General features: G+C 37.7%; 9 protein-coding genes, 1 long non-coding RNA gene and 1 pseudogene across 10 annotated transcripts; 4 read left to right on the top strand and 7 right to left on the bottom strand.

Moving 5' to 3' along the window:
• Window positions 1–286: 286 nt before the first annotated feature.
• On the top strand, window positions 287–4730 carry LOC147289499 (uncharacterized; annotated as a pseudogene).
• Window positions 4731–4943: 213 nt separating this feature from the next.
• LOC147289498 (cucumisin-like) lies at window positions 4944–8426 on the bottom strand. The gene is made up of 10 exons (XM_086234830.1): window positions 8343–8426; window positions 7865–7968; window positions 7661–7758; window positions 7419–7580; window positions 7227–7329; window positions 6614–7136; window positions 6198–6526; window positions 5984–6095; window positions 5655–5868; window positions 4944–5533 (listed from the first exon to the last, which is right to left on the bottom strand). The coding sequence occupies exons 1-10, from the start codon at window positions 8424–8426 to the stop codon at window positions 4944–4946; spliced, it is 2319 nt and encodes a 772-aa protein (XP_086090956.1).
• A 7360-nt stretch (window positions 8427–15786) lies between these two features.
• LOC147289497 (subtilisin-like protease SBT4.3) lies at window positions 15787–23490 on the bottom strand. Its single transcript, XM_086234829.1, has 10 exons — window positions 23388–23490; window positions 18652–18742; window positions 18424–18521; window positions 18194–18337; window positions 17974–18076; window positions 17388–17895; window positions 16973–17307; window positions 16730–16841; window positions 16411–16621; window positions 15787–16328 (listed from the first exon to the last, which is right to left on the bottom strand). The coding sequence occupies exons 1-10, from the start codon at window positions 23488–23490 to the stop codon at window positions 15787–15789; spliced, it is 2247 nt and encodes a 748-aa protein (XP_086090955.1).
• A 5320-nt stretch (window positions 23491–28810) lies between these two features.
• Window positions 28811–32123, bottom strand: LOC147289496 (F-box/LRR-repeat protein 17-like). The gene is made up of 10 exons (XM_086234828.1): window positions 32001–32123; window positions 31597–31709; window positions 31175–31322; window positions 30866–31050; window positions 30682–30786; window positions 29747–29844; window positions 29515–29660; window positions 29331–29397; window positions 29141–29236; window positions 28811–28818 (listed from the first exon to the last, which is right to left on the bottom strand). The coding sequence occupies exons 1-10, from the start codon at window positions 32121–32123 to the stop codon at window positions 28811–28813; spliced, it is 1089 nt and encodes a 362-aa protein (XP_086090954.1).
• Window positions 32124–42484: 10361 nt separating this feature from the next.
• On the top strand, window positions 42485–44756 carry LOC147289495 (uncharacterized). The gene is made up of 3 exons (XR_015121448.1): window positions 42485–43056; window positions 43985–44095; window positions 44227–44756. It is a non-coding gene; the product is annotated as an uncharacterized LOC147289495 (long non-coding RNA).
• A 3199-nt stretch (window positions 44757–47955) lies between these two features.
• On the bottom strand, window positions 47956–51186 carry LOC147289494 (subtilisin-like protease SBT4.3). The gene is made up of 10 exons (XM_086237216.1): window positions 51097–51186; window positions 50916–51022; window positions 50693–50790; window positions 50430–50570; window positions 50208–50310; window positions 49609–50122; window positions 49175–49497; window positions 48983–49094; window positions 48682–48895; window positions 47956–48581 (listed from the first exon to the last, which is right to left on the bottom strand). The coding sequence occupies exons 1-10, from the start codon at window positions 51181–51183 to the stop codon at window positions 47956–47958; spliced, it is 2325 nt and encodes a 774-aa protein (XP_086093342.1). The 5' UTR covers window positions 51184–51186.
• Window positions 51187–52651: 1465 nt separating this feature from the next.
• Window positions 52652–54268, bottom strand: LOC147289493 (Peroxidase superfamily protein). Its single transcript, XM_086237217.1, has 3 exons — window positions 53993–54268; window positions 53633–53821; window positions 52652–53445 (listed from the first exon to the last, which is right to left on the bottom strand). The coding sequence occupies exons 1-3, from the start codon at window positions 54209–54211 to the stop codon at window positions 52882–52884; spliced, it is 972 nt and encodes a 323-aa protein (XP_086093343.1). The 5' UTR covers window positions 54212–54268; the 3' UTR covers window positions 52652–52881.
• A 1407-nt stretch (window positions 54269–55675) lies between these two features.
• Window positions 55676–57423, top strand: LOC147289492 (TCP family transcription factor). Its single transcript, XM_086237306.1, has 2 exons — window positions 55676–55732; window positions 56055–57423. The coding sequence occupies exon 2, from the start codon at window positions 56080–56082 to the stop codon at window positions 57262–57264; it is 1185 nt and encodes a 394-aa protein (XP_086093432.1). The 5' UTR covers window positions 55676–55732; window positions 56055–56079; the 3' UTR covers window positions 57265–57423.
• A 906-nt stretch (window positions 57424–58329) lies between these two features.
• Window positions 58330–62518, bottom strand: LOC147289491 (hydroxymethylglutaryl-CoA synthase-like). The gene is given in 13 exon segments (XM_086234825.1): window positions 58330–58557; window positions 58731–58880; window positions 58998–59138; window positions 59257–59344; window positions 59477–59532; window positions 59617–59692; window positions 59792–59865; window positions 60213–60371; window positions 60642–60680; window positions 60682–60786; window positions 61244–61376; window positions 61810–61916; window positions 62404–62518. Coding segments are annotated over 13 exon segments (1428 nt in total). The 5' UTR covers window positions 62476–62518.
• A 492-nt stretch (window positions 62519–63010) lies between these two features.
• LOC147289490 (Pentatricopeptide repeat (PPR-like) superfamily protein) lies at window positions 63011–64946 on the top strand. The gene has a single exon (XM_086238447.1). It carries the CDS (start codon window positions 63052–63054, stop codon window positions 64837–64839), a length of 1788 nt encoding a protein of 595 aa, XP_086094573.1. The 5' UTR covers window positions 63011–63051; the 3' UTR covers window positions 64840–64946.
• Window positions 64947–65119: 173 nt separating this feature from the next.
• Window positions 65120–67548, bottom strand: LOC147289489 (Pyridoxal phosphate (PLP)-dependent transferases superfamily protein). Its single transcript, XM_086238446.1, has one exon. It carries the CDS (start codon window positions 67270–67272, stop codon window positions 65308–65310), a length of 1965 nt encoding a protein of 654 aa, XP_086094572.1. The 5' UTR covers window positions 67273–67548; the 3' UTR covers window positions 65120–65307.
• Window positions 67549–69851: the final 2303 nt, after the last annotated feature.

Genomic DNA, 69851 nt, shown 5'->3' with positions numbered 1-69851 from the left:
AAATCTCCTAAAGGTTTGTATTAAGATATAGGCCCATATCAGAATACATTTACTTCCTTTCCTTACGTTATGCCCATTAAAGAATACATTTACTTCCTTACGTTATGGTTTTTTTCCTTTATTGTATATTCATGATTGTATAGCCTATTTATCTGTACAATGACAGATTGTAAATCAATGAAACATTATTCCTTTCTGAAAAGACTATCTCTCTGGCGTCGTTTTCACATGGTATCAGAGCATTTCCTCTGAATTTTCTATCCTAAGAAAACTTCCAGAATCTTCAATGGCCAGAGAAGATGGATCTTCACAAGACGATGGAAAGAAGATCAGTGACAACAAAAGTGTTGAAGGATTCAATGATCCTTCAAGCCCTTATTCCATTCATCATTCTGACCATCCTGGAATGGTTTTAGTATCGAAACCATTAGTTGGTGATAATTACGGTACCTGGAGCCGATCTATGAGTATTGCCCTGAGTGCCAAAAATAAGACAGGTTTCATCGATGGTTCGATCAGGAAGCCCTCATCGATATTCAAGCCTTCAGAATTTCATCGATGGAAACGGTGCAATGACATGATCCTCTCTTGGATTATCAACTCCCTCGACTCAGATCTTTCCAATAGCGTAATCTACGCTGAGACTGCACATGAGGTATGGTCAGATTTAAATGAACGTTTTTCTCAAAGTAATGCTCCTCGAATTTTTCAGATTCAACGAGATATTGCCTTGAATACCCAAGACCAGATGTCGCTTGCAACATATTATACAAAGTTGAAAAGTTATTGGGATGAATATCATCATATAATGATGTCGATCCTTGTACTTGTGGATCCATGAAGTCGGTGGCTGACCGAGAGGAGAGACAAAGGCTTATGCAATTTTTGATGGGACTTAACGATTCTTATGCAGCGGTCAGAGGCCAAATCCTTCTCATGCAACCTCTTCCCTCTGTAAAAAAAGCTTATTCGCTTTTGTCACAAGAAGAAAAGCAGAGAGAGCTTTCTATGACTCGAAATAATAATACAGAGAGTATGGCTATGTTAGCTATCAACAATCAAAAGACCTCATGGCAGAACTCCCGCAGTAATTCCAAAGGAAATAAGAGAGAACATCTTCATTGTAGCCATTGTGATAGGGATTACCACACTGTGGAAAGCTGCTATTACCTCATAGGCTTTCCACCAGGACATCGGTTGTACAAAGGAGATGCCAAGAATGGGACCGGAAATACCAAGTCATCTTCAGGTAATCGGCCACAACAAAAGAACAAATCCACACCACCAACTGCGCATCATATCCAAACTGATGAGGCATCTACTTTGCATCAACTTCAATCTATTGCGCCAGGCTTGACGGCAGAGCAATGCAGCCAAATTATGGGTGCAGTCGGCAATGGAGACGGTATTAATCCTTCTCAAGGTTTGTCTTTTCTTCTTGTCTATTGTCTCAACGTTCATCTAATAGGTCTGATGTCTGGATAATTGATAGTGGTGCCACAGATCATATAACAAATACTCCACATTTTTTTCAAGACTCATTAACCCCTTCAGCTGCACAAACTGTTCATTTACCCAATGGAAAAAAAGCAAATATTCATTCAAAAGGAACTATTTCCTTAAATTCAAAATTGCAACTTCAGAATGTTCTTTGTGTTCCTTCCTTTAATACAAACTTATTATCTGTTCCTAGACTAACCCAATCTCTCAATTGTTGTGCCATGTTTTTCCCAACCTTTTGCGTTTTGCAGGACTTGGAAACGAAGAAGATGATTGGTTGGGGTAGGCGACATGGCAACCTTTACTACATAGAGCCGGCAATCTCATCACCATCTCCTCCTCCAGTTTCATTTCATGTCACTTCTCTACAAGATCTATGGCATTTGCGGCTTGGACATCCATCATTTGGTCGTTTTAAATTTTTGGCTAAACATTTTCTGGATATTTCTTTTCATTCTAATAAGCAGTGTGATTTTTGTCCATTGGCTAGGCAAACAAGATTACCATTTCCATTAAGTTCTGTTTCAAGTACTCATCCTTTTGAATTGATTCACTGTGATATATGGGGTCCACACAAAGTGTCTACACATTCTGGAGCACATTATTTTTTGTCTATTGTTGATGATTTTACGCGCTGCACATGGATTTATTTGATGAGATTTAAATCTGAAACTGCTAGCTTGCTTAAATCTTTTTTTTCTTTTGTTGACAATCAATTCAGTCACAAAATAAAAAATATTCGAGTGGACAACGGTTTAGAATTTTCTTCTATGCGGGATTTCTTTGCTGAACAAGGAGTCGTTTTCCAACACACTTGTGTCTATACCCCCCAACAAAACGGTGTAGTTGAGCGGAAACACCGCCACATCCTGTAGGTGGCTCGTGCTCTACGATTCCATTCTCATCTACCTCTTGTTTTTTGGGGGGAGTGTGTTCTTACTGCTGTCTATCTTATCAACCGTTTGCCCACACCACTTTTAAATGGTAAATCTCCCTATGAGAAACTTGTTTGTCGTCCACCCACTTACACACATTTGCGTGCTTTTGGTTGCTTATGTTTTACCACCAATCTCACTCCTAAACACAAATTTGATAAGCGAGCACGTAGATGCATTTTTGTTGGTTATCCATTTGGGCAAAAAGCATACAAACTATATGATTTATCCAGTAACCAATTTTTTACAAGCCGGGATGTTGTCTTTCATGAAAATATTTTTCCTTTTAACACTAACGTGCCTGCACCTGACAAAAATAGTTCCATTTTTCCCTTGCCAACTGATGATGCTCCAGCCCATTTACCTACACCTTTACTTCCTATTGAACCACCAACATCCCCAGATACACCAACTAACCCTGAACCAACTACTCCTTTCTCCGACAGTCCTGGCCCCACTACTCCTCTTTCCGCCCGTCCTAGCCCAATCTTGGATTCCTCTTCGGGTAGCTCCGCCTCACCACCTTCTGCTCCTCCACCTCAACCAACTCGGCATTCTGATCGTGTTCGCCAACCTTCAGTCTTGCTACGCGATTTTCATGTGTACCAAGCCACATTGCCTACTTCCGCTACAACATCATCTTCGGTTCCATCTCCTCTACAACGCCAAGGTACTCGTTATCCTCTCCATAAATTCATTTCTTATCATAAGTTATCTCCTACTCATCATTCTTTTGTGGCCTCTATATCTAGTTGTGTGGAACCAACTTCTTTTGTCCAAGCAAACACAGATCAGAGATGGCGAGAGGCTATGGACAAGGGGCTTGAGGCTCTTGAGCAGACTAATACCTGGACACTAACCCCATTGCCTGCAGGAAAGCATCCCATAGGTTGCAAATGGGTTTATAAAATCAAATATAAACCTGACGGTTCCATTGAGCGTTACAAGGCTCGCCTTGTCGCTAAAGGCTACACTCAACAAGAAGGGTTGGATTACACTGAGACATTTTCTCCTACTGCCAAAATGGTCACCTTTCGTTGTTTGCTTGCTGTTGCTGCCGTCCGTAATTGGCCTCTTCATCAACTAGACGTTCAGAACGCCTTTCTCCATGGCGACCTTGATGAAGAGGTATACATGTCTCTTCCACCTGGTTTTAGTCGACAGGGGGAGAATCTTGTGTGTCGACTAAATAAGTCGTTATATGGCTTGAAACAAGCTTCACGCAATTGGTTTGCAAAGTTTACAAGTGCACTTGAAGATGCAGGTTTCAAGCAATCATTAGCAGATTATTCACTCTTTACCAGGTCACATGGTTCTTCCTTCACTGTCATATTAATTTATGTGGATGACGTTATTATTACGGGGAATGATCCGAAGGCCATACAGTCTATTAAGACATTTCTTCATGATCGCTTTCGAATAAAAGACCTTGGTCTCCTCAAATATTTTTTGGGCATAGAGGTGGCTGGCACGAAGCAAGGAATTTTCATCTCTCAACGCAAATATACTTTGGATATATTAGATGATGTGGGTCTTCTTGGTGGCCAACCCACTTCCTTTCCCATGGAACAACATTTGAAGCTCAATCCAACTGAAGGAGAAATCTTAAAAAATCCTTCACGTTATAGGAGATTAGTAGGAAAGCTCATTTATCTCACAGTCACTAGACCAGATATAATATTCTCGGTTCACATGCTTAGTCGTTTCATGCATCAACCACGAAAGCCACATTATGATGCAGCTTTGCGTGTGGTACGTTACCTTAAGAGTTCACCAGGTCAAGGTCTCATCTTTCCTGTGCAAAACTCACTAAGTCTGAAAGCCTACTGTGACTCAGATTGGGCCACTTGTCCAATCTCAAGACGATCTGTCACTGGTTATTGTACTTTCCTTGGTAGTTCCTTGATCTCTTGGAAGACAAAGAAACAAGACACAGTGGCACGCTCATCCGCAGAAGCGGAATATCGGGCTATGGCAGCAGTTAGCTGTGAGCTTGCTTGGTTGAAATTTGTTTTACAAGATCTTGGCGTGAAGCACTCACATCCTGCACGTTTACATTGTGACAATCAAGCTGCACTTCATATTGCAGCCAATCCGGTATTTCATGAGAGAACTAAACATATTGAATTAGATTGTCATGTGGTTCGGGATTACATTAAGTCTGGATTGATCACTACGGCTTACACTCCCACTTCTTTGCAGATAGCCGACATTTTCACAAAGCCTTTGGGAAAGGCTTCTTTTGGGTCTCTTTTAGGCAAGTTGGGAGTTTATGATATACACTCTCCAACTTGAGGGGGAGTATTAAGATATAGGCCCATATCAGAATACATTTACTTCCTTTCCTTACGTTAGTATTCCTTTCCTTACGTTATGCCCATTGAAGAATACATTTACTTCCTTACGTTATGGTTTTTTTCCTTTATTGTATATTCATGATTGTATAGCCTATTTATCTGTACAATGACAGATTGTAAATCAATGAAACATTATTCCTTTCTGAAAAGACTATCTCTCTGGCGTCGTTTTCACATAATTGGAGCTAGGATTATTCAGAAACACTGATGGAAGCACCGTGTAAATTACCAGGGGGCTTCGCACCACATGTACCCCATCTTTCCATGCAATAGACCCCGATATAATTGGCACTTGACTTATGTTTTGTCCCTTCACCACCACACTGAACGATTTTTTCTCTCCCACTCTAGTGAATGAAAGTGTTGATGGCAACACTTGAACCTCTACGAAATCGGGCACATCAATGGTGACATGGTAGGTTGATTTGGGTGCGCCTACATTTGTAGCAGTCCTATAGAAATTGCCCATGATCATGTTGCCGTCTTCTATAGCCAAAGAGAAGGATGGGTAGTTCAAGTCCCATCCCCTACCACGTTTGGTGCTTGTACAAATTCTTTTGTCCCCTGTAACCTTTCTTAGTGTGGTGGTGTTGTAGCCTTGCTTGCAAAGGAAGCTAACATATTCTCTCTCCGTTGTGTGGAAAACTAGCCCGGGATCAATTGCTTTTGCTGGGTTCAGGAGACCAGACCCGTAGGCGAATTCTCTTTCGTTTTCGTGCTTTGTTGGGTCCATCACAAATGCTGCATTAATGAAAATTACATTAGGGGATTTTAGACTGAAGGGTGTACAATTAAGGTTATGAAAAAAAATATAGAGGAAATTGTTTGACATGTATATATATATATATATATATATATATACCAGTGGTCATGAGTGCAGATTTAATTTCTGCAGGAGACCAATTTGGGTGAGCAACCTTCACAATAGCTGCTGCTCCAGCTACATGTGGGCAAGACATTGAGGTTCCAGAGCCTATGTTGTATTTGATACCCATCATAGTATTTGCGTTCTCTTGGGAAGTTGAAATGGGTGACCAAGCCCCAAGGATATTAAGGCCAGGTGCAATGAGATCGGGCTGATAATAATTTTATCATAGAGAGCTCAATTTGTGAGAAGATCAAAGAAATTTGATTCTATGATAACATTAAGCAATGATTTTGAGTCATATATAACAGAGTTAGCTAGTTTACCTTGAGAATATCAGGTGTAATTACATTGGGACCTCTGGATGAAAAGGGGGGGACATAAGGTGCCACTGCATCCTTACTTGTTTCACTAACTAGAATTGTTGCCACTGGATCCCTATCAGGTTAATTTCAGTGGCACAAAATTAATGAGAATGAATTAAGTTATCTCGAAGCTAAAAACTTTTAGAAAGATTGATTGATTTGTTGAATGTTTTACTTGGTTGATTTGATGTAGTCTAATACTTGAGCAATTTCAGCATGGCTGATGAGTGTTGTTGGAAAAGTAAAAGTATTTGGAGGATCGTCAGATGTTTGATAAGGCATTATGGCACCCATTGATCCACCTGCTATGAGATCCTCAGAAATAACTTGAGTTTCACAAAGAACAATTGTACCATTTATTTTGTATGAATCCAATTCTCCAGGGAAGCAGTGCCTTGATGTTTGAGGGATTGCATTGGCTGAAAAATTTGTAGCATCTCCTCCCCAAATCAAGGGAAAGGTTCGGCCGGTTTGATTGAGATTGAGGACATTGATGGCAATTCCCTTTGGATCATCAACAAATCAACACTTTGTTAACTTAAGAAGCAAGTAATTAATAATTTTAGTGCAAGTAACAAACTAGTTGCTCACCATGAAGGTCTTTCCATTTCCAAGAGCCAATTGAGACACAAACTTCCTGTCAATGGTGCTGGCAGCCACAGTGAGTACCCATGGCGCGACATTAGTGACAGTGCCACGAGCGTTGTTGTTTCCTGCAGTGGTTGTGGTCAATATCCCTTTTTTTAGTGCATGAAAGGATCCAATTGCAACAGGGTCGTCCATAAACATAAAGCCGGACACTCCAAAAGAAATTGATATGATGTCGACTCCATCTGCAATTGCATCATCGAAAGCTGCCAGGATATCTGCAGTGCCACATCCATAAGACCAGCAAACTTTGTACACTGCAATTCTTGCATTGGGGTCTCCACCCCTTGCAACTCCTTCACCCAACCCATAATAACTTGCTCCTGCCACTTCTCTGCCGGCTGCAATTGAGGCTACATGAGTCCCATGCCCATCTGAATCCCTCGGAGATACGATATCATTTTTTGTGTTTTCTGGGTTTGCATAGTATCTTGGGCTATAATAGTATCGAGCTCCAATGATCTTGCTGCAGAAAATTTTTAACAATTTCATGATAATTAGCTTCAAGCATAAAGAAAAGTTAAAATGGCAAACTGCAAAAGGGTTTATTTATTACTTGTTGCATGTGAAATTTTGATTGGTAATGCATTTTCCTTTCCATTTTCTTGGTGGAGGACCAAATCCTTTGTCACTGAAGCTTTCTGATTCTGGCCAAATTCCTGAAAATGAACTCCAGCTTTAGAAATTGTGCATGATTGAAGAACTCAAAGAGAAACAAGCTTTCTGATTCTTATACTAAGTTACTAACCTGAATCAAGTATTCCAATGATTGCATCTCCACCATTGACTTCGGTATTAGCAGTAATATTGGTGACATGGGACTGAGCTGCTAATCCAATGAAATCCCATGATCTTGTTGTATGAAGCTGTAGCATTGTGTTTGGTAGAATTGAAGCTACGCCTTCCATCTCTGTAAATGCAAGTCATTTTACATATAAGATCAAAACTAACATTTACGTAAAGTAATTGTTTTAATTTATTTCTGAACACCTCTTAGCCTTGCCACTTCTTCATCTGATAATTTAGCTGCAAATCCTTTAAAACTCCTTCCGTAACTGTATATCAGTGCCTCCTTTGCAGCTACAGCACTACATCAAAAGGAGTACATAAGGTATACAATATATGTACGTATGATATCATTGATATTCTTTAATTTCCATTATTTTCTAGGTAGCAAAATTTAATTTGAGTAACCTTTCAAGAGCAGTTTCTAGCATGGAACAATGTAGGGAGTATTGCATTGATTCCCCAGAAATGCCTGCAGTACTTTGTTTTTCTCCCATATATACAATATACACCTGCATTACAAATTCATCAGCTCATTTCAAGGTGCTCTGTAATGCTTCAGTAAGCAGTAATTGAATACTTCCATAAGATATCACATTCCTAAAATATCCAGCTAGCTAGAAGCCTAGAACCAAATATTATTAATCACACTAATTATAGGTAATTATAATCACAATTAAATTACCCTTGTCCTATTTTTCTTTATATATATATATATCCTTTTTTTTCATTTTAAAAAATAAATGTTATTTACAGAGTAAATGTGTATATTGTGACATAAGATGATCGAGACAAGTGGTCATAATCTTAGGGTTGCCGTGAGATTGTCTCCTGGACATGAGTTATAAGTAAAGCACTCACTTTGATCAGAATTTATTATCCATACCTTCTTTTCTTGGCAATAGCAATTCATTATGAGAGCTGCAAATAACAGGCAGAGAAAAGTGAATACAAGAGGGGGCTTGCCCATCTTTTTTGGGGTACAAGTATAAATGTCTATATGGTTCTCTTGGTTTCAAGTTCTTTTGGTGTCTGAATGAATAGATATCTGTCTTTCACAGTATTTATAGCTGGGGATTGTTTAGTGTAATTTTTTTAAACCCAATTTTAAATCCAATTTATCTTCAAAAGAAGCTTCCTTTCTTGAAAAATAAAAAATAAAACCAACCCTTCCCCTCTATACCATCCTTTTTGAGTACTAAAGGGTAAGAAAATGGTGGATGCTGAAACGATAATTTATGCCCAACAAGTACAAAAGATCAACCTTTTTAATTACTGTGTTTCAAAGGCACCAATTAAAGTCCTTTCACAAGAACTTTCATAAGTCCTTTCGGTCCGTTCAGATTTTGGAATCCTTGCAAACCACTCAAGAGGAAGAAAAAGACTCATCTCAATGAGAAATTAATGGACCATTGCAACATGCAAAGACACCCATCACCTTCACTCACAACCTGTACAAACTCAAAATTAATAATCAAGATTTTGGTGATAACCAAAGGATAATCCCCCCTAACTATTCTTGATTGAATAATACCAAAGGTCCTGTTACAAGTTACCAAGTTGAAGGGGTTGATGGTGACCTTTTCTTCTAAATTCTTGTTCCTTGATTAATATGGTATTGTCTATGGTGTCACATTCCCCAAATATACAAGTAATTATTGGCCTGCACTTGGACCAATAATGTAGGCACTCTGCTTATAGTGTTGTCAAGTGTCATATTTTGTTTCCCTTTCATTCTACTTTACAGTACTGTAGATATGAATTTAAATAAAATGTTGTACTTGGTATCGTCGTGGTGTCAATCAGATGTATTTTTCATTTCTTATTATTTGAAAGAGGTGTCATTAACCCCTTGAACAAAAATAGAGGTGTCTTGAACTTTACCTTTGCATTATGTTGTGTGTTTGCATTAATTAGTGGGATTATTCTTACACAAAGGGTGCCTACTACCCAGTGTTGGTTCTTAATTTGTAATTAATTAGGACTAACTTATCACAAAACAAAAAACCAAGAGTTGAAAAAAAATAAACAAATTTCAATTTTAATGGAGAAATATACTTGGTTATTAGTTTCTTGGTTGCATGTTTGTTTCTTAGTTGGTTATCAATTATATGTATGACATCTAATGAATTTTTTTTTTTTTTTTGCGAGAAGGGAGATCAAACTTGGGTGCAGAGTGGGCAATTTTACGGCCATTCCATCTGGGTTACCCAACAACTGTCATCTTACGAATAATTTTCTTTTGAAATTTGATTATTTTCAAGTTTGTTTTTGAATTAAATCAAGTGCGTGAACTCTTAGCATTTTGGTTTCAATTTTGTGATTTATATCTCTTTCAAACATTAATTAATTTATAATCCAATATATAGCAAAATGGCAAAGGAAGATACAAATCACCTGGGAATCATTTGGATTTTAAACTTATATGTTAATTAAGACTGTACCATATAGCAAAATGACCTATGTGACCCTACAAATTGGGTATGATTTTTTTCGTGATAATCGGGAGGCCCAAAAGGGACAACAGACAAACAAAACTATACTACATCACTACATGTCTAAACGTTCGCACACCAATCAAATACTCAAGCAACCAAGGCCCAGCACATGGGGGAGGAACATGAAACATAGATAGGCCCAACACCATCTAGAGGCCCAGCTAAATTGGGTACGATTGAGATAGGAAGAGTTGTCTGATTTACAGAATGTTTCTCTAACTACATAATGGAATGCAAGATTGGATTTTGTTGGCATCTGTGCGCCCGGAAAAATCAGTACTTTGGTTGCAAACTTGCAATGAATTAATTATTTTTCAGTCATGGTCTACGGTATCCAGAGTAACAAAACCGAGAACAACCAACCTCCAGAAAAACACTCACCCAGAACTTATGGAAACAATGTCGGGACCCAAAACTTCACGGAAACAACGTCTGACGGCGATAGTACTCCCCACCAACGCCGGATCAAGTATTAATTTGTTCCCGTGTAAAGTCCCATAAGAGATCGGGTTTGGGCGGTCTTCAACGGTTTCTCTGTTGAAATCAGATAGTGCTGCTTCAGAGTTGTTGCCACCGAAGCAACAACTCTGAAGCAGCACTGTCTGAGTTCACCGGAGAAACCGTGGAAGACCGCCCAAGTTTCTGGATGATTTGAGCATGCTTGTGTGCTGCCGATTTCGATTTATGTTTTGATTAAACCAGTAATAATTCCCAATATATACATATTACATACATACATACATTCATTTACTCGTGAACTAAATTACTTAACTCCAGATGAGGAGTTAGAAAATTGTTATAATATGGTGGTTACCAAGCTTTCTTTTACTGACAATTTGATTAGGATTTGACCAAGTTGGCTTGTATTTTTTTTATTTTTTTATTTTTGTGGTTGTGGCTTGCACAGAGCAAACTTTTAAACTTGTTATGATCGATAGCATGTTTAATATGATAACTCTTGTTGTGAATCTATAGTGTTCTTGGTTTAGTTTAAAATAGATTTAAAACAGGTTGGAAATCAGATTTAAAACTGGTTTAGAAACTTTGGGTGTGATTATTTTAAGCTGGATCCATTCTTTGGTTTTTTTGAATAATGCAAAAAGCAACTTGCAGATTTCCTAAAGGGAACAAAGCTGAAAACACTAAAGATGATTCGTTGTCAGAATATTGGTAGCTCAACCAACTTAGAAGCTCTAATAGGTAAGTATTGATGTTCCATTTCCTAGATATTGTTACATCTCGATCATTACTTGAAGATGAGGTAAATGAGATGCATCACTGAGGCAACCTGAAAATTATAGCCCACTGTAAGAAAATTTATGTCGGCATAATTCATACGTGAAAAAAAATAAATAAATGGATTAGAAATTACTTGCACTGATGTTCCTGCAATGAGAAACATGTAGTTTTGTATGCCATCTCATGAATAAAATTTTCTTTTATTTTGGGGAAGGGGATCGAACTTGAGTGCAGAATATGCAATTTTACGGTCATTCTAATTAGGTTACCCAACAACTGTCATCTCATGAATAATTTTCTTTTGAGATTGATCATTTTCAAGTTTGTTTTTGAATTAAATCAAGTGCGTGAACTTTTAGCATTTTGGTTTCAATTTTGTGATTTATAGCAAAATGGCAAAGGGAGATACAAATCACCATAGGAATCATTTGGATTTTAAACCTATATGTTAATGAGGACTGGACCATATATAGAAAAATGACTTATGTGACCCTACAAATTGGGTATGATTTTTTTGGTGATAATCGGGAGGCCCAAAAACGACAACAGACAAACAAAACTATACTACATCACTACATGTCTAAACGTTCTCACACCAATCAAATACTCAAGCAACCAAGGCCCAGCACATGGGGCAGGAACATGAAACATAGATAGGCCCAACACCATCTAGAGGCCCAGCTAGGTACGATTGAGTTAGGAAGAGTTGTCTGATTTACAGAATGTTTCTCTAACTACATAATGGAATGCAAGATTGGATTTTGTTGGCATGTGTGCGCTCGGAAAAATCAGTACTTTGGTTGCAAACTTGCAATGAATTAATTATTTTCCAGTCATGGTCTACGGTATCCAGAGTAACAAAATCGAGAACAACCAACCTCCAGAAAAACACTCACCCATAACTCATGGAATAATGTCGGGACCCAAAACTTCACGGAAACAACGTCCGGCGGCGATAGTACTCCCCACCAACGCCAGATCAGGTATTAATTTGTTCCTGTGTAAAGTCCCGTAAGAGATCGGGTTTGGGGCAGTCTTCCACGGTTTCTCTGTTGAAATCAGATAGTGCTGCTTCAGAGTTTTCCACGGTTTCTCTGTTGAAATCAGATAGTGCTGCTTCAGAGTTGTTGCCACCGCCGCAACAACTCTGAAGCAGCACTGTCTGAGTTCACCGGAGAAACCGTGGAGGACTGCCCAAGTTTCTGGATGATTCGAGCATGCTTGTGTGCTGCCGATTTCGATTTATGTTTTGATTAAACCAGTAATAATTCCCAATATATACATATTACAAATACATACATACATTCATTCATTCGTGAACTAAATTACTTAACTTCAGATGAGGAGTTGGAACATTGTTATAATATGGTGGTTATCAAGCTTTCTTTTACTGACAATTTGATTAGGATTTGACCAAGTTGGCTTGTTTTTTTTTTTTTTTTTTTTTTTGTGGTTGTGGCTTGTACAGAGCAAACTTTTAAACTTGTTATGATCGATAACATGTTTAATATGATAACTCTTGTTGTGAATCTATAGTATTTTTGGTTTAGTTTAAAACAAATTTAAAACTGGTTGGAAATCAGATTTAAAACTAGTTTAGAAACTTTGGGTGTGATTATTTTAAGCTGGATCCATTCTTTGGTTTTTTTGAATAATGCAAGAAGCAACTTGCAGATTTCCTAAAGGGAACAAAGCTGAAAACACTAAAGATGATTCGTTGTCAGAATATTGGTAACTCAACCAACTTAGAAGCTCTAATAGGTAAGTATTGATGTTCCATTTCCTAGGTATTGTTACATCTCGATCATTACTTGAAGATGAGGTAAATGAGATGCATCACTGAGGCAACTTGAAAATTATAGCCCACTGTAAGAAAATTTATGTCGGCATAATTCATACGTGAAAAAAAATAAATAAATGGATTAGAAATTACTTGCACTGATGTTCCTGCAATGAGAAACATGTAGTTTCGTATGCCATCTCATGAATAAAATTTCCTTTTATTTTGGGGAAGGGGATCGAACTTGAGTACAGAATATGAAATTTTACGGTCATTCGAATTGGGCTACCCAACAACTGTCATCTCATGAATAATTTTCTTTTGAGATTGATCATTTTCAAGTTTGTTTTTGAATTAAATCAAGTGCGTGAACTTTTAGCATTTTGGTTTCAATTTTGTGATTTATAGCAAAATGGCAAAGGGAGATACAAATCACCATAGGAATCATTTGGATTTTAAACCTATATGTTAATGAGGACTGGACCATATATAGCAAAATGACCTATGTGACCCTACAAATTGGGTATGATTTTTTTCGTGATAATCGGGAGGCCCAAAAGGGACAACAGACAAACAAAACTATACTACATCACTACATGTCTAAACCTTCTCACATCAATCAAATACTCAAGCAACTAATGCCCAGCACATGGGGGAGGTACATGAAACATAGATAGGTCATACACCATCTAGATGCCCAACTAAATTGGGTACGATTGAGTTAGGGAAGAGATGTCTGATTTACGGAATGTTTTTCTACCTACATAATGGAATGCAAGATTGGATTTTGTTGGCATGTGTGTGCCCGGAAAAATCAGTACTTCGGTTGCAAACTTGCAATGAATTAATTATTTTCCAGTCATGGTCTACAGTATCCAGAGTAACAAAACCAAGAACAACCACCCTCCAGAAAAACACTCACCCAGAACTCACGGAAACAATGTCGGGACCCAAAAATTCACGGAAACAACGTCCGGCGGCGATAGTACTCCCCACCAACGCCAGATCAGGTATTAATTTGTTCCCGTGTAAAGTCCCGTAAGAGATCGGGTTTGGGGCGGTCTTCCACGGTTTCTCTGTTGAACTCAGATAGTGCTACTTCAGAGTTGTTGCCACCACCGCAACAACTCTGAAGCAGCACTGTCTAAGTTCACCGGAGAAACCGTGGAAGACCACCCAAGTTTCTGAATGATTTGAGCATGCTTGTGTGCTGCCGATTTCGATTTATGTTTCGATTAAACTAGTAATAATTCCCAATATATACATATTACATACATACATACATTCATTCATTCGTGAACTAAATTACTTAACTCCAGATGAGAAGTTGGAACATTGTTATAATATGGTGGTTACCAAGCTTTCTTTTACTGACAATTTGATTAGGATTTGACCAAGTTGGCTTGTATTTTTTTTTTTTTTTTTTTTTTTTGTGGTTGTGGCTTGTACAGAGCAAACTTTTAAACTTGTTATGATCGATAACATGTTTAATATGATAACTCTTGTTGTGAATCTATAGTGTTCTTGGTTTAGTTTAAAACAGATTTAAAACTGGTTGGAAATCAAATTTAAAACTGGTTTAGAAACTTTGGGTGTGATTATTTTAAGCTGGATCCATTCTTTGGTTTTTTGAATAATGCAGGAAGCAACTTGCAGATTTCCTAACGGGAACAAAGTTGAAAACACTAAAGATGGTTCGTTGTCAGAATATTGGTAGCTCAACCAACTTAGAAGCTCTATTAGGTAAGTATGGATGTTCCATTTCCTAGATTATTGTTACATCTCGATCATTACTTGAAGATGAGGTAAATGAGATGCATCATTGAGGCAACCTGAAAATTATAGCCCACTGTAAGAAAATTTATGTCGGCATAATTCATACGTGAAAAAAAATAAATAAATGGATTAGAAATTACTTGCACTGATGTTCCTGCAATGAGAAACATGTAGTTTGTATGCCATCTCATGAATAAAATTTTCTTTTATTTGTGTGAAGGGGATCGAACTTGAGTGCATAATATGCAATTTTACGGTCATTCCAATTGGGTTACCCAACAACTGTCATCTCATGAATAATTTTCTTTTGAGATTTGATCATTTTCAAGTTTGTTTTTGAATTAAATCAAGTGCGTGAACTTTTAGCATTTTGGTTTCAATTTTGTGATTTATAGCAAAATGGCAAAGGGAGATACAAATCACCATAGGAATCATTTGGATTTTAAACCTATATGTTAATGAGGACTGGACCATATATAGCAAAATGACCTATGTGACCCTACAAATTGGGTATGATTTTTTTGGTGATAATCGAGAGGCCCAAAAGAGACAACAGACAAACAAAACTATACTACATCACTACATGTCTAAACTTTCTCACACCAATCAAATACTCAAGCAACCAAGGCCCAGCTAAATGGGGTACGATTGAGTTGGGAAAAGTTGTCTGATTTACGGAATGTTTCTCTAACTACATAATGGAATGCAAATTATGCAAGGTTGGATTTTGTTGGCTTGTGCACGCGGAAAAATCAGTACTTTGGTAACGATGAATTAATTATTTTTCAGTGGCCTAAAAGAATTAAACATTTCCACAGTTCATATTGAAATAAAATTCCAACATTTAGTATAGCAAAAAATCCAAAGAAATTAAAAGTAAACATCCAAAGAAATTAAAAGTAAACAAAATAATTAAGGACTTTCGGAGAATACGAGTTGCATACTACATTAAAATTGAAACCACAACACCATCAACTCATCAATTTTTGAAGAAACTTTCTTTCTTGTATATGTATCTATGATCAAAGAAGAACTTCTCAGAGTGGAAGAACAGTATAAATTACCAATGGAGTCCTCACCACATGTACCCCATCTTTCCATGTAATAGAACCCGATGTGATTGGCACTTGACTTATCTTTGGTCCACTGACCTCCACATTGAACGATTTCATCTCTCCAACACTGGTGAATGAAAGCACAGACGGCTTCACTTTAATCTCTATAGACTCAGCTGGTATATCAATGGCGACATGGTAGGTTGAGTTGGGTTTGCCAACATTTGTTACGGTCCTATAGAAATTGCCCATGATAATGTGACCATCTTTTATAGCTAGAGAGAATGAGGGGTAGTTCAGGTCCCATCCCCTGCCACGTTTGGTCCTCTGGCAAACATTTTTGTCACCTGTGACTTTTCTTAGTGCGGTGGTGTTGTGTCTTTGCTTGCAAAGGAAGTCAACGTAATCTTTCTCAGTTGCATCGAAAACTAGCCCGGGATCAATTGCTTGCATTGGGTTCACGAGACCCGACCCGTAAGCAAATTCTCTTTCGTTTTCGTGCTTTGTTGGGTCCATAACATACGCTGTTTGATGAAAAGCCACAAGGAACCCATGTTGTGTACAAAGTATTTATAATGTGAATTGAAATTTGGGTTAATTTCTCACCAGTGGTCATGAGTGCAGATTTAATTGCAGCAGGAGACCAACTTGGGTGAGCAGCCTTGACAATAGCTGCTGCTCCAGTTACGTGTGGGCAAGACGACGACGTTCCAGATATGTAATATTTGACACTCCTTCTATCCCCATCGTAAACCGAAGCTTTTGCAACAGGCGACCAAGCACCAAGTATATTCACACCCGGTGCAATCAGATCAGGCTAATCATTTTTTCATGAGATTAATTAGCTTGTGAGATTATAATATGAATTCATTGCAATTTATTTACATCATACAAGGATGCAATAATTAATTTTGAATTTAATTACCTTGAGAATATCAGGTGCGATTCGGTTAGGACCTCTGGATGAAAAAGAGGGAACATAAGGTGCTAGACTATCCTTCCATGCTTCACTAACTAGAATCGTTGCCTTTGGTTTCCTATTTAAGTTTTAATTTTTAAATGGTACAAAAAGAGAATGAGTATGAAGTTAGCTATAGATATGTCTTGCTAATTAAAAGTACCAGTAGAAATTAAGATGGATTAATTAATTTCTTGGTTATTAATTTACTTGGAAGATTTGATGTAGTCCAAAACTCTGGCAATTTCTTGTTGGGTGATGAGTGTTGTTGGGAAAGGGAAAGACATGGCATGACCATTATACGAATATTGTCGAAATGGCATTATGACACCCACTCCGCCTGCCTTGAGAACTCCGGCACCGGTTGTTTGTTCTTCACACAATACAATCTTTCCCTTTATTTTGTGTGAATCTAGATACCCATCAAGATCATAGCAACTCCTTGATACTTGAGAGTCTCCGTTTGCCGAAAAATTTGCAGCATCTCCTCCCCAAATCAGCGGAAACATAGTCCCATTCAGATCAAATGTGTTGATGCCACTTCCCTAATTGGTTTCATCAACAAATCAATAACTTGTGAAACAAGTAACTAATTGCAGTACAAGAGCTTGTAAAAATTGCTCACCAGGATTATATGCCCATTTCCAAGGACCAAATTAGACACAAACTTCCTGTCAATGGCGCTGGCTGCCACAGTTAGTAACCATGGTGCGGCATTAGACACGTACCCACGAGTTGGTCCATTGTTCCCAGCAGAAGTTGAGGTCAATATCCCTCTTCGTAAGGCATGAAAAGATCCTATTGCTATCGGGTCCTCCCATAACGAGTCGACTGACAACCCCAGAGAAATTGATATGATATCGACTCCATCAGCAATTGCATCGTCAAAAGCAGCAAGCACATCTACTGAACTGCATCCAACCATATCAGACCAACAAGCTTTGTACACAGAAATTCTTGCTCTGGGGGCTCCACCCCTTGCAACTCCTTTAGCCATGCCATAGAAACTTGCTCTGGCCACTTCTCCGCCGGCTGCAACTGAGGATGCGTGAGTCCCATGTCCTATTGTGTCCCTCGGAGATATACTCCCCTTGAACTTTAGGCTATTATAGTACCGGCCTCCGATTATTTTGCTGTCAAAATTTCAACATGCAGTTTCATTAGTTTCAACCATATATAAGGCCAAACTAGAGAGAGACTTGATTTCTCACTTGTTGCATGTGAAATTTCCATTGGTATTGCATTTTCCTTTCCATTTTTTTGGTGGAGGGCCAAATCCTTTGTCATTAAAGCTTTCTGACTCTGGCCAGATTCCTAAAAATATTTAACTCAAACTTCAGAAACAGTGATTGATGAATTCAAATGATAAATTGAGCTGATCGTGAAACAATTGTTACAATATTGTATTAATACGTTATATATAGTACTGACCTGAATCAATCACTCCTATGATTACTTCTCCACCTTTGGTATTGCTGATGTGAGACTGAGCTGCTACTCCAATGAAGTCCCATGATCTTGTTGTATGAAGCTGTAGCATTGTGTTGGGCAGAATTGAAACCACGCCATCTATCTCTGTAAATGCAAGTCATTTTTGAAAACAAAGATAACAATTACAAAAAAGTATTCCTTTTTATTTATTTTATATACTACCAATTCACCTCTTAGCTTTGCAACTTCTTCATCTGATAATTTGGCTGCAAATCCATTAAAGCTCCTTCCGTAACTGTATATGAGTGACTCCTTTGCAGCTCGAGTACTACAGACCAAAAGGTCCAAAACAATCAAGTATATGTTGGATTGTTGGTTATATATATCAAATCATTGATATTAATTGTTCCCATGGCTATTTTTCTAAGTGAATTATTTGAATGAATTCGATGGCTAACCTTCCAAGAGCACTTTCTAGCATGGAATGGTGTTGCATTGAAGCTACGGTAGTGTCAGAAATACTATGTTCATGACCCAAATATACAACATGTACAGAGAATGTTTAGGTTTAGGGTTTTCAATATTATTTCTGCTTAATTGAATAAGACCACAAAGTGTGGTTTATATACATGGACCTATAACTAAAATACAGGAATTAATAAACCACCTAATTAATTCTAATAATTACACGATAACCACACGTGTTGACTCACACCAACACTCCCCCTCAAGTTGGTGCATATATATCGCACATGCCCAACTTGTCTAGTGAGTCCAAAAACACCCGACTTGCCACAGCCTTGGTCAACACATCTGCAAGCTGATCTTCGGACTTCACAAATGGAAAGTTAATAATCTTCGCTTCAAGTTTCTCTTTGATGAAGTGTCGATCAATCTCAATGTGTTTTGTTCTATCATGCTGAACAGGATTATGTGCTATATCAATAGCAGATTTGTTATCACAAAACAAGTCCATAGGTTTGGTAGGTGGACATCCTAAATCAGTCAATAAATGTCTCAACCACAAAAGTTCGACTACTCCAAGTGCCATACCTCTGTATTCAGCCTCTGCACTCGACCTAGATACAACTGATTGCTTCTTACTTCTCCAAGTCACCAAATTTCCTCCTACAAAGGTAAAATAGCCTGAGGTAGACCTTCTATCATCTGCTGAACCTCCCCAGTCTGCATCAGAAAACCCTTCAACATTTACATGACCGTGATTAGCAAACAACAATCCTTTACCAGGTGCAGATTTTAAATACTGTAAAATTCGCTCCACAGCATCCATATGAGGTTTGCACGGGGCATGCATAAACTGGCTTACTACACTAACCGCATAAGCAATGTCAGGTCTAGTGTGAGACAAATATATCAATCTTCCAACAAGTCTCTGATATCGCCCCTTATCTGCAGGCAAAGCCCCCAAACACTCAAAAAGTCTATGATTTTGCTCCATAGGAGTGACAGCTGGCTTACACCCAAGCATACCAGTTTCAGACAACAAGTCTAAAACATATTTCCTTTGAGATAGGAATATGCCATGTTTAGATCGAGCCACTTCTATCCCAAGAAAGAACTTCAAGTCCCCCAACTGTTTCATTTCAAACTCTTGAGACAAGTACCTCTGTAAATTCGAGATTTCCTCATAATCATCTCCAGTCAGAACCATATCATCAACGTAAATAATAAGAGCAGTAATCTTCTTCCCCCTTTTCTTTAGGAACAAAGTATGATCAAAATTACTCTGCCGATAACCATAGTTCTTCATCGCACGGGTGAATCTCCCAAACCAGGCTCTCGGAGATTGTTTAAGACCATATAAAGACTTTTTCAGTCTGCACACCAATCTTGTATTATCAAACTCTGGTATACCTGGAGGAGGATCCATGTATACTTCTTCAGTCAAATCACCATGGAGAAAAGCATTCTTTACATCAAACTGAAGAAGTGGTCAATCTTTGTTAGCAGCCAAAGACAACAGAACCCGTACTGTGTTTAACTTGGCCACTGGAGCAAACGTCTCCAAGTAGTCTATGCCATAGGACTGTGTATACCCCTTTGCTACCAACCTTGCCTTATACCTTTCAACTGACCCATCAGCTTTGTGTTTGACTGCAAACACCCATCTGCATCCCACTGTCTTCTTCCCCTTAGGTAGAGAAACTAACTCCCAGGTTGAATTCTTCTGTAATGCCGCCATTTCTTCAGCCATAGCTTTGGTCCATCTAGAATCTGTAAGAGCATCCTGCAATCTACTAGGAATAGAAACAGAAGATAATTGCAGAACATACGATTCATATGACTTCGAAAGCCTAACAGACGACACATGATTATTAATTGAGTACCTAACTTTGGCATTTGGATCTGGCTCATATTTAGCTGGTGGTTGTCCTCGGTTAGACCGAGGAGGAAGTGTAAATTTAGAAGCATTAGAATCAAGATCTAAACCAGAATGTGAATCAAGAGTATTGTTGGTTACCTCAATGGACGAAGAAGATTGATTCAATGGAGTAGGAGAGATGGCAGTACTATCATGGAGTGGTGATTCCTCAGGCTCAGAATTCGTGGATTCTTGTCCTACCATATCCTCAGTATCATCTCCAGTAATTTCCGCATCCTCAGTATCATCCGCAGTAATTTCCGTAGTCTCAGTCTCATCCGCAGACACTGGGTGATCAGTAGTCTGTTCTGACCCTTCCTCACTATTACTCCCAGAACCAAACTGATCAAAAAACAACATATCATCTCGATTCTGCACTTCACTAGAAACCTCCCCCTGAAGAGTAGAATCCAGTGGACGTGGAGAATAAAAAAGTTGATGTTCATGAAACGTGACATCCATAGAAACATAGAAGCGCTGAGTAGAGGGATGATAGCATCGATACCCCTTCTGGGATGGACCATAACCAACAAATACACACTCTAAGGCCCGAGATGCGAGCTTGGATCGCTGATGAGAATGTAAATGCACAAAAACAACACACCCAAAAACTCGTGGTTCCAAATGAAGGATACCTGGTAGAGAGACAAAATCCGAGAGAACATCCAAAGGTCGCCGAAAGTCAAGGACACTAGATGGGGTCCGATTAATCAGATAAACGGCAGAACTCAAGGCATCACCCCAGAACAGAGATGGCACGTGACCCCCCAGAAGAAGGGACCGAGTGACTTCCAATAAATGTCGATTTTTGCGTTCAGCAACCCCATTCTGTTGTGGAGAATGAGCGCAAGAAGTCTGATGAAGGATCCCCGCAGAAGCAAAATACTGAGTCAACTCTGTATTAACGAACTCACCGCCATTATCAGAGCGCACAACTTTAATAGGACAGGAAAACTGGGTGAGGACCATATGATGAAAAAGGCGAAAAACAGCACACACATCACTTTTATGTTTCAGAAGATAAACCCAAGTCATCCTAGTACAATCATCAATAAATGTCACAAACCATTTCATTCCTTTATGTGTACCACACGGGGCCGGACCCCAAACATCCGAGTGGACCAAAGCAAAAGGAACATCCATACGTGTAGCACTAGAAGGAAACACTGAACGATGGCTTTTGGCCAACACACAAACGTCACAATTGAAATTGGAAATGTTCAATCCACGAAATAAAGAGGGAAACAAACGCCGAAGATAACTAAAGGACGGATGACCAAGTCGGCGATGCCACAACCAAATCTTCTTCTGATTCTCAGAGGAACCATTACTAACAAGACTCACACTGCCACGACCATCTGAAGCGGAAACCCCACTATCCAGATAGTACAATCCATCACTCTTTCTACCACTGCCAATTTTCTCCTTGGTATGAATATCCTGGAAAACACAATGGGTAGGAAAGAATGTGGCCACACAATTATGAGTTTTGGTTAGTTGACTAACAGAAATAAGGTTACAATTTAAGGAAGGAACAAACAACACATTATGTAAAGACAAACCAGACGAGAAGGATACTGTGCCGCCCCCTAGAACAGGAGATGACACACCATTGGCATTAACAATAAATGGTTTAGGACAGACATATGAAAGATGACTAAAAACATAACGATCAGAAGTCATATGATCCGTAGCACCTGTATCAATTATCCATGCACCATTACCAGTACAAGCAGAAGTACTCAAAGCAGAGTTAGAGATACCTGACTTGGCAACAAAGCTGGAGGAACTAACAGAGTTCACCCTAGAACCAACCATATTATTGATTCCATTCAAATTTGTAGCCAAGGGACCAGAGGGAGGCATTTCAGACATGGTGTACAGCATCCCTTTTCCTTTTTTTTTTTTTTTTTTAAATAAAAGGATGCTGCCCGAAGAGGTTGAACATAGCAGGGGCACACGCACAGTAGGGCCAATCAGATGTGCACAGTAGTTCGCATGCACAGGCGGTCGCACAGCCGTCGCTCAGACCACCGCACAGCAGAGACCAGTCGCACCGTCGTCGCACAGGCAGGCGGAGACTCGCAGCACAGGCAGGCGGACGATGTGCGCGCGCGGGCAGGCGGGTCGACGCGGCGTCACTGGCGGACAGATGAGTTTGCACGCAGAGAATCAGACGGCGTCGCTGCTGGTCGATGTGTGGCAGAGGCGCGCAGGCAGACAGGATGATGTCGGCGTCGCTGATGGTGGACGCGGGCAATAGAGCCGTCGTGGAGCAGCAGCAGAGGGTGTGCCGCGAGTGACGGTGGCAGGAGTCCGGCGGCGTTGCTGCCGAAGTCAGATAGCAGAGGACATACCAGCCTTCAAAGTCAGAATCTGAAGGTTTTGGTGAATGCACTTAACCACAAACCTGAGAGAAGGCCAGTGAACAGTAGAATTTTTCTGGAAAAACTCTTCAAAAACCAGTAGGATAGAGAACCATGCTCTGATACCATGTACAGAGAATGTTTAGGTTTAGGGTTTTCAATATTATTTCTGCTTAATTGAATAAGACCACAAAGTGTGGTTTATATACATGGACCTATAACTAAAATACAGGAATTAATAAACCACCTAATTAATTCTAATAATTACACGATAACCACACGTGTTGACTCACACCAACACAACATAGACCTGCATAATTTGTAACTCTAATCAATTAGAAAAAAAAGTCCCAATTGTATATAAAGTATGGACGAGGTGAGGTGGGTTAGTCTCTTTAACATTGTTAAGGTGCTTTTAAACTAAAACGGAAGATCATTCATATTCATACCAACTTTTCTTGTTCTTGGGAATAACAATTCATTATGAGAGCTGCAAATAAAAGGTAGAGAAAAGTTATCAAAAGAAGCAGCTTGCTCTTGCTGCCCATTTTTTGGGTACTAATCAGTAATCAATAACGAGTATATCAGATTAATCTATGATTAATTTCAAGTTTGATTGTAGGATGGTGTCCCATGAATAGATTTCAGAGTGCTATTTATAGTTGGAATTAGTTGTGGTGCTTCTTCAACTTGTCCCAACCACTACAAGGTGACAGCTTAAGCTTTTCTGTACAGAAATTTCATTTTTTTTTGTCTCCCCCATTAAAAATACATATATTGAATTTCCTTCTCAAATCTCGAATTAATGTTGCCTTTAATAATAATAATAAATTTACAATTCTTTGCTAAAAAAACCCAAAATCCATCACTCTCTCTAAACCTCGCAGATGACCTTTATGAGAACCAATGGTCCTAAAGAAAATGCCGGTGCTGAACTAATTGATAATTTAATTTTTTCTCCTTTTATTCTATAAACTGACATTGAATGATTTTACTAAAATTGAAGGTGCCAACTGCCAACGGGAAGTGGGCATACACCTTTTTTCTTATAATCGGCGAATTGTTAAATAAAGGTAAATATTTAAGCATGTTTACAATGTTAATTTTTAATTTTTTTTTTATCTAAATAAACATTGTTTATACTTTGTTTTCTCCTTCACACAGCAAAGTTCTTGTCTATTCATGACTATTATTATCTTAGTGAGAATTAAATACAGCACCGAAAGCTTGGGGTAGACATTCATTACCCCCTCTATTACACTGTACTAACTAAAAATAACTATAAGAGGACTTTGGTGACAGCCAAAGAATCATATGTACCCCCCTTAATTCTTTTTATAATGGGTCTTGATTGAATAATATACACCAAAGGTCACTTACAATCTCCCAAATTGATTATGGGGTTTTATGAAATATCGGAATATATGATTTTCGAAATATGATGTACGTTGCTCATAAGTCATAATCATAATATTATGCTCTAATGCTCGGGAAGCATTGTGAAGTTGTGAACCCTGCATGTATGAAATTGTACGTAATTTTTAACATCCAATGTATTCTATAAATGTTAAGTCAAATTCCATAATGTTCGGTATATTGTTTGACAATTGGATATAGGGGAAATTTGCACATTTTTGGTTTTCTAAAATTTTTATTAACATATATAAGTACATGCAGGCACACTTGCACATAAGGGATAACAGGTTAATTTGAGAGACACAATATGAGAGACAAGTGATGGACAATACATCCAAGAGTTAGATTTAACACGATTGTAAAATTAATATAAGGTTGCAGTAAATCTAACTCTTAGGACCCGTTTGGTTCATGGGGTCATGTCTTTGGTAATCCTGAAAAAGTAAATCAGTAATTACCTTTTTATTTTCATTCTCATATTTGAGTTGTGCAATAATTGAAAATGAAAAGTGTCAATTTTTCAATCATACCCTCATCTATTATTTATTTAAGGAATATGAATATGTGGTATTTTGAAATAATAACACGGTTAGTTTTGTCAAAAAAGAAACAATAAACGTTTTCCCAAAAAAAGGGAAAACAAAATCCAAACTAGAGTAAGAGATTCATTTTCCCCCAATAAGGCATGAGATTCCCTTGAATTAGAAATTGATTTTCCTTTTTTTGTACTTACCAAACGAGGGAATGAATTTGATTTCCTATTTCCAGACCTTCAAAACTTGAACCAAACAGGTTTAGATGTGGTGTCCCTTAAAAATGTTATTTTTAATTACTTTGAGGAGGAAATTGAGACTTTAAACAATGGGTGCAATACTGCAATGTGAAAAAACCTTCATGTATTTGAAGGATGTAAAATGTAATTGGCCCAAAATTAATTTTCACGGAAATCAATACTGAGGGAAGCTAGAAAGGTTTGGACTTTGGATCAATGCTTTTTTCGCGCAACTGTGGGCCTTTTTTCACGCAACTATGGGCTTAATTGTGTTAATTGGACCCATCATACTGGGCCTATGTGGAAATTTAATAAGCTGAGCTAGCCTGAATAAATTTTGTTGACTGGTCGATTTGGAAGCCTCTGGCTGTCAGCTTTGCTGCAAAGAGAGCATGTTGAGTTTGTTGAGAATCAGAAGATGAATGCAGTTTCGGGTACTAGAAAGTGGGGTTAGGTATTGGTGGTAGTGCTCTAACCTGTATGGGCCGTAAGGCTGAAGTTGTGGCAGTGAAAGAGGGGTTGATTTGTGCTAAAAAGTTGGGCCTTTCCAGAAGAATAGTTGAATCTGACTCTCAAGGTTCGGGTGTTCGTTCTTTAGGGTGCAGTCAAGTCAATGGTCAATGGTGGAACTACTTATCATGCTCTTTGTGCTTTGAGTGCAGCTTTTGCTTTTCAGTTAAAAAGGTAAGTGGTAAAATTTGGGTGTTGTTGTATATATATTGTACACCCTCCCACGTTCTCCTTACACGTTGCAGGCTCTTATTGGTCCGTCCTCAGGACTAGTACACTGCAGTACTGCACACCATGTCTCTCTCCTCGCATCTTTTCTACTCTCTGTCTCTTCTTTTTTCCTTTTGACTGTTTGGTATTCATTATTTTTATTTTTGGTACAAGTTGGTGTTCATTATTGCTTGGCTATAAAGCCAGCGATTAGATTATAGCTTTCAATGTAACTGTGTCGAATTAATCAATATTTATGCTTAATTTGCCCAGTATATCAAACTCACTTGCATCAGCATGTGAGGCGAGATTTCTAGGTGGAACAAAAAGGTCCTGTCAATAAATATTTCCATCCATTAATTTATAAGGACATGACTTTCCATGCATTAATAGAATAGATTAGCGATCTCTATAATTAGATGGACATAGACTTAATAAATAATTACTTAAGAGTTAATTCCCAGTTCACCGAAAATTTAATAATCAAAAGTGCCGCAGTCAACTCATTAATCATTGATCACGAACTTATTTACTTATACAAAAGAGCAAAACCCTTTTTTTTTTTTTTTCATGAGGAATGTGAATGCATATATTAATGCAATATAACCCACTCCTTCAAAATACAAAATTATAAGATTAAAAAAATATATATATGGCCAAAAAAATACAAAAAAAAATATATGGCATTAATATATTGTATTTTAGTAAATATTTAATCTTCTGTAGAATGTTAATATTTAATTTCTTTATATTATCTAAGCAAACATTATTTATACTTCATTTACTAACTAACACATCTCTAATATTGAGAAAATAAAAATGGCATGGGATATACATAAATATCAGGTGATAAAAATAATAAAAAATAAAAGAGAAAAAAGAAAGAAGACATAAATAGTACACTGTCTGTGTATTCCGATCTACACATGCTAAAAGAAATTTCTCACCCGTAGGCACATACCCATCTCACTCTCCCGCTCTGACGCTCACCACCATGTCCACTCGGTATACACAGAGAAACCGAGAACAACCAACCTCCAGAATTCAATTTCCAGCTACACTGCTTATCTTTGTGTATGAAAAAAAGGTAACAGACAAGATCTACAGTGTTTTAACAACATTTACCCACTTTTTATACAATTTAGCAAAAATCAGTATTGGTGGAGTCTTTTATCAATTATTAACCAAGTATCAAAAAAGAAAGCAAACTAAACAACAGAAATTAAAATTATGGAATGAGAGAAAACATACCCAGTTACATGGTTCTTGAATCTTGGGTCGGAGAATTCAATTTTCAGCTATTTGAGTTTTTCACAACCGCTTCGAACAATGCCAAGTACGGCTGGAAATCGAATTCTCCGACCCAAGATTCAAAAACCATGTAACTGGGTATGCTTTCTTCCATTCCATGATTTTAATTTCTGTTGTTTGGTTTGCTTTTTTTTTTTTTATACTTAGTTAATAATTAGTAAAAACTCCATCAATGCTGGTTTTTGCTAAATTATGTAAGAAGTAGGTAAATGTTGTTAAGTCAGTGTAGATCTCGTCTGTTACCTTTTTCCCCGACACAAAGATAAGCAGCACAATCTTGGGTTGTTTGATTTGATAAAACAAGCCTGGGGACAGTTCCTGTTCATAGGGATAGCTAATGGGTTGGGAGAAAAATGCCTAAATTTGAATTCCATTACTATTGATTCAGTGAAGCTTTCGGACAAGGTTGTACAATCACTTGCAGCAGGTGTTAACGGTTCTGTTAAATCAGGAGATTCAAGGTTTGCCCCTTTCTGGCTTTTCTTTTATTAGTTGTCCATTTGAATTAAGTACAAATGTACAGTTATTACTTAAATTTTTGATTAATTTCTTTTCTTATTATTCAGTCCTTTGAAAAGACTTTCTTTGGTCAACGGGGTGGGCATAACTGATTTCTCCATTAAGGTTATTGCTCGCTGTTATCCCAAATTGAAATGGCTTGACCTTAGTCAGTATGTTTTCAGTTAATTGTCTTATATTTCATCATATATTTAGGTCCGTGCTTCCATTAGCTAGTGATTGTAAAAAAAAAAAAAATTGAGGGTATAATAGTCAATTGAGTTTGGTATAATAAGAACGTGAAGAAATTAAAAAGGTAATATATGTTGAATGTAGTGAGAAGGTTGGATAAGAAAATAAAATTGTTGCCTATAAATATAATATTTTTTGAATTAATTACCATGTTGAAGTGGTTGATTACCTTTTCTTCTATCCCTAGCTTGTTCCAACGTAGTAACATGCAGCTAGCCTATCAAGTATGATCAAACTATATTTAACAAATTGGGCAGCACTGAAGGTCAGCACTCTGCGTTTAGTTGTCATCAAGTTAATTTCATCCTTTGAAATATATATGTTATATTTTACAGTACTGGTGAAACTGTGTATGTATGTATACATTGAAATATATATGTTGTATTTAGTATCATGGACCTCATGGTGTCATGATTCGTTCTCTGTTCGAAAGATGTAGGTGTCATGAATTTTCATGTACAAGGTTGATATTGGTAAGCAACTCTGCGCTTTGGAAGGCTTATAAGATTAAAATGTTGATCTTTGGAGGGGAAAAAGCACACTACTTAGTGAATATACTTAACTTAAGTGACCAAAGCCAAATATAACTGATATCCATGTTTTTCCTAGACATTGAGATCCAAAACTTTGAATTTATTTGGTATATCGTTAAGTGTCATAACAAAAGCTTCTTTCTTTTCCTTTTCTCAACTGGGAAAAGATGGTCCAGCTTTACTCAAACCAAGCAAGCCCTGTTAGGTAATAGATAGGCTTTTCGCTTCCTCTTGTTTTATGTGTCTGTCGAACATAAGATCAGGTGGGCTAATAGATAGGCTTTCCTTCCTCCTGTTTGATGTGCCTCTCGAACCTAAGACCAGGTGGGCTAATAGATAGGTATTCCTTAGCAACAAAATCATTACTTACCTACCTACAAACAAAAACAACAAAAATGCAACAGTAAGATAGATGCACAATTAAAATAAACATATCATTTCAAAATCAACTAAGAATTCCCTCCAGGATGCATTAAGAATGTTTGTATTGTTATGCCATTTGCTTTGAATAATGATCGATATAATGAAATGCTATAAGGCCATAAGCTTATTTAGTGTCAACAGTCAACACAAACAGTCAAAAGTTCCTTAGATACAATTCCTAGGTCAGTTTTCTCATATGCCAAACAGAGGTTGTACATAATTAGTTTTCAAATGTAGTTTGGAGATGCCCTCAGATCCAAGAAGGAAACATACTATTAATTACCTGACTTTGAATAACCTCAATCAACGATTCTTGACAACCTGATGCATGCACAGTTTTTAAACTGGGGCACTCAAGTACCATTCTCTCTGGCAAAATACAGTCAATTAACAAAAGAAAACCATAATAATTGCAAAACATATCACAAGATTAAGCGACAGGTGAGCACATCACTTTACATACCTGGATGCAAATTTTTACACGAAGTTAAATTCAAGCTATTGAGTTCTGGGCAGCATAAATATAGAAGCTGCATTTAGAGTCAAAAGATAAGACCCCCAAGAGAAGAAGATATATGAGAACGCAGTTAACTTGTTTAATTTAAGAAACCTCAAATGTACATGGCCAAAAAGAAAAGAAAGCTCACATGTAAGTCAGAACGACCCGACAAACTCAGGTTTTTCAACCGAGAATGGTCAATCAGCATGTTCTGGCGATAGCCACTGTTCATGCTCATGCCACAGTCCATGACTTCCAGACGAGACAGTCGATCTGTGGCAACCATTATACCACCTGATAATTACAGCCAACAGTTAGCGAACTAAAGTTTTTGCGAAGCCAAGAAAGCATTAGTTGTATCTCTTGGAGTAGGTGATTACTTGCTGTGATTTCAGGACAACGAGCAACAATTAGTGTTGAAAGAGTTTTACGAAATGCACTGGCGATCGTCTTCATGCCACAGTCACTGATGCTAGATCTGGAATCAAAGTGAAAAGTCAAAATCCGATTTCAAAGATTAAATGAACATAGATGCTTTCATTTGATCCATTCGTGTATTCAACTATGCTCTTGCAGCATGCTTTCATAAGAAATCCTACAGGCTAAAAAGTCTGCAAAATTCTTCATTCTGGAAACGAATTTTGAGGCAACAATTAAAGTCATTACATCTCATGCTTTACAATAACGTACAAGTTCAATCTATTAATGTTTTGATGGCAAGTTTTGAAAGGTCAGTGATTCCATAAAAGGCATTACCCACACATTCAAGTACATTCCTATATATATATGCTTCCAATTGCAAAGGTAGAGATGCCACTTTCGATCTCTTACAATTTGTTAGACTTGATTCACACAACACTTGACAAGAATATATTTTAGAGAAAGCATTGTACTTTAATATTACACATATTAGACAATTACTATCTAAAATATAAACACTAGCAAGACAGGTCTAGAGTGGGCATCCTCTTATTAAGAAAAATGTGAATATTTTTCCCAGCCACTCTACAATATGTACTACAATGATCGAATTTGTCCATCCCTTAGGTTTCTCTTCAATCATCATCCATACAAAAAGTCAACTACATCATAAATCATTTGATCATTCAAACTATGCAAACAAATAAAGTGTATTTGATAAAATGCAAATGACGAAGATGGTAATCAAATTACTAAATGATTTTTGAATTGACTGATTTTTGACAAGGACAATTCTTGAAACATAACCTAAAAAATGGACCATGTTAATCATTAATTGGATTTAACTGCGACAACCACTCTACATCTGTCATGAGCAATAGGAATAAACACATACCCACTTAAGTCGAGCAATTTTAATTTTGGATAACTCGAAGCAATGGCATAAACAGATTTGTTGGTGATTTCATATCCATGAACAAGGGAAAGCATTTGCAACCCCCTGAATAGTAAAATGACCAAATAACCTTCATGAGTGATAAAAAAAAAAAATGGTCTGACAACAAATTTCAGTGACGAACCTTAATTCTGCAGCTGTAAGGGCAAGGACAGCAGCATGGGAAAGCCGAACTGATGCAATGTGTATTTTTTGCAACTTTGGGCAATTCTTTCCCAGTTCATTAACCATGGGAACAAGATCCGTATTATCATTCTCTTCGCGAGAAAAATCTATTGAAATCTCTTTTAGATTGCGGCAATTGAATGTCTGTGAAAAAGGGGATATGAATAAGTAATATTAGAGAAGTCACTTATAACAAACAGCAAAACACAAAAGATGAAATCGATCACTGGATGATCTGAGAGACGAAAGGACAAGACAGAATGATCACCATGTTAGGGAGGGAATTATGAAGACCCGAAAGCCAAAGTGTAGAAAGACTTCTTGAACGGAGATTAAAGCCACCAAGATTAGAACAACCTTCCATCTTAAGACCTTTCAATTTTCGTTTACCAGCAACAAATCGACCCAGTTCATCACTGTATATGTAGAACCATCGAATTAATGGATCCCATTAATCAATTAGTCATCACTAGAAGTGTTTCGTCTACTTAAATGTCATCCCCATTCTCTCACCAAAAAAATTGTATGAGACACAAAATAGGCAACAATAACAATCTAAACTGCCAATGACACCAATTTGAAACAAAAGCACAATATATATTGAATTGATTAAGACAGAAAGAAACCATACAAAAAAAAAAATGAACATGAATGCAATAGATCGAAGCTAAAGAAGACGAGAAATCATACCCGGTAATCCGATTGATTGCCGTTTCAGAAATGTCAAGGAATTCAAGATTTGGGCATGAAAGTGCAATACACTCCAGAGTTGTTGCATCCACGTCACTGCCAAAAGCCAATTGCCAATTTATCAATGATTATGTCCAACACTCCAACTGCAGTGCACTAATTAAATATTTGATTCCAAGCATTCACAATTCATAACTTGCTGATTTCGAATTTCGAAAACAATACTGCATAGATGAAATCCTTACACTATTGTATTGTAAGGGCAATAATGTAACCCTAAATTTCCACACAAAAATAATAATAATAATGTAACCCTAAAGTCCTAAACCCCTCTACCCATAGAATAATGTACTATTTAACCATCCTTGTAGTATAATATGATAGCCTCTTGTCAAAAGACAATAATACCTAACGAGGCCCGGGCACTCGTGCAGCACCGATCCAACAAACCCAACCGGAGGCCTCTCCGGAACCCTAAGCGCAAGCTCCTCTGCCCCTGCCGTCTCCCTTCTTCTCTTGCAGCCCATCGCGCCTCACTCACAAAATTGCAAAACTGTTCACTGCCGTTTGAAGAGAGAGACTGACAAAAATATTTCAGTGCGTCACCTTTCTTTTTGTTAAACTACGTATATATAGGTTTAGGCTTACAGATTATTTGGAGTACACTCCAAGCTTTCCCAATTTGGATAGGAATAAATTACAAGGTTTCCTGTTTTGGATAAGAATAAGGTAAACTACAATTTTGGTTTTTGTGTTTGACTTGAACAAAGTTTGGGTACATCAAGCTATACACTTATTTTTGTCCAAGAGTTTTGATTTTTAAGGCTGCATTAGTTTGATGCCATCTAGCAATTTGGTGATGGAACAACATATTTCAGTGAATACAGGAAGACTAATAAATAGATAAAATATACAAATAAAGTTTATCAAACCAAATGTGCACCCAATGCAGATGATTGGGAAGACTCTTGTATTTTGCTGAAGAACAAGAAACAGGGTTTTTCTTAAGAGAGAAGGGAAAAGAAAATACATATAGGAATCAACATTGCTTTAGTTTCTCAAACCAAATCGATCTGCACCCTATGGCTCTTCAACTTTGATTACTACCACAAAAGACAACGGTCATGGCTCTACCACCTCATCTCTAGGCAACATATATGCAATATCAGCTTAGTACTCATGAAAAATCTTATTTCTAGGAAGCGTAGAAGCACCTGTTGCCATGGAGCGTTCTGTTTCTTTGAAGGGTCTGTTAGACAATGCTGATGGGATGACTGTGAACACTACGAGTGGCGATCTGACCACATGCGCACCATCTTTCCAAGTAATAGAGCCTGATATAATTGGCACCTGAGTAATAGCTGGACCACTGACTTTAACAGTGAATGGTTTCTTTTCTCCAAATCTAGTGAATTCAAGAACAGAAGGCTCCACCTTCACCTTGAGAATTTCAGACACAACAATGGTAGCATTGTAAGTGGAGTTTGGTGAGCCAACATTGGTGACTGTCCTGGTGAAATTTCCCATGATCTTGTGGTCATCTTCTATGGCTAGTGAGAAGGAGGGGTAGTTAAGATCCCATCCTCTGCTACCTCTGATACCCTTACAAGCACTGTTGTCACTTGTGATTACTTGTAGTGCGGTGGTGTTGTAGCCTTGTTTGCACAAGAAGTTAAAGTAATCTTCCTTTGATGCATCATAAACTAGCCCTGCTTCTGCTGCCCCTTCTGGGTTTAGGAGGCCAGATCCATAAGCAAACTAATGCCTATATATGATAGAGTAAACCCAATCCCCTATTATAGTTTATGTATGTTTGTATATGTTTATTATAGTTTATCATAGGGAAAAATTTACAAATAAGATATATACTTTGATAGTTGTTTCATTTCAGGATATTAATTTTGATTCGTATTAATGAAGGACACATACTTACAGTTTGTGCCAATGAAGGACAATTTGTTACTTCCGTCAACATAACCGTCTAAAATAAACCATGTGCCATGCACATGATCTATTTTCAGGGGTATGTGCATGTGCAAGTAGAGAAAAATGCCACTACCACAATTGACAATTCGAAACAATCCAGAACTCATTGAACCAAAATGCCAAAATAACCATTCATTAAACCAAAATTCCAAAATAACCAACAATATTGCAATTAAAATATACGAGATCGAGCCTTCCATGTCATTCTAGACACTAACAAAAAGCCAAAACAGGACCAGCCTTTGTCTATTTTATTCTAAGCCTTAAAGAACCAACCTCAATACATTAAGAACTCGCAACCTACATTTCTGGACCAAACAAAAATAACCCCCAACCTTGCCATTCAATAAGACAAACACAAATAACACCCAAAAAATGACCAAACAAAACCACAGCTGTGACCCTTGCAGCCGAAAATCCTCAATAGCAGTGTCGTTGAGCCGCCGCTTCCATCGTCACAAACGTCCTCAGGTACGTTCTTTGAAGCTCTAAACTCTATGTATTTCCTCAGATGAACATACTTTCATGTTTCTATGATGGGTTCACATAAATGGGGTTTAAATAGAGAGTTAGATTTATATTTTAGGAGGGAAGGTTAATAAAAATGGAGGAAAATGACCCAATAATGGCGGATAGTCAATGTACAGGTGATTAGTCATCGGGTTCACTAATTCTATATAGGGGAATGACTATTATACCCCTGAAAATAGATCATGTGCGTGGCACATGGTTTATTTTAGACGATTATGTTGACAGAAGTAACAAATTGTCCTTCATTGGCACAAACTGTAAGTATATGTCATTCATTAACACGAATCAAAATTAATGTCCTGAAATAAAACAACCATCAAAGTATGTGTTCTGTTTGTAAATTTTTCCCTATCATATACTAGTTATATAAGGCTATTTTTATAGTACATACAAAGTATGAATTATAATCTTATATATAAATTAGGGCCTTTGTATGAAATTAGGGATTTTTTAGGGTGAAATTAGGGATTTTTTATGTTGAATATTTTGGACGAGTTATCATCCGAATAACCGAATCGATCGAATCGATATTTTCAGCTAACCAAACCAAATAGTTTGGACTAAACTCAGTTTGATTTTGGTTCTTGGATTGGCCATTTTGAAAATTCAATTTAATTTTAGTTATACGTTTATAGTTTGGTTTCTCAAACGATGCACACCCCTACTAAAACATGTGAAACTATTTGAACATATTTTTAGGCTTTAGGCTTTTAAGGTCGGTGCCGAGACTACATTCCTGGGTCATGGGTTATGAACATATGGCCTTATGGGTAATGGCAACAACAATTTAAACTTTTGTTCAATGTGTTGGATTTCATATTAATTTGAATATCTGTTATTGAACTTTATACCTTTTTGTAAATATTTAATCTTCTTTTAAAATGTTAATAGTTGATTTCTTTCTGTTATCTAAGTGAACATTATTTTTTATTTATTTACTCTTTTACATATCAGCCTTATTGTCTATTCTTCATCATCATTACCTCAATGAGGATTAAACACACCACCGAACCCATTGGCCCTCTATTGCAATTTACAAGTTACAGGATACTAATAAGACCACTTTGGTGACAAGTGCCATCCAAAGGAAACGATCATGTATACCCTCCTTATTATTTTTATAGTTCTTTATTGAATAATGTATAGCCAACACCATTGCTATTCACAACGACTATGAGCGACACGTGGACACTACAAGTAATCAAGTAATCAACGACTATTTAGCATTAATACTTTTTTTTATTTTGCTTTTTTATTTTTATTTTTTTTACATTTTACTCTTCTATTCTCTCTTATTTCTTTAGTCGTCTTTTTCTTAGTTTTCTTGACTCAAAAATTCAATTTCTCAAATTAAGGTTTGAAATTAGGGCTCATGTGTTATAGAAGAAATCTAAAATGTATGGTTCCTCTAGTTCTCAAATCTTACTCAATTATTTCAATATCATTTTAGATTTTTTATATTAACTATAATTTTGTTGTCAATTTTGTCAATTATTGATTTTCATAGATTTGGGAAAAATTTTAAGTCTACTGAGTTATTAAGTTTGGCAAATTTAAAGACTGTAACTTTTATTATTTTTTGTTCAAAGTTTGTATGTCCAAAGATCCTATTATTTTATTTACACTTTATTTAAGAATTGTACAAACTATTAAAATTCTTTTATGTTTAATGCAAAATTGCAACAATAATATACAAAATTTAGATTTGATGTAAAAAAAGGGTCTAATTTTAAATTTTGTTCAGGATCTCCCAAAACTCAGGGTCGGCCCTGTATATACTAATCCTATATATGTATAGTATCGGGCATTACAATGAGGTGTGAAAACAAGCACTTCTATTACGACCTCGAATGTGGAAAGAATTGTCTTGCTTTTCTTTAAAGATCAAATATCATAAAATATAAACAATTTCATAACAAAATAATTTATCACCTTGTAAAGAGTTCTAAAGACACATCTGTTAGTAGAAGAAAATTATATAAACGAATAAGAGTATAAATTTAAAGTCTTTAATTGCATCTATAAAATGAAGTAGTGTGATACCCTTGACGTTATATATCATCCCAGCCATTACATTAATTTGTAGGGTTATTTTTCCCTATAGAACACATACTTTGATTGTCATCTTAGTTTATGATACATATTTCAAAGTGTATTAAATTAGAACACATATTTTATGTTTGTAACAAAATAAAACAAAAATAGTCACTTCTATTAAAACTTCCGTTAAAATAAGAGGCAAATTTATCTTTTCATATTAAATAAAATTTTAATGACATAATTGCAATTATATATCTCAACTTTGTGTCCATTTACAATTAGGTACACCATTTTCAAAAAATGGCGCTAAGGTAACCCTAATATAAATAAGTTGCGCTAAGATACCTCTGTTAGTTTTTTCGTCAACAACTTCGTTAAATGCTTACGTGGCCTATATGGACTGCAAATGCTGATGTAGCAGAGCATAATGATAATTTCGTCCCTTTTTTTTTTTGACAAAAAAATTAATTAAAATATTTTATATTTTAACAATTTTAAATTTAATAAAAAAAAAAACTGAAAACTGAAAAATGAAAAAACAAAAACCAACACTCCCCTCCTCCACCACACACCCAGCCCTCCCTCCCTTGCCACCTAGTCCTGTCCACCCCCCCAGCCCCACCCTACCCCACCCAACGGAGGTACCTTAACGCCGCTTATTCGTACTAGAGGTACCTTAGCGCCAGTTTTTGAAGATGGTGTACCTAATTATAAATGCACCCAAAGTTAGAGTATATAATTGCAATTAAGTCAATTTTAATTCTATTTTTAAATTAAAAAACAGTAAAATTAAAACTAAAAAAAATTAAAACTAAAAAACAGTCAAACTTAAAAAAATTAAAACTCAAAAATATTTAAATTAAAAAATTAAAAAGGATCAAATTAAAAAAAGCTTCAAACAAACAATTAATTAAAAAGAAGTAAAACTAAAATGTCTTAAAATTATTAACAAATAACCCAAAAAAAAAAAAAAAGAACAGCTTGATTTCTAGTTTTTAGGCATACTTCTTTCTGATCAATTTGGTTTTTTCAAAGAATTTTTCCATAAAAAACAAATATTTTTTCTACACAAATTACTTTCTGTGTTCAGTACCTATCTTCATCTTCTCCGATGAACTACCTGTAAGCCCAGTCGCCTTCAGTACTTACCTGAACTGCAACTTGTCCACCCACCTGCAAGCCCAGCCGCTTGCGCCCAACTACCTGCAAGCCCAACCGCCCGCTGCCGTCAACCACCTGCAAGCCTGCGCCCGCCGCTGAGACCTCGCACCGACCCGCAGACATCGCCCGCCGCGCACCCTCAAGTTGTGCTCCGCAACCCAACCCGCAGACCACTGGGATCTCTCTACCAGCCTCAACCTTTGATTTGTTCTTGAGCTCATGAACCTTAATCCTCGCAATGGCTGTGGTATCTCTGTGTGTTGCCTTTGATTTGTTTCAGATCTTTTTTAGTTTTACTGTTTTTTTGTTTAAAATTTTTTTTAGTAGTAATCTTTTTTAGTTTATAATTTTACTGCTTTTTAATTAAAAATAAAATAAAAAATATATTTAATATGAAGAGATAAATTTGGCCCTCATTTTAACAGAAGTTTTGACAAAAAATAACAATTTGTTCTATTTTGTTACAAATATAAAGTGTGTATCCTAATTTAATACACTTTGAAATATGTTTCATAAATTAAGACAACTAAAGTACGTGTGCTGTAAGAAAAAGTAACCCTAATTTGTATGAGTGCATGGGAGTCAAAAATCTCTTTTTATAACAGTATAGACCAATTATTTAGTTGGTTGGTAGATTAATATTCTTAATATGCAAATGTAGTAGGACTAGACTTCGTCACGTAACCCGAAAGCAAAAATGAGGTTATTGGGTGTTTTTGTTACGTGATCTAATTTTGTCTCTACTCTAACTTTCTTTGTATTTTTGTGACATGGTTGGATAACTTGGATTGGGGTGCATAAAAACGAGTCGGGTCCATATCTACACTTTCCACTCCCATGGGGAAGACCATAGAGGAACTGAAAACTTTTGTTGGGTGTTTGCCACGTGGGCCTTCCACGCTACCGCACGAGTCTATGACTGCGCACGCACTAAGCTCACTGAGACGTTACAAATTAAAGCTTTTCATTGAAGGCTAATACTTTCCGAATCCCAACTCTTGAGAATTTGGGGTATCCCTTTTTACCCCTATGTGAAACCATAGAAGGCTAGCATGCCTCATTGCCTCAGTCATTATCCTTTCATATGTTGAAGATAGCACAAGTGTTTATATGCATTTAGCATTAATACAAATATTTTAAAATATTTTAAAATTTCCATAAAATAAATTAAAATATAAATTTAAAAGATAAAATATTATTAGTGTGTAAGTCATGCCTCGTCCACAAGTCATCAAAAGGAATATCAATTAGCCATTAAAGGGTAAAAATGGAAGTTCAAAAAGGTTAAAGTGGCTTCTCATGTTTTGGTTCCCCATGCAAAAAGACTGACAAGGTGTGCGCAAGGCAATGGTGTTGCTGCTGTACGTGTTATGATTGTTTTACCCTTACGTCATCCATGTGGGGGGTGGGGTGGGGAAGGTGCATTGAACTTTTGATAGAAATTTTATTATAATTTGAATAATTAGCCTTGGAGTCCAAGTTTTAATTTCTCCTAAAAGATTGTGAGGGGAGTCTCCATGACTCCATCAAAGCATTTTTCTTTTTATTCCATAGACCAAATTGATGATTTTATTAAAGATGAAGGTGCCAACTGCGAATGGGGAGTGGCATACACCTTTTTTTCTTATAACGGGTAACTCATGAAATAAGGTATATATTTGGTCTTCTTTTAACTTCAATTAAGGTCCTCTTACGGTCTTACCAAGTTGAAGTGGTTGAGATCACTTTTTCTTGACTGTTCAGGCTTTGAGCAGCCCACCATTTATTCCTAATCTCCATCTGATTACTATAAATAAAAGAAGCCTGCTAAATTGAGCTTATGTTAGAGTGGATAATAATAATTAATTCACAACAGCCTTTTCAATTAATATATGTAAACTGAAAATTTCTTTAATTGGGTTTGGGCCCGAACTTTGGGGATATAAATCTAATTTCCCTACTAAAATTCCTTTAATTGGGTTTGGACATATATGTCCAAAGCCACAGGTTATCCCATGATTCCCATCTGTTCCTATTGTTCTAGAAAGGCGGATTGCCATTTCCCAGGTCACCTTTATTTTGAATCCCTTAAGTTTAGCGACAAAAGTTTAGTGCCTTTTCAATTTATCCAAAATAAATGAGTATTTCTTGCTTGGCCCGAGCTATATACGCTTCATGGCTTATAAGTACCTAGGATACCCATCAAATACTCATGCATATAATGCAAATTGATATACTTTCTTACGATGACTAGTTTTTTCAATTATGGAAAGAAAAAAATTAATTCTGTTCTTCCAATTATGTGTATACCATCATGCATGTGATGACAATCTTTCTTTTTGGGTGTGGTCAATTGCATGGATTCTCAGTTCTCACCCTCTTGGTCTTAATTTCTCATTTAGTTTTTGCTGCTGATTGTTTTAAAAAAGACATTTGGGCTTCTGCTTCTTTATTCTAATGTGTCTTTCATATATTCCTCACAAAGAAGGCTATATATTGCTAAAATATTTTCATTGAAATTGTGTTTGTTGCTATAAACCATTGCATACAAATTATTGTTTGAATTGATCTATTTGGATATGATCTCAAATCGGTATCCAAACTAACCTGATGGATTGATATTTTATCCTATCTATTTTTCTTACTTCTGCTAAGCGACTGTGACGCATATCAATATAATGTAACAAATAAATAACATACATTAGAGGTCTTGATATCTATTTTCTCTCCAAGGACAACCTCATTATCAATGTTCATATGAAACATATATAACAGCTTCTCGGAGCTTTTCCTCATTTCATGGTACCACTTTCATCCTCCTTCTACTTTCTCTTTTTTTACCATTTTCAATTCATCCATTATAGTATAGTGTTAATTGTATAGTATTTTTATTCATGAATTTTAATTAATTGTTTACGATAAAATGCCTGCGTGATTGGTTGCAAGGTTGTAATTATTTATTAAATTGTACAATCCCAAATCACACCCTTGTGGAGAGACACTTCCATGGGGAAGTGTTAGTCCACCCTTGTGTCAGTGGACTCTGACTCTGACCCTATATTAGGAAGAATGTCAATGATTTTCCAAACGATTATATTATAGCTTCAATAAATCAATAATATGTTTCGAAACTAATCAATATTTATGCTTCCATAAAAAAATAATAATAAAAAGAAAATATGCGCAGTAATGCAGTATATCAAACTGACTTGCATGTGAGGTGAGATTTCTAGGTGGAAGAAAAGTGTTCTGTCAATAATTATTTCCATCCATTAATTTACAAGGACACGACTTTCCATGCATTAATATAATATAATTAGATGTCATGGATGTAGACTTAATAAATGAATACTTAATTCCCAGTTCCCCCGAAAAATTAATATTCAATACTCCCCAGTCAACTCATCACTCCATTGATCAAGAACTTTTTTTTTTGTTGGTGGACAATCAGGAACTTATTTACTTACACAAAAGTAGCAAAACCCATTTTTTTCATGCATAAGGTTAAAATACAAAAGTATAAGATTAAAAAAAAAAGGTAAAAAGGTGGCGTATCCTGGCCAAAAAAAAAAAGAGAGGTGGCGTGTCACTTGTGTTATAACTTATAAGTGAGAAAATTAACCACATGATACCGTACGTCGCATCAGAAATCACAGGCTTTTCCACGCCTCCAGCAAGGAAGCAATGCATGGAGTAGCGAAGTATACACACCTTGGCTGGCAAGGGTACTTTAGTCATTAACAAATAAAACTTGTATCGTTCACATACGTGTGAGAAGATTAAAGGTCTGCACTTTCCACTCCCATGGGGAAGACTGTAGAGGAACTTTAAAACTTTGGTTGGATGTTTGCCACGTGGGCCGTCCACCACTACTACTCTCTTTTGCTCGCCCTGCCGAGCGACCATATCAAATGAATAATATTCTCTCGCCAACATGACCACCTCATTATCAAATGTTCGTAACAACTTGTCAGAGCCTTTTTCTCATTTCATTTTTACGATTTTCACCCTTCTACTACTTTCTCTTTTGGAATTAATGTCATTTTGCTCCCCAGACCTATTACACATGTATCAGTTTACTCCCCAGACTTCTAATTTGGAAAATTAAGAACCCTGACTTTTTCAATTTTGCCAATTAAGGTTATTCCGTCAATTTATACATTTTTCATCTAAAATTTCGAGATGATCAAGCAAAATTTAGTAAGAAATAAAAGAGAAAAAATGATGCATGAGGAAAAAATGATAAAATCTAATTGGAAGGGACCATTTTACCCTCAAAGATTTGGATAAAAAATGTGTAAATTGACAAAAGAACCTCAATTGGCAAAATTGAAAAAGTCAGAGTCCTTAATTTTCCAAATTATAAGTCTGGGGAGCAAACTGATACAAGTGTAATAGTCTGGGGAGCATAATGGTATTAATCCCTTCTCTTTTCTTACCATTTTCAATTCATTAATTATAGTATAGTGTTCATTAATTTTAGTATTTATTCATGAATTTTAATTGATTGTTAGAATATAGATCCCAAATTACACCTTTGTCCGCATGAATCCCATATTTGGAATGTCATCCGATTTTGCAAGCGACTAGGATGGTTAACTGTCAATATAACTGTGTCGACAGGAATCCTGTAAGTTAAGCTTCAGGTTCAATTTTAGTAAGAGTAATAATTTCGTGATCAATGGATTAATGAATTGACAGGGTAGTATTAAATATTATTATTTTTATTTATTTGCAATAAGAGGATTTTATTACTAAAACCCATTAATCTCATGAGGAATGTGAATGCATATATGAATGCAATATCAACCCCCTCCTCCAAATTAGAAAATTATAAAATTAAAAGAAAGGGGGTGTGTGATTGATAATCTAGAAAATTACCTTAGCAGAAAATTAAGCAAGTGAGATATCGTGTGTCGCATCAGTGCATCAGTGCATGTGGTAGCAAAGTATATTTAGTTATTTCAGCTTGGGTGGCAAGGGTACTTTAGTCAATAAAGAAATAAAACATGCATGGTTTTCATACGTGTCAGAAGATTAAAGGTGGACGTTCGTTCCACTCACCGTTGGATTGTAACAATTAATCGAAAGTGTTCATCACACCACTTTCTGTCTTGGTTTGCCTAAAGAGGTCATCACAATTCACACCACTTTTTGTCTTGGTTTGCATAAAAGGGTCATCACAATTCACACCACTTTTTTACTCACAGTCTTTTAACGTCTATTCTTCTCTCAGCCACCCAAAACCTTTCCAGCTCTCAGTTATGTCCGAACAAGTTCCGGCTCCGACTAAACCCATAACCACCACAAGCACCCACTCTCCGCCTCAACCAACCCCTCAAACCTCCGACGATACCCCGGCGGGTTCAAATGTTGTAGCCCGTTTGTCGGCTTCCAGACGGCTGAGCTTTGAAAGCTCAGGCGCAGATTCAGACTCCGATGGGAACCGGAGTCCATTGTGCAACCCAACCCTGCAGAGCTGCAAGTGCAACCGGAGCCCAACGCCTCCACCTCAACGGGCCGCGTTACCGAAGAGGACGAAAGAGACGAGGAGGAGGTAAGAGGACCGACTACCGAGCATGCAGGGCCGACTAACGAGGTGGTGCCGACGGTACCACGAATTCTCAACAATGACCGCTTGCTGGTAGGCTCTCCGAATCTTTGGTTGACCATTCCAAGCAACCCAGAAGATCTGACGGAATTCATACATTTGAACCTAGCGACGAGGCCCAACGTCCGTTACCTTTCATTGGTCATGAAGAGGTACAAGTTTATTAGTTTTTTCATCATCAGTTACTTTTTTAGATCAAAGTTCTGAATCTGTACATTTTCTGCGTAATACCACTCTTCAATTCCCACATACTACTTAGTTTGACATATATTTTGGAATTCCCAAATAACTCATAACCCTTTTCCCATCTTGTTTTCAATTTGATAATAAATTTAAGAGAATACAATATAATCCTAGCTTAGATTAAAAAGGCAAAGAGAGGATGTAATCAGTATTACATGAGAGCAAATTGAAAAGGGGCTTTTGGTAACTTGTTGCATGTGAAATTTTGATTACTTTTCAAGTTCAGCAATATTTAATTTCAACATGCATTGTGAGATTTGGCATGATATTGCAGACGCAACAAATTTAATTTATTCCTATTTCTCCATCAACACTACCAACAAAATCTGTATCTTCCTCTTCCTCTGCTCCATTAACTTCAGAGGAACCTCTTTCTAAGCTATGCCATGAGGCCGATGACCCTCTGCTCAATACCACCATTGACACCACCCCTTCCAGTAATGCTCTCCTACCAAAGCAGCTTCATCCAACTTTCTCAGATCTTCTAAGCCTTTTCTTGCTCATACTTGTGACATCCCTTGAAGCTTTATCTATCCTACAAAATCGGAGACCCAATTTCCATTTCATTCCTATGTGCTGTTTCAATTCCCACATACTACTTAATTTGAATTCCCCAATTAACTCATAAGCCTTCTCTTGTTTAGAATCTAATAAGAGAATGCAGATTCTTAATTGTGTTCAGTATTACATGAGGGAAAATTGGAAAGGGATTTTTTTGTTACTTGTTGCATGTGAAGTTTTGATTACTTTTCAAATGGTTGACAATGGTTAATTTAAAAGTGTCCCCAACCATAGGTCCATAAGTCATAACTGATCCAGTTTGTGTTTCATTTGCAGGGATTTAAAAAACGAATTTCTTGGCTCGGTCAGAAGTGCTTCCCTAGATGTGAAAGCTGTGACGATTTCATTTGCTCAAGCTCAACCACCTCTCGTCAATTGTATAACTGGGTAAGTAAGGTTTATTTGTGTTTATTAATTCATTTTAGATTTATGCCAATTAATTATTACGTATACTAACATCATATAGTAGGATCTGGCTTTTCTATGGTGCTTGATAACATAAATTCACTCTATTGCAGGAAGGACCTCGGCTCTTTCCTCATAGGGAGAAAGAGCTTGAAACATTTACACCCAAAACACTTAACAATTGCATCAACAGATGCATCAGTTATGTTTGATCCTCCCCTGAGCAGAGAAAGATTCTGCAGGCTGGATAATAAATAATGAATTAGTCTATTGATTCTATTCAAATGAAAAAATAAAAGAAAGAAAAAAAAAACAATAAAACAAATATCGAACCGCGATTTCCCATCAGGGGAATAATGGTGAAATGTTTGTACAAGTGCAAGCACCACAGCATCATTGACGCCTTGATTCAAGGTAGATGCTCTTCATATGTTTGGGGCAACCGGCCCTTTCCTATGGCTTGAACAATATGAGATAGATTTGTATTATCGTTTTCCGAAAAGGACAATGTGAGCTCTCTGAGATAAGAGGAGCGTTTCAATTCCTGTAATAAGAAAATTTCAGTTCAAGCAAAACAAGAAACAAAGTGGAAAATTTTTTTTTTGACATAGTAGTCTATAGAAAAGAAATTACCAGATGCACAAGAGAATTTACACCCAAAAGTTTAACAGTAGAGAGATCTGAGCTCAAAGTGAAGTCGCCTAGATTTGTACAACAGTCCATCTGAAAATGTTTCAAGCTCTTTATCCCTATGAGGAAAGAGCCGAGTGATAGAATTAGAGCATCCAACCCAAAACCAATTAGCAATGAGTGGAGAGGCCCAAGACTTATAAGCACATATGTTAAGCTCTAGTTTTCCAATGTGAGACATTGCTCCACCATTACTCTCAACACGCCCCCGCACGTGTGGCGATATTTTGAGCCTTACACGTGAACAAATTGTATTGGGTTTGTTGAGAGTAATGTGGAGTAATATCCCACATCGAAAAACTAGAGCTTAGCATATGTACTTATAAGTCTTGGGCCTCTCCACCTATTGCCAATTGGTTTTGGGTTGAATGCTCTAATTCTATCACTCGACTCTTTCCTCATAGGGAGAAAGAGCTTGAAACATTTTCAGATGGCCGTTGTACAAATCTAGGCGACTTCACTTTGAGCTCACATCTCTCTACTGTTAAACTTTTGGGTGTAAATTCTCTTGCATCTGGTAATTTTTTTTCTACAGACTATTATGTCAAATTTTTTTTTTTTTTTTCCACTTTGTTTCTTGTTTTGCTTGAACTGAAATTTTCTTATTACAGGAATTGAAACGCTGCTCTTATCTCAGAGGGGTCACATTGTCCTTTTCGGAAAACGATAATACAAATCTATCTCATATTGTTCAAGCCATAGGAAAGGGTTGCCCCAAACATATGAAGAGCATCTGCCTTGAATCAAGGCGTCTGAATGATGTTGTGGTGCTTGCACTTGTACAAACATTTCGCCATTATTCCCCTAATGGGAAATCGCGGTTCGATATTTGTTTTATTGTTTTTTTTTCTTTCTTTTATTTTTTCATTTGAATAGAATCAATAGACTAATTCATTATTTATTATCCAGCCTGCAGAATCTTTCTCTGCTCAGGGGAGGATCAAACATAACTGATGCAATTGTTAAGTGTTTTTCGTCCTTAAAGTTTATTGATATGAGCGGGTAAGCCTATGGTTTAATTCTGTGTTTATATTTTGCTAGTGATTGTCTACTTTGAAATCTAATTTGAATCTCCACTTTGGTTTCAGTTGGAAAATAACTGATCTTGGCCTTGGGAAGGTTTTCACTAACTTGAAAGGAACTCTAACAATCCTACATGTTTCTCATTGCAGGAACATCAGTGCAAGTAATTTCTAATCCATTTGTTTCTTTTTTTTTAATATGAATAATGCCGATGTAAATTTTCTAACAGTGGGCTATAATTTTCAGGCTGCCTTAGTAATGCATCTCATTTACCTCATCTTCAAGTAATGAGATGTAATAAGACCTTGCAAATGGAACATCAATACTTACCTTAGAGTTTTAAGTTGGTTGAGCTAGATTTCTATGGTTGTCATTGGTTGAAAGTTCTACTTTTGGAGTGCCCAAATTTAATTGAGCTAAACATAGCTGAGTGTAAGAACTTGGGTGAGTTTCTCAATGATATTTTTTGGATTTATAAACATTTGTGTCAATTTATACTATTGATTGTTTGCTTTTACTTAAGTGCAGAGACTATAGTCATTATGTGAGCTGACTAAGGTGAAGGCATTGGGTCTTTCGACAGTGGTGCATGAGTCTCTTGTTGAACAGGTAGACGAGACAGTTACTTTTGATACGGACAATTGAAGATGTTGTGAATGCTATTATATTTTCTTATGTTTGATTTAGTTGGGAATGCTTTTGGACTTGTTCTGTAACTAAAAGATGTTGCCGTAGTGGGCCATATTTAAGTTCAGTTTTTTAGCAGTGAATACTATTGGACTTGTTTTATATTGAAAAATGATATTGCACTAAAAATTAGTTGTTTACCATATTTCTGTTTTTTTAGTTGTGAACCATATTTCTGTTTTTTAGTTGTGTCGTAATAACGAACTCTTCATAATTATTTTTATTGTTCTTGTTTGAATTAATAATACCAAAGGCCCTCTCTAATTAATTACCAAGTTGAAGTGGTTGATTGCCTTTTCTTCCAGTTACTTAAGGTGAGTTTAGTGTTCATTTCCCAAAGTAAACGAGTTTGGCCTGCGCTAGCTTGTTCCAACGTAGTAACAGCTAGCCTATCGGGTATGATCAAACAATATTTAACAACTTGATTCAGCACTCTGCTTTTAGTTGTCATCGAACTTTTGTTTTCACTTTCATTATGTTTTATGGACCTCATGGTATCATGATTCTTTCTCTGTTCGAAAGATGTAGGTGTCATGAATTTTCATGTACAAGGTTGAATTTGGTCAACGCTTTGGATCGAATATTAAGATGAAGTGTTGATCTTTCGAGGGGAAAAATCACATCCATCATACTTAGTGAATATACTTAAGTGGACAGAACCAAATATCATCAATCTGGGGCATCCTACCTCAATTTTCATCAAGTTTGGGCATTTTATGCTCAATTCCTCTTTATAAGAATTCAAAGAACCATCAATTAATACATATAAACAGTCAATCTGGGGCAAAATTGTTCACGGCCGTTTGAAGAGAGAGAGACTGACAAAAATATTTCAGTGCGTTACCTTTCTTTTTGTTAAACTACATATATATAGGTTTAGGCTTACAGATTATTTGGAGTACACTCCAAGCTTTCCCAATTTGGATAGGAATAAATTACAAGGTTTCCTGTTTTGGATAAGAATAAGGTAAACTACAATTTTGGTTTATGTGTTTGACTTGAACAAAGTTATGGTCTGAGGGTCTCAATTTTGTCAAAATTGGTGTATATGGGTACATCAAGCTAGTACACTTATTTTTGTCCAAGAGTTTTGATTTTTAAGGCTGCATTAGTTTGATGCCATATAGCAATTGGTGATGGAACAACTTATTTCAGTGAATTAAGGATGACTAATAAATTATAAATAGATAAAATATATAAATAAAATTTATCAAACCAAATCTACACCCAATGCAGATGATTGGGAAGACTTTTGTATTTTGCTGAAGAACAAGAAACAGGGTTTTTCTTAAAAGAAAAGGGGAAAGAAAATACATATAGGAATCAACATTGCTTTAGTTTATCAAACCAAATCTGCACCCTATGGCTCTTCAACTTTGATTACTACCACCAAAGACAACGGTCATGGCTCTACCACCTCATCTCTAGGCAACAATATCAGCTTAGTACTCATGAAAAATCTTATTTCTAGGAAGCGTAGAAGCACCTGTTTCCATGGAGCGTTCTGTTTGTTTGAAGGGCCTGTTAGACAATGCGGATGGGATGACTGTGAACACTACGAGTGGCGATCTGACCTCATGCACACCATCTTTCCAAGTAATAGAGCCTGATATAATTGGCACCTGAGTAATAGCTGGACCACTGACTTTAACAGTGAATGGTTTCTTTTCTCCAACTCTAGTGAATTCAAGAACAGAAGGCTCCACCTTCACCTTGAGAATTTTAGACACAACAATGGTAGCATTGTAAGTGGAGTTTGGTGAGCCAACATTGGTGACTGTCCTAGTGAAATTTCCCATGATCTTGTGGCCATCTTCTATGGCTAGTGAGAAGGAGGGGTAGTTGAGATCCCATCCTCTGCTACCTCTGATACCCTTACAAGCACTGTTGTCACTTGTGATTACTTGTAGTGTGGAGGTGTTGTAGCCTTGTTTGCACAAGAAGTTAAGGTAATCTTCCTTTGATGCATCATAAACTAGCCCTGCTTCTATTGCCCCTTCTGGGTTTAGGAGGCCAGATCCATAAGCAAACTCTCTATCATCACTGTGCTTTGGGTTCATGATTTTTGCTACATTGGAAGTTATATGTATCAGCACAAAGTTAGTGATGAGAGGGTGTAGAGAAATTTAAGAAGAAGATTATATATCTTTCCGCATATGTTTATTTACCTGTGGTCATGAGGGCAGATTTGATAGCTGAAGGGGACCAGTCCGGGCGAGCAGCCTTCACAAAAGCTGCGGCTCCAGCAACATGTGGGCAAGACATTGATGTTCCGGAGTCTATGTAGTACTTAGAACTCCTTGTGTCCTTTGAGTAAACTGATGGGGATGCAAGAGGAGACCAACCCGCGAGGATATTAACTCCCGGTGCACTAAGATCAGGCTGCTCTTATGCAAAGGGTCAATTTGTGAGTGTATGCAAAGGATATTAAAAGGATGCTATATATGTGTGTGTGCTGATTTCTTTTACCTTAAGAATGTCTGGACTGATTGGGTTGGGGCCTCTTGCTGAAAAAGAGGCTGCATAAGGTGCCATTGGATCCTTCCAAACCTCACCCACCAGAATGGTTGCCTCTGGATTCCTGAAAAGGCAATACATTATCATAATTATTATGTTAAAGTTATCACAATTGTAGCAAATAGATACGTTTGGTGACTTTACTGGGCAGTTCTTATGTACTCCAATACTGAAGCAATGTCTTCTTTACTGATCAGTGTTGCTGGCAGGGGAAGAGGGAAGGCAAGCTCATCGAGAAACCGTGAAGGCATTATGGTACCCACTCCATCTGCCATTATAACGCCAGCACCATCCGTGCGAGCTTCACATAGAACAATCTTTCCCTTAACTTTGTTAGCATCCAAGTCTCCTGGAGTGCAATCTCTTGATTTTAGGGAGATGGAATTGCCAGAAACATTTGTAGCATCTCCTCCCCAAATCAATGGAAATGTAGTTCCATTAAGATCAAAGTTGTTGATAACGTGACCCTGTCACGATATACCAATTTGGGATAAAAGTTACCAACAAATCAAGAACTAAACATGATGCGAAACAAAACAAGTCAATGTGAGAGATACAGAGGAGTTGACTTTGCTCACCGTGAAGATCTTGCCATTCCCAAGAACTAATTGGGACACAAATTTTCTGTCAATACTGCTGGCTCCTACTGTCAACACCCAAGGTGAGTTATTCCTGATGGCACCTCGCTGTGGTCCGCCATTTCCTGCAGAAGCTGCAGTGAATATTCCTTTTTTGATAGCATGGAAAGATCCAATGGATATTGGATCTTCCCAATATTGGGAGTCTGCTGCCATTCCTATGGAAGCTGATATAATATCAACCCCATCAGCAATTGCATCATCAAAAGCTGCAAGGATATCTACGGGGCCACATCCGAAAGACCAACAAACTTTGTACACTGCAATTCTTGCATTGGGGTCTCCACCTCTAGCAGTCCCTTTTGCTAGACCATAGAAACTTGCTCCTTCCACTTCTCTGCCTGCTGCAGTTGAGGCTGTGTGAGTCCCATGACCTGCTGTATCCCTTGGAGATCTTGTGTCTGTGTGGTTATAGAAATCTAGACTGTTGTAGTATCGCGCTCCAATGATTTTTCTGTCAAAAGTTTGGGATTATTTCCCTAAGTTTACAAGTCAAAAAGGTTAAACATTTCAAAAACAGAGGAAATTGCTCTGCTCACTTGTTGCAGGTGAAGTTCTTTGAAGTTTGACAAATTCCTTTAAACGTTTTTGGTGGAGGGTCAAAGTCTTTGTCACTGAAGGCATCTAATTCTGGCCAGATACCTATAAAAGTAGCAAAACGTCCACAAGTATTATTAACTTTGTTTCTTTTCCCATAATTAAAAATCCCAAAAGGTTAACAGTTGCATGCTAGTTTAGTCTTATATAGCTTATTGATTGACCTGAATCTATAATAGCAATAACTACATTCCCTCCCTTTGAAGGTTTAAGGTCGTATTTGGTCAATCCTAAGAAGTCCCATGATCTTGTTGTGTGAAGTTGTAGAGGAGTGTTAGGGATAACTGAGACCACCCCTTCCATGTCTGTAAAATTAAGAAAGTCAATTTGAATCAATTGAAAAATAGTGACATAATTGACAAACATGCATTATATATACATATATATATATCCTCTCTTTAATAATTTGTGTGAAAATTAGTGGTACCTAATAGCATTGCAACATCCTCATCAGATAATTTAGCTGCAAATCCATTGAAACTCCTACCATAACTGCAGATTAGTGATTCCTTTGCAGCTGCAGCACTGCAAGTAACAATGTTAAACGCTTTTAGTTTAGGTGCACTAATTTGAAGTACTGGATCATGATTATAAGGGGAAGAAAAACCAAAAATTATATTTTCTCAGAAGTATGGATTTTTCAGAATAACCTTCCAAGAACACTTTCTAGTATGGAGTGGTGATGCATGGAGTCAGGCTTGGATCCCACAAAAACATCAATACCCGTTGGTTTCTCTCCCATATATACCACATGGACCTGCATTCATCGGAAAGTGCCCCATTAATTTACATGTAATTAGAGTAAGTTGTTGAATTTGTTCAATTGATTACCTTCTTTTCTTGAGAATGGCAATGCATGAGAAAAGTTGCAAAAGAGAGAAGACAGAGAACAGTGTGAAGCAGCTGTGGCATGGCCATGTGTAATTTGGGTTTCTAAAGCTCTGACCAATTATGACTCCAAGGACCAAAGCTAGCTAATGTGGTGTCTCATTGAATTTAAACTTATTTATAACATAATTTTAGATAAATTATTTCTGTTGAAGCTTCCTAAAAATGGCTTTTCTGCTTCATATCAGAGTACTAATATCAATAATGACATTGCTTGATAAAAAGATGGTCCTTCGGTTGCTTTTTGTTTGTGTGACAATGTCGATTGTATGTATATATACATCCTATATGGTGTTTCCTGGTGATCGAGAGTTTGAGGTTGATATACAGAGACATTGAATATCTACTGTAATTTGTTGATATACAATATTTTACTGTAATTTGTTTTTCGGCTATTAAAAAAATTATTTACTCTGTCTCTCTCTGGCGCCGTTTTTTTGGCCATCCACACACGCTTAAAGCAAACAATGACTTAAATTTTAGGGTCATGAGGCACTCACTCTCTTGCCTTATATATTAAACCAATTGACCTAACAAATTAAGTAAACACTTCTGGTAGATCAAAGATCAATACATGCATATTCTATTCTCTCTTTCAAGTATGTCGAAGGTAAAGTACTAATTATTTTAGTAGTCTAAATTCACCTACATGTGTATAAATTCAATGATTCATTATTTTCATTTGTTGGTTAACTTCGTTTACTTAGACCTATGAACTAGGGGAATCAAAGTGATCGTTCAGTATATTAGTATAATTACTAAGCATATTGGAGAAACCTACCTTTTTTTTTTTTTGGCCTTTCATGAAAAGGAAAACCAACAAGATGAATTCGTAATTTTAATTTCAATAAGAAAATGTGTTAATTCATTGGAATTTTTTTTTTTTTATGCAAATAGTTCATTGGATCTTACATATACAAAGAAAGTGCCTATATAATCAAATTTTGCTATAAGGTCACCTTCTTTATCTCTTTCTACGTTCAAGATCGAATATAACCAAAGATTCTGTTTATCATAATATATAGTAAGTAATCACCATTCTTGAAGAGGATGTGGTGTTACTAACCAAATATAGCAAACATATATAGAAACAAATAAAATAGGTGTAAGGTTCCGGCTCTCCCATTTTTTTTCCTTAATTAACACTTCATTATATTCTCAAATCTAAAACCTCAATGCAAAATATAAGAGAGTGTTCGAATGATAAAAGCATCAAAACGTGTTTTTTAGTTTTAATTAAAATGCCACATTTCAATTGATTAGATATACCAATCAACATTGCCATATAGCTAGTTAGTGTATCAGATACATTTAATAAATTCTCGTGATTAAAAGACAATAAAAAATGGTTGAATTCGGCCCTTTAGCAATAGGCTAAATATTTTTAAGCACAACTAGGCCAAATGGGAAGGAAAAGAGGAAGAAAACACTACAAAAAATGTGAGCAAAGCCTAACCTTATTGATGGCATAGAATGGGGTAACAATTGGGTAATTTTGTGCCACCAATGAGGGGTGTGCTTTGCTTACATTTCTTGTAGTGAAAGTGGAAACTCTGATGTCGAGTGTGGTAAATGCTCTCTATATATCACATGAGTAAGAATAATAAAATTTATTTAATTTTAGAAACGCCTTGAAAATCAAAGTAAACATATCAATCAGGAACAAATTAATATATAGTAAGAGAAAAAATTTCTCTCTCTCTCTCTCTCTCTCTCTCTCTCTCTCTCTCAGTTGACCACTCGGCAATTGAGTCTCACTTCTCCATCCTCAATCACCCCAACATTTCCAAGTTTCACCATGGAAGCCGCAAACTCCTTAAAGAAGAGACTTTGGTCATTAGCAAATGACTCAACAATCCACCTAGTCCTGTCATCACCAAACAATGCTTGATCCGATCCAAACACGCCCTTCCCTCCCATTAGTCGCTTGTAATAGTCATTGTCAAAAGTTGAGGACGTTGAGTCCAACAACTCTCCAGCACTGCGATCCCTGTTTGGTTTTGAGCATTGCTTTCTTAGCTTTTCAGCAAATTCATTGTTCATGCTCGGGTCAACATCATGCACAGGACTAAAGTTACGAAGCCGGGATTCAAATGAAGAACAATGCGAAAACCCAAGAGTGTGACCACCCGATAGAGCAACCAACTCTTTCACTCCTAAGCCTCTCTTGCCAAAGCTTTGAATCAGTTGGGACACATTGAAGGTTGGAGCTGGTAAGTTGATGGTTTCATTAGCTCTTGACACCCTTCCATCTTTCCTTCCTTTTAGCACATTCCAATTTGGACCTCCGGACTAGCAAGAAAGTACTATTAATATATTGTACAAATGTATGTGAAATATATATGAGTACTGCTAGGTTCATTGGACTTGTTTATGTAGCAGTGCTTTAGTTATTTATTTAATTTAAGTTCAGAATCTCATTTATTTTTAACAAGTAAGATATTGATATGTGTGACTAAAAAATGATTTCGGTACCTACCATGGTTACTACATCTCTTGCGGCAATGCTAATTATATCAGCACAAGAAACTGTGTGAGGACATGCCATTTCTAGCTTAGCTTTGGCCTCGTCGATCACGTAGAATGATCGGACTGAGACATTGGGAGGGCCATCTTTCTCTGCTTGCTGCGCTGGGGTTGAGTCTAGCAATAACGACGCATCACATCCCTAATTAACCAATAAGCAAGACAATTAAGTACTCATTAATATATTATAAACCCAATTCTACAATATTAATGAGACAGATATATATATATAGAGAGAGAGAGAGAGAGAGAGAGAGAGAGAGAGAGAGAGAGAGAGAGAGAGTGATGAGAGGGAGAGATTATACGTATATACCCTTATGAAACAATCATGGAAGAACATCCTTAAGATACGAGCTGGGACTTTAGGGTCATGCTTGGAAGCATTATATACCGTTTCTAATATGATTTTCTCAGCTTGGGGACACGTTTGATCATAATAGTGGGCATTGAGTGTGGCTTTTGATTGTGTAATCATAGTTAGAACTAGAAAAAATGAACTGAAGAAGATTGTTTTTGGTGCAAACATAGCCATTTGGGCCGGGATGGACAGAGATTAAGATAGGAAAGAGAAATTAAGGACAAAAGTCACAAGACCAAGATATATATATTAATCCAGGGCAATGAGAAATTCATTGGAATGGACAAGTATATATAGTGATTTTAATAACTAATGTAAATGGAATTCAGTATTTCATGTACATTATTGATCGTACTTTTAACTTTTAAGTTACTCAATATATAGAGGAACAACCACGTATGTACTAGAACATCCTTGACCCTGCAAGCATTTTAGCCTGTGTGTACTTTGAGGCCAAGTATAAACACCTAAGCTAGGTAGCTGTTGATTATAGCTTATAAAATCAACGTTTAGTTGGATGGATTAAAATTGAAGTATTCCAAATAAAGCAAAGTTTCATATGTGAACAGTGTTAAATATGCTAAAGTGACTGTTGGCTTATGTCTATCAGGTTGGTTTATGCCAGCGGTTGGTGACAACTGACAACCGGGAGTACAACATTTCTGTACTTGCAAAGAAATTTAATAGAGAGATGTACAACATGGCCAAAAAATAAAAATAAAGAGATGTACAAAAGAAATGCCACTGAAGTTGGACTTGACTCCCTTGAGGTTGTGTTCATGTATGACCAAAGTTTAGAGTTTGGGTCACGTTCCAACCCACATCAATCCAGCATTGATATATGTAATTAAGCCCACACTACTGGGCAAGTTGAAGCCCAGCCCAACTTATCTGCAAGTATACAGTTCTTGTAATTCTACCAATTGAATGAAGAAGAAAAAGGCTTAATTATGTTCAAGAACCTATTGAAATTATCATCTGCTTCTTCTGTAGAGGAATCATACAAGGTCCAGCCCTTTGGGAGAGTTGTGGAATCATTAGAACTTGTATCCCCTGAAACAAAACCCATTTTAGCAGCCTCCCTCAACAAATAATATACAAGTAAAAAGACAAAACATTTCACCGATAAAAAAGCAACAAAAAATTGTTTGTATCATAAATTGCACTAATTATCATACCTATTTACATTCCTTTATCATATAATTTGTCAAATCCGATTTGTACAATTTCCTTATTTTAATTGTCACATATAAGGTAAATGGAAAATAAAGGAAGGAAGTGAATTGGGAAAGCCATATGATGTGACAAAACTTAATTAATGGCCAGCAATGGTAGGGGGTAGGGACAGATAAGGATGATCTTTGAAGGTTCTTGATGATTACGTGGCATAATCTAGTTGGTTGTATTCTTTATCCAAGTGAACTACGTTGCAGGGGATCACCTTTATCAAAGCCCCACCCGAAGATTCCGAGCCCACAGAAACTCACATACGAGGGGCAAATCACCAACTAATGAAACGGGGCCCACCACGTGTCAGCATCGCAAAGTCCCAAGACGTAAGTGAACAGCCTCCCACCGTTGAAGGGCCCCCTTACCCTATAAATAAATGGATAAAGCGTTTGGGGGTCCCGCTCCTTGGTAGGGATCGCAAAGTGAAAGAGGATAAGTGGGGGCTCTTCTGATTCTCTCTCTAGGGTTTGTTCCTCTCTCTCTCTCGCTCTTTCTGTTCCTTTAGTTTGAATAGTTTCATAATTTTATATTAGCAGAAAAAGTTTGCTATTTCTATTTGCTCAAATAGTAGCTTTAATCTAATCATCCTTTATAGTATGAACAAAGATTCAAACCCAGTCAGAGTATCGTACCCTGTTCTTGTTCTGTTTCTACTGCTTATCCTGTTCTTGTTTTGTTTCGTCAAATCTCCTCGTTTCTTGGCTTGTTTTTTTGTGATTCTATCTGGGTTTGTTTTTGTTTTTCCAAATTTTTATGAGTGTCGCTACGATTGTTGAAATTTCAACAGATTTTCTCTTAGAATTTCGTTGAAGATGGATGCAAATCAGAGCCAGAGCGTTGGAGAAAACAACAACAACCAACTTGTCAACATCAACGACGAAGAACAACACAGCAGTAGCACAAGCAACAACGACGACAACAACTCAGGTTCTGACCCGTCAGTGGCGAACCCACCGGAGCCAAATTTTCCGGCGACAGTGCCGTCAATGAAAGAAGAGCTGACCGACACAGTCCAAGAATTCGACGAAAGATCTCTCTCGATGGGTCTCATTCCGGTGCCGATATCGATGCCGTCGGCGAAACCCATTGTGGCGGCGAAGAGGCCATCGAAGGACCGCCACACGAAGGTGGAGGGGCGAGGCCGGAGGATCCGAATGCCCGCCACTTGTGCGGCCAGGATTTTTCAACTGACGCGAGAACTGGGCCACAGGTCCGACGGTGAAACCATTAGGTGGCTACTCGAGCACGCTGAGGCAGCTATAATTGAAGCCACGGGCACAGGCACAGTCCCAGCTATTGCGGTGTCAGTGGGTGGCACGCTGAAGATACCAACGACTTCACCAGCAAGACCCAACGGTGAGGTAGCTGAAGTCCCCAAAAAGAGAAGGAAGAGAGCTTCCAATAGTGAGTTTATCGATGTGAATGAGCAGAGCTCTGTGTCTAGTGGGTTGGCACCCATAGCGCCGATGAGTTATGGCGGCAGTGGCGGCGGTGGCGGCGGTGTTGGCGGTGTTGGTGGTGGGGCACATGGGTTGTTGCCCATGTGGCAAGTTGGGGCAAGTGGTGCGACTGGGCCTTTCTTTATGTTCCCTAACGCTGGGGCTATTCCAAACCAGGCACAGCTTTGGGCTATCCCAGCTGCGGATGCAACAGCAGCAACCCCTATTTTTAATTTCCAAGCCAGACCCATTTCGAATTTTGTCTCGGCTCTGCAACCAGGAGGTGGTGATGGGCAGGCCTCTTCCGGGTCGGTTTCGAGTGGTGCGACTTCGGGTTCGGGTGGGAGTTGTTCGTCGAGTATGGGACCCAGTTTGGGTGGTTCAGCCTCTGGGACTGCTAGTAATACCATTACTAGTAGTTGCACCAGTGCTACAACTGCTACCCCTCCTACCACTACTCAGATGCTGAGGGACTTTTCTTTGGAGATTTATGACAAGAGAGAGCTTCAGTTCATGGGTCGGTCTGCAAATTCACACACGCCATACTCAAAGCCTTAAATTTTGAGTCAACAAATTTCTAGTGGTTAGGGGTTTAGGCCTTTTTGTGATGCACAAAAATTCATTATGTTTTGTTTTAGGCCTTTTTGTAATGCACCAAAACTCGTTCTCTGTTTTTGTTTATCAGGGTTTTACCAATTCAAAGGCCCTTTTGCCTTCTCTCTTTACTTCGCTTTTGCTTTTGCTTTTGTTTTGATTGCAAGCAAGTTGCAAGCTGCATCTCTCTTCAAGTTTGCTTCATTTTGGACTGCCTTTTCAATTTTGATTAATTTTAGCAATTTTGGATAATCTTTCCTCTGCAAGGAGGTGGTCACGTGAAGTTGTGTGGCACCTGTAAGGTGGGACCCGTTTCGGGATATGGGAAAAAGAAGTCCACTTGAGGTTGGGTTGCACACGTGCATGGTTGGTGGGTTCCACAACAGTAGTGGGTCAACAAGGAAAAGTTGAGGTGGTCCGTGGACCAAGCCGAGTGGTTCTGTGTGGGCCACGAGGTGCGGTCATGTGATCTGAGCACGTGTCCATAGGAATGCGGGTCCAGTTGGCTATTTACGCTGACTCTTGTAGTGGTCCCTCCCATCCTTTCCTACTTTTGTGCACTCCAGGCTGGCCCTACTGACACGCGTCCTCGTTTAGCTGTCTTTGTGAGAGTAATTTTGCTGACACCCAAGGTCCATTTAGTAGAAGCATAGAATGGGCCGGATTAATATGTAATGGAAATGGAGACAGCACATCTAAAAGGGCCCATTAACGTTTACATGCCTAGCACATCTTAAAAGGGCCCAACACAGCATAGAGTCATTAGTCTCATAGACCAAACTATGTCAAACCTGTTTTGGTAACCCAACACTGAACAGGTGTAACACATTTACACCTTGAACTATTAGTAAATCATGCAAAGAATTTCAATAACCCACATATAGCTATTATCCACATTACTATGATGAACCAGAACCATTTTCTGCAGGGAAAAGCTAACATCAGTAACAATGTCAATGTAACATGAAGAGTTTGTTTTTTCCCTCTCCAAATCAGGGTTAAATTTCTTCACTTGACAAGTAAAACACATTAGTGGCTATTAACTAGTGAACCATTCTCACCGGTCAGAGCATTTGTTGTGTTGGCTGTATTGTCGTCAGGTTTCTTGGCATAAAATCGCCTGTACATGGAGTCAACTTCAGTGAGATAGTATGTACCCGGAGATAAAAGGCTAGTGTCCTTTCTAGTCACAAAGTTCTTCGCCCCATACCGGTGCTCCATAAGCTTTAGAGTTTCAACAAATATTTCAGGGGGGAACTGCAAAATAAGGTAAGAATTTTACAAAATTCTTAATTTGCAAAAGTAGCATAATGAGAATCCAAAAGGCTAACAGTGCATCAGATGCAAATGCAGGAAAGATTTGGCAGTGAAATCATAATGGCAAAATGGAAAAGAAAAGTTTACAGAAATGAATCGTAAGAAGTGCCTACCTCTTGTCTTGCTTTCAATTTCCCAGAAACATTCATCACTGTTGCAATGTTTGACAGGCTAAAAGGATATTGACCTTCTCGAATTTGATAAGAGAACATTGTAGCAGTTAAACCACTCCCATATGAGAACATAACCACCCGCTTACCTGTCTGAATATTAATAAACAGAGTAAACAGTCACACTTGGTTATTCCTTAAGATTGGAGTCAAACTGAGCAAGAATGGTGGTTCTGGCAGGAAAAATGAAAAGAGGATAGAGATCTCTACCAGTGAGCTATGCTTGTTGTGAAGTAGGGATGCAAATGCTGCATAAAGAGATGCGGTGTACATGTTACCAACTTGTTTTGGAATTAAGGTTGTTGGTTGCACCTTCTCAGCATATAGATGTTTTGCCACTTGCTGAGTTGCCTGTAGATTGGACAATAATTAGGAATCATCAGCATGAGGCTGACGCCCCCTGGTTATATTTTTATATGTCAGTAACTTCATCTTTGATGTTCTGAGTCTTCTGACATAATGGTCTCACCTTTTCAAGATCCCGGCTCTGATAGCTCTCATCACCAGATAGGCCTGAAAATGGGGATAATTTTTCTTTTGCAGCCTCATCAACAAAGCTGGCAAGAGAGCATTTAGAAAATAATTAGCAATTCAAAAGTGCTTGCGCTCTTTGCTTTTATCAACACACACACACACAAACACAAAATTGGATCATCTCTATAATGGGGTGAAGAAATGTGACAACAAACCTGGAGTTCCTCATGAAATCAATAAAGTACAACCGAGCAAAACTTTTTTGCACAAGCTGCAGTACCAGTTCAAGAAAATGGAATTAAAAAAATTATAAAAATCCGCCCTTACATGATCAGAGATGCAACAATTGCAGTACCTTGTTATATGGAGAATGAAATACAAAATAATTGGCATCTGAAATCGAGAATGGCCTACCCCCCAATTTCTCAAACCTATAAAGCAGTGATTTGAGATTTTTACTGGCACATATAGAACAAAATTTCTAACAAAATGAGAAAGAAAAATGCTTTATGTTTGTTCAGAAGAAATACTTCTCACAGAAACGTTTGTAGCAAGACTCAAGTGCCATTAGATAGCAAGTTTGTGACAGCTTTCCATCAACAACCTGTGAGAAAAAATTGCATAGACGAAATATAAAATTATTCAAATTTGCAGTACCAAAAGTTATAAAGCAATTAGAGTTCACAGGCATGAACCTTTCACATTTGTGATATGCACATAGTATTGCATTTTTCTAGGTAATATTAGCCATTTCAAGGATTCTGCATAACTGAATATACTGCCATGGGGGACTCATTTTAATACATTTATAACCATCCCACCACATTTAATATAAATATCCTTTACACCACACTAACATAAAATATTAGTGAGAACCTAACTTTTAAAAACAAGCTAAAATAAAAATCACAATTTTCAATAAAAGTGACAAAAAAACTGAGGAATTATTACTGGATATTCACTCGCAAGGTTGGGCTTGTAAAAATCATAGACATGAGACATGTGGCTGCCCCTAAATTGGCTTTCAGAAATAATAGGAGCATCAGGCCCTATCAGCATGGCAATTGCAGCTGCTCCTCCAGTAGGCCGGGCAGACCCTTCTGCATACACCTGAAACAAAGAGGATTCCCTTTGATCAAATTGAATATGTATATTCTTCAGAATTGCCTCATGCATGATCATATAAGATATTTTGGGTCTGAGAAAAGACAAGTATTGTTCCTTTTTAACCTTCTGAAATCCAGAGTTTCAAGAAGTTATTTGTGTCTCCTCATCAATTGACTATCAATAATTAATTAAAGAAGGTCCTCACATTAATCCTAAGAAGAAATGAAAGAGAAAGAACAGTTCAAGTTTAACCCTGCTTACAAAAGATCATACCGCACTGTCTGTGCACACGACAAGTCCATAGCATCCATCCCCATGAGTTACTCTCCACTCAGTTCACACAATTGAATAATGCTGCAGTTCCCCCATAGCAAGCATTTGTTGAGTCAACTCCCTCAATGTCAGTATTACCACATTCCTGTTTGTTTACATATGTTAGATGCATGGTTCATAAAAGACAAACAGGAGATGAACCATACTGTACATTCAATACCATATATTTCACAACACAATGATGTTGCTCACATTAAACTCTTGACAATATCTATATATATGCACAGTGCAATGCGTAGAACATCCGAAAGTAGATACATGTGATAGATGTACGGTTCAGCAACTGTTCATCATTTTACCAATAGATACTGAATTGCTTCAAAAATTATTTCTAACTTTTTTTGAAGGTACAGTGTAAAGTACCTATATCTTAACTTCTCCAATTTCATATAATGATCATAAGCCAAAGACTACATTGGTTGTCCCCATAACCATTATGTGGCAAGTTGGAATTCATCTTGCTGGCCGAGAACATCCCCCCCTTCTCCCAGAAGAATGAAGAAAACGATGCAACCTAGCAGAATAAAAAGTAAAGAAAGTACCTCAAAAATTTGCATCAGGAAGGTCTTAATTGACTTGCTTTTGTCGATTACAGTCTCACTGCCAACCTCCAGCCGCCCAATTTGTTTCGGATCAATTTTATAGTTCTCAAGGAGAGAAGTGACAGCTGTCAAACTGCATGTCCAAGGTCCAAGGACTAGTGAGCACCAAGATGTATGGACAAATATATTACAACTTCAGAATTACATCACTGTAAAGTATGTAATTGCCTAACAGGGGACTTTGTCTATCCAAAGATAATTTCAGCAATAACTATCCAAAATAGTAATGCTAAATGTTGCTGGCAGAGCCAAGAAAACTAACCACCAAATAAGACTACTAATACCCAAATAAACAGGTCATTGTTGCTTTGAGAGCACGAGTTCACAGAGCCATTACCCTCAACTGTAATGCCTTCACTCATATAGCTTAAAAAAGGAAAGCATCCAATTCCAACACAAAGCAATAAGCCACCTTCATCTTTCAGGAACATCAGATTGCTAGTTTTCTAATGACAGCTTAACAAAAAAAAAAAAAAAACATTCCAAGCAAAGATAAGACCGGTAACCTCATTGATATAACATCTTCCACTTCTGTACAAAACGCTATGCAATCTTGCCCAAGCCCAATAGTGTATTTTCCTTTGCTTGCACCATCGTGAGCCTCCAAAGCTTCCTATACACATGTTTAAAAACAAATTTGCACAACAAAGAAAAAGATATTTCAAAATTGAGTAACATGGTTTAGTAGACTTCCCCTGCATAATTGAGATTCATGTAAGTCCTGAGCAATAATGCTTTAATCAACAATTACAAGTAACATCAACATACGAGCATATGTAATATATGTTTATGTCTATGTATATATAAACCGTTATTTACAAGTACAAGGAAGCACCACCGTGGACCAGCATTAAGCTCTGTTTGGTTACCGAGAAAGGTAAAAGACGAACATGTTTTGAATTCACTATCCTTTATATCATACAGTTAAACTTACAAAACAGAAATAATCTCGATAGACCCATACAAATTCCAACTACATTCCGATAATTTATAATAAATCAGAATGATGACACAGGTTTTATTATACAATTTAGACGATGAGTACCAGAAAAGAAGAAATTAAAAGCTTTAAAACGAGGAAAAATTGTGAGGATCGTCACCTGCTGAATACAAGTAGGAGGAAAATAGATATCGATGGCGAGAATTCCCACATTTTTGGGTTGCGAAGCCATTTTTCGCCTTGTTTTCAAAATTGGGCTCTTACTGTTTGGGATTGAAGTGTTGGCTCAGCTACTTCTTGTTTGGAGAGTGAGAAAATGTAGCGAGTTTTGTGGAGTGGCGATGCGTGTGACACTGAGCTCGTTGGCGCTCGAAATTCGCAGACAAACGTGGTGGTGTCACTGCGACTGTGTGTGTGAGTAAGGCCAAACGGCGTCGTTAGATGAGAACAACGAGACGCTGTCGTTTAAGCTTAACCAGCGACACGCCGTTTTTTTGTTTTTTTTTCCGGTGAAAGCGACAAGCCCGTTCGATAATTCGGCAAAGTTTTATGTTTAATACTCTGCAAACACCGATTTCAACTTCCAGTTTCTGTTCTGTTTTGAAGTCTCTCCCAAAGTCTTGAACTTGGTAATGATTTCAGTCACAGGCACAGCATGAATGCTTTCTCTTTATGAGCACGCTTGCGGCAACGGAATTTTGGGCCACAATGGGTTGCAAAAGAAGTTTGTTTCCAAGCATTTATGTGGGACCTTTGGCAATATGGAATTCATAGCGCTCTTTCACAAAATGGACATTGTGTAGTTGATATGAGTATTACTATGCATTCTCCTAAATGGGTTCTCTTAGATTTGATTAAGAGATGCAATAGCTTGAGTTGTTTCAAGAAAATCCATGCACAGATACTAACTTCTGGCCTGGCTTGCAATAACTTGGTTGCTCACAATGTTGTTGGTTTTTTTGGAAAATCCGTTTGTCCTGTTAATTATGCTTGTGATTTTCTGAAACAAGTTGATTGGCGTATGAGCTCTTTGCCGTTTAATATGTTGATCTCTGGCTATGCTAATGGTGACACTCCAAGGGCTGCGGTTTTGGTATTTAGAAGGATAGTTAGAGATGGGTTTATGCCTGATATGTATACTATTCCAGCGGTTCTGAAATCTTGTGCTAAGTTCTTGGGGAAGGGAGAGGGTAGACAGGTTCATGGGGTGGTTGTTAAACTGGGTTTCATTAGTGATGTCTATGTGCAAAACTCGCTTGTGCATTTTTATAGTGTTTGTGGTGATTGTGGTGGTGCTAGCATGGTGTTTGATGACATGCCTGTGAAAGATGTGGTGTCTTGGACTGGCCTGATATCTGGGCATGTGAAGGCAGGGTTGTTTGATGAGGCTGTATCTTTGTTTTTTAGGATGGATGTGGAGCCGAATGCAGCGACTCTTGTTAGTGTACTTGTGGCTTGTGGGAGAATGGGATATTTGAGTGTGGGGAAGGGGATTCACGGTTTGATTTTCAAGCGTTCGTGGGGAACAGATTTGGTGGTAGGCAATGCTATCATGGATATGTATGTTAAGTGTGAGAGTTTGGGTGATGCAAAGCAAATTTTTGATGAGCTCCCTGAAAGAGATATTGTGTCCTGGACTAGCATGATAAGTGGATTGGTGCAATGTAAACGTCCAAGGGAATCATTGGAATTGTTTTGCAAGATGCAAACTTTAGGCATCGAGTCTGATAAAATTATACTTGCTAGTGTGCTTTCAGCTTGTGCTAGTCTGGGGGCTCTTGATTATGGTAGATGGGTCCACGAGTATATTGATCGTCGGGGCATCAAATGGGATATCCATATTGGAACAGCTCTGATTGACATGTATGCGAAGTGTGGTTGTATAAAGATGGCATTGCAAACTTTCAATGAATTGCCTTGTGGGAATGTCTCTACATGGAATGCATTGCTTGGTGGTTTAGCATTGCACGGACACGGGCATGAGGCACTCAAAAAATTTGAAGAAATGACTAGGTACGGCACCAGGCCAAATTTGGTGACATTTCTAGCCCTGTTGACAGCTTGCTGCCATTCTGGTTTGGTTGATGAAGGCCGTCGGTACTTTTATCTGATGACAAATCAACCTTATAATCTTTCTCCAAGGTTAGAACACTATGGATGCATGGTTGATCTGCTATGTAGGGCTGGACTCTTGGATGAAGCTCAGGAATTGATAAAAACTATGCCCATGCAACCTGATGTGCTGATATGGGGAGCTCTTCTAAGTGCTTGCAAGGCCAAAGGTGATGTTGAGCTCTCTCAAGAAATATTAAACCGTCTCTTGCAACTTAAGAGTCAAGATAGTGGGGCGTATGTGCTTCTATCAAACATATATGCTACTAATGAAAGATGGGCTGATGTAACAAGGGTCAGGAGGTTGATGAAGAAGAAAAGTATACGAAAGGCGCCTGGGTCCAGCGTTATAGAGGTGGATGGTAAGGCTCATGAATTTTTAGTTGGGGATACTAGTCACCCTCAAAATGGGGATATCCATGTACTATTAAACATCCTTTCTAATCAAGTCTATCTTGAAGGGAGTTCTCACATCTGTTCCTGATAAGATAAGTATATACTTCTATTTTTCACAGTTGAGGGCCGTTCATGTTTTTTTAAATATTAATTTTTTTCTGCATTTTTTAATTTATAAATTGTGATATTTTGGGGAGTAGAGATTTGAACAAAGAATATTCTCTGTAGAGGAAAGGTGTCTGACTGTTTGAGGATGCATCTCAAAACCAACTGGACCTCCCCTCTATTTGAGCATATGAAGATAATTCAGTCCAACACACAGCTGCGATAAACTTAAAAGTTGTGCAAGATTTAGATAACAAAGAATAAGATTATATATCAAGAAAATGAATTCCTTGAAAGGTTCTGAAACTCTCTGTTAAAGAATGAACGCCACACATCTGTTTTCCTTTAACAGTTTAAATTCTGAACGTAAAACATCTTGTCTGCAAGGATGTTTAATTTTCTATACTCTGGGATGAATTAAAATAAACAAATATACATACATATGTATTGTTTAAACTTCAATGGTTTTCTGATTAAGAGCTGTATATCTCCACCGCTCCTTCTCCACAAAGTCTGCATCCAGGAACTGCGCAACAAAAGCCCAAAGCCTGTATGTGTCTTCAAAATTGGCCAGGAACCCGAGAGCAGCTGTAACCACTGTTATTCCTAGATCAGATTTGTCCTTTAACTTGTTTGTATCCATTTTCTTTACTCCACTTTCTCTTCTCTCTAGGATTCTCCCCTTCTCTTCAGCATACTTATCTGAGAACCAGATATGGTGTAAGAATGCATAACTAAGAGAAATGTTGCTTCTGTCGGCAAGTTTCTGTACAAGAACAGGCTCAACCTTTTCTCCTTTCCAATCAAATACATTGAATGCCAGAGCTGGCCCCCTGTCAAATTTTATCTTTGGCCCATAGATTCTGACCAAAGGAATTCCCTCTGTGTTAGGATGCTTAAGCTTTCTCAAAGAGCTTACCAGCCAATTGATCAGGTACCTTGCCCTGTTAGTGATCAGTATCAAACCCAGTGAATCCACTTGATCCAAGCCCCTGCATTCAACCTCTAGGTTCCCATTTCTGCTGCTTTTGGAATTCTCAACTTTTCTTAAATTGGCATGCTTTTCTGATTCCCCAATCTCTGAACTTTCCAGTCCTTCCGAGATTGCAATTTCTTCTGCACTCTCATAGGGTTCTCCTTGTTCCAATCTTCCTGTCTTCTTTGTGTGATTAGTTATCAAACCAGAGAAAGAACTTGATGTGCTTGATACATTTTGTTGCCAACCAGGTCTAGATGTCTGTTCAAGTTCCGTGTCTGTACCAGAGGACTCCGCTCTTAGTTGAAGCAATTCCTTTGCTGGAACAAGATTTACAATCCCTGTACTTGTAGAAGATTCCAGGACTGAAATAGCAGATTTCTTGACAAAGAGGCATGCAAAGCCAGATGGGTTTTCCCCACAAATCTTGTAGAAAGAAGAAATGAGGAAATCTGGTTGAAAGAGAGAGAGGCCAAAGCTATCCATATCTTTTGGTCCCAATGCACAAGCATCAACTAAAACATGCCACCCATTCTCTTGTGCTATGCTCATCCATATATAAGGATATCTGGAACCTGTTACTCTAGAATGTACTGGGAAGAGAAAAAGCCCCCTTTTCTTTTTCTTCTTCCTCTTACTCCCAATCATCTTCCTCAACTTTGCCGACTGAATCCTCAGCCTGGGCCACGAAAACTCTGCTGACATGACTTTGGCTCCTCTCTTTTCTGAGCTATCAACCATTGCTTCCACTGCCTCACTCTCATAGTCGTAAACTGTCAGAAGCTTTCTACTAGTTTTGAACGGGTAAGATTCTGCTACAAGTTTAAAAGCCGATGTTCTGTTGGCAGTGAAAACCATACTGTAATCATTTTCTGAAATATTAAGAAAACCCATGATCCTTTTTCTCATTGCAGATTCCAGCTCTGATTCTTGGCCACCATGAAGTAGCTGTGTCTTCAAATTCCCCGTCTTGTAGGATATACAAAAGAAGGGGAAATCCGAATTTCGTGGAGGGGATCGGGGCAGTTGAGCTGTGGATGAAGAAGGAACTATTTGTTTTGAGGACTCCTGTTTGTGTAGTTGAGAAGAGGAGAAGAGACCGATGCCAATATAATCAAGGCAGGCATGGTTGGACTGTGAGAGATGGTAGTATTCTTGAGCTCGTATTTGGTCCACTTGGACAGTCTCATAGTATCGCGGGTAAGCTTTGGTGAAGTCATTGAATGACTCCTGCAACGATGGGAGAGACTCATGGTTGGTGAACTGGGTATTTGGGAATATGGATGATGAAGTCTTGGCTGCAAAGTCATGGCGGCAAGCAGAAGAAGTGCTTCTGGATTTGGAGATGGTGTCGTGAGGCCCTGAGAACTTGAACAAGGGGGAGGGGCAGCAGCCACTGAGGCATTGTTGAGAGACCTCTTTCAGGCAAGGTGACTGCATTTTTCTTCTCTTCTCGCAGCAATTGTTGATAAGGTGTGTTTTCTGTTGGTAATTTTGTTGCTTTGTTCAATCATCATCTAGCAATAGTTTATAAAGGAGTGTTCTTTGTCTAGGAAAGTGTACAAGTTTTTACTTCGTCATATATGTGTTTGATTCGTTTGAACAGGTCAGGTCGCTAATACTATTATATACTTAACCAGGTGGCTAAGTTGACATTGTCTATACTGTATTGCATACATTACCTGTTAACCTTCTTATAATTTATTTCATACTAGCAGCATTTTCTAACTTGTTTCAGGGGGACCAATTGATCTGAACCAGTCATTCAGTCAACAAAGTGTGCAATGAAACATCAATTGCAGAGACTATGTGAAAGGGCATGATGAACATGTTGTCTGTGGAGCATGAACAGTGGTAATCATTTACATGCATTGTAATAACTAATGAGCTCTCCGAATTAGAATTATAGTGCTAAACTTTAACCTACAATTCCACACACTATGATTGTAATATATGTCTTTTGCGAAAGGCAGAGGAGGGAATAGAAAGCAACAACCAAAAGTGGACGACAAAGAGGCCTTTAATGTGATGGCCGGCATTATTGGTGCGGGCCAATATTGCTTCTGTAATCTCTACGAATGCTTCCAACTTGCTTATTCCTTAAGTTTGAAACTTTCTTTAAGCCACATAAATTGTGCCGCTGATATCCAAATTATTCATGCCAATTGCATCAAACCAATTTCCTTTTTGTTTTTTTTTTGAGCAAATTACAATTTAGTACCTTAACTTTATATGTTGTTTCAACTTAGTACCCCAACTTTGAAAACTTGCAAAAAAGTACCTCAACTTTCATTTTGTGTCAAAATAGTACCTCCGTTAGTTTTTCTGTTAAATAAACCGTTAAATGCTGATGTGGCAGGGGTATTTTCGTCTTTTTACTCACATTTAAAAAATAATAATATTTTAAAAAACTTTTTAATAAAAAAAATTCTTAAAATAATTTCTTAAAATAATTAAAATAAAAAAAATTTCTTAAACACTGTTTTTCCCCCTCCCCCTTCCCGAGCCATGCCCCCACACAGCACCCCCAGCCCCATTCCCAGCCCTTATCCCCTCCACCCTACCCAGCCTCAACCACCCAATCCCAATCCTAGCCCCCCAGTCCCGTCGCCCCCCTCTACCTGCCCGACCCACCCTCCCCCTCATCCCCAGTCCCCGTCGCACCCCCTCCAAGCCCCGTCGCACCCTCCTCCCTCCAACCTCCGTTGCACCCACATCCTCCCAAACCCAGTCGCACCCCTTCCCTTCCTTTCCAGCCCTCGTCGCCCCCACCCACCCTCCTCCCTAGCCCCACCCCCCCCTCACCCAGCCCAACCCAGCCAACCCTCACCCAGCCTTTCCCCGTTACCCAACCCTCCCCCCCAACCAGTCGCACCCACCTCCTAGCAACGCCCCAACCCCAATCGCACCCTCATGCCTCCCGAGCCACCCCCTGCTTGTCTCCCACCAACCCAACCCAGCCCCTCCCCGACCCACCCCCCTTCACCCCCCTATTACCCAAACCCCAACCCAGCCCCCTCAACCCCCCCAGCCCCATCTCCCCCAAATTTTTTTATTTTTAAAAGTTGAAATTTTTTTAAGAATTTTTTTTTATTAAATTTTTTTTTTAAATATTATTATTTTTTAAATGTAGGTAAAAAGACGAAAATACCCCTGCCACATCAGCATTTAACGGTTTATTTAACAGAAAAACTAACGGAGGTACTATTTTGACACAAAATGAAAGTTGAGGTACTTTTTTGCAAGTTTTCAAAGTTGGGGTACTAAGTTGAAACAACATGTAAAGTTGAGGTACTAAATTGTAATTTGCTCTTTTTTTTTTTATTAAATGGGCCAACTGTCTCTGCCTCCTTATTATTGTGTACTTTTAAGACCAAAATATAATAGCTGTGTGAAATTTTAAATATAACATGCATATTGTCCAACATAATTTGGAGTAATTTTTATAAGGTTAATTTCACTTCAGCACTTCAAGTTTACTTCAAATTTCAATTTAGTAGTTCATGTTTAAAATTTTGCAATGACATATCTCATCTTTCCAATTTGTTGTAATGTCATACCTCCGTTAATATGACTGTTAAGAAATCTGGTAAATGCTGATGTTGCACTTATGTGGCACTTCCACAATACTGACTGGATGTCACATGGTCTAACAACATGACACGTTATGTCAGGTGGCATAAAAAATACTTTAAAATCTAAAAATTTAAAAATAATTATGTGGCATAATGTGCCAAGTTTCTAAATTTTTAATTATTTTTATGTTACGTAGCATGACGTGACATGTTATCAGATCACGTGACATCTAGTCATCATTGTGGGAGTGTCATGTAAGTGTCACATCAGCTTTTAACAGATTTTTTAATAGTCATATTGACAGAGGTATGACATTGCAACAAATTAGAAAAATAAAATATAACATTACAAGATTTTAAACATGAGATACTAAATTAAAATTTAAAACAAACTTGAGGTACTGAACTGAAATTAATTTTTTTTATAAATTATTTGCAGGACCT

This window comes from Dryas octopetala, chromosome 3, assembly GCF_963921425.1.
Source record: "Dryas octopetala chromosome 3, drDryOcto1.1, whole genome shotgun sequence".
Taxonomy (NCBI): domain Eukaryota; kingdom Viridiplantae; phylum Streptophyta; class Magnoliopsida; order Rosales; family Rosaceae; genus Dryas; species Dryas octopetala.
Note: the sequence above shows the minus strand (reverse complement) of the source record. Positions and strands in the feature narration are given on the sequence as shown.

What these genes read in the sequence shown, in the direction of transcription:
- LOC147289490 (XM_086238447.1), top strand. Translation starts at nt 63,052, where the DNA reads ATGAGTATTACTATGCATTCTCCTAAATGGGTTCTCTTAGATTTGATT.
- LOC147289497 (XM_086234829.1), bottom strand. Translation starts at nt 23,490, where the DNA reads ATGGGCAGCAAGAGCAAGCTGCTTCTTTTGATAACTTTTCTCTACCTT. An exon ending in AGAACAAGAAAAGTTGGTAT is followed by an intron (nt 18,743 to 23,387) that starts GAATATGAATGA and finishes CATTCTCTGTAC; the next exon opens with ATGTTGTATATTTGGGTCAT. An exon ending in CTAGAAAGTGCTCTTGGAAG is followed by an intron (nt 18,522 to 18,651) that starts GTTAGCCATCGA and finishes TTTGGTCTGTAG; the next exon opens with TACTCGAGCTGCAAAGGAGT.
- LOC147289498 (XM_086234830.1), bottom strand. Translation starts at nt 8,426, where the DNA reads ATGGGCAAGCCCCCTCTTGTATTCACTTTTCTCTGCCTGTTATTTGCA. An exon ending in CTAGAAACTGCTCTTGAAAG is followed by an intron (nt 7,759 to 7,864) that starts GTTACTCAAATT and finishes CTTTTGATGTAG; the next exon opens with TGCTGTAGCTGCAAAGGAGG. An exon ending in CATTGGAATACTTGATTCAG is followed by an intron (nt 7,330 to 7,418) that starts GTTAGTAACTTA and finishes GTTCATTTTCAG; the next exon opens with GAATTTGGCCAGAATCAGAA.
- LOC147289496 (XM_086234828.1), bottom strand. Translation starts at nt 32,123, where the DNA reads ATGGGCTGCAAGAGAAGAAGGGAGACGGCAGGGGCAGAGGAGCTTGCG. An exon ending in ATAATTCCCTCCCTAACATG is followed by an intron (nt 31,051 to 31,174) that starts GTGATCATTCTG and finishes CCTTTTTCACAG; the next exon opens with ACATTCAATTGCCGCAATCT. An exon ending in TTGTCCTGAAATCACAGCAA is followed by an intron (nt 29,661 to 29,746) that starts GTAATCACCTAC and finishes TGTAATTATCAG; the next exon opens with GTGGTATAATGGTTGCCACA.
- LOC147289494 (XM_086237216.1), bottom strand. Translation starts at nt 51,183, where the DNA reads ATGGCCATGCCACAGCTGCTTCACACTGTTCTCTGTCTTCTCTCTTTT. An exon ending in GAGTACATAAGAACTGCCCA is followed by an intron (nt 49,095 to 49,174) that starts GTAAAGTCACCA and finishes TTGCCTTTTCAG; the next exon opens with GAATCCAGAGGCAACCATTC. An exon ending in ATCTGCCCTCATGACCACAG is followed by an intron (nt 48,582 to 48,681) that starts GTAAATAAACAT and finishes CTTCCAATGTAG; the next exon opens with CAAAAATCATGAACCCAAAG.
- LOC147289492 (XM_086237306.1), top strand. Translation starts at nt 56,080, where the DNA reads ATGGATGCAAATCAGAGCCAGAGCGTTGGAGAAAACAACAACAACCAA.
- LOC147289489 (XM_086238446.1), bottom strand. Translation starts at nt 67,272, where the DNA reads ATGCAGTCACCTTGCCTGAAAGAGGTCTCTCAACAATGCCTCAGTGGC.
- LOC147289493 (XM_086237217.1), bottom strand. Translation starts at nt 54,211, where the DNA reads ATGGCTATGTTTGCACCAAAAACAATCTTCTTCAGTTCATTTTTTCTA. An exon ending in TCCATGATTGTTTCATAAGG is followed by an intron (nt 53,822 to 53,992) that starts GTATATACGTAT and finishes TTGGTTAATTAG; the next exon opens with GGATGTGATGCGTCGTTATT. An exon ending in CAAGAGATGTAGTAACCATG is followed by an intron (nt 53,446 to 53,632) that starts GTAGGTACCGAA and finishes CTTTCTTGCTAG; the next exon opens with TCCGGAGGTCCAAATTGGAA.